This window comes from Papio anubis, chromosome 3 (genome assembly GCF_008728515.1).
Source record: "Papio anubis isolate 15944 chromosome 3, Panubis1.0, whole genome shotgun sequence".
In the NCBI taxonomy this organism is placed as follows: domain Eukaryota; kingdom Metazoa; phylum Chordata; class Mammalia; order Primates; family Cercopithecidae; genus Papio; species Papio anubis.
The window spans coordinates 73,728,817-73,800,905 of record NC_044978.1 but is presented as its reverse complement, the minus strand read 5'-3'; the positions used below and the strand labels follow the sequence as shown (position 1 = coordinate 73,800,905).

At 33.7% G+C, this 72,089-nt stretch overlaps 1 long non-coding RNA gene across 1 annotated transcript; it reads left to right on the top strand.

The window, feature by feature from the left end:
* Positions 1-20,604: 20,604 nt before the first annotated feature.
* On the top strand, positions 20,605-64,775 carry LOC103884583. Its single transcript, XR_647216.4, has 4 exons — positions 20,605-21,574; positions 30,717-30,848; positions 38,568-38,727; positions 63,609-64,775. It is a non-coding gene; the product is annotated as an uncharacterized LOC103884583 (long non-coding RNA).
* The last annotated feature ends 7,314 nt before the right edge of the window (positions 64,776-72,089 follow it).

Genomic DNA, 72,089 nt, shown 5'->3' with positions numbered 1-72,089 from the left:
GCAGGTATTAAATATGAATGAATAATGGAAAATTAAATCATCTTATTTAATAAAGTTGTCAAGCTCTATTCTCATCGGCCAGAATTCTGCTTCCATAAAGTCTGGTGAAAATTTTTTGTGTTCACGACATAAATTTCAAAAGATACAAACTTTTTCACTAAGAATTTTTGCTCATTATAGCAAAAAATTTGAGAAATAAATGAAAACATTTAAAGTTGTTCAAAAGTGTATTACCTTTTTATAAATCAAGTAAATGTAGGAGGATAAAAGTAGTTCCAGGTTTTACTTGAGTCCATAAGATTAATTCTTTTCAATTTATATTTTATGATTTCCTTTGAATCTAGCATTTTGAACATGTGAAATTAAAATTTCTGTATGGTGCTAGAATAGCCTATCATGTTACCTTATCTTTATTATTGTAGTCATCATCTTTGCAGTCAGAGGTATTTATAATTTGTATTTGAAAAATATGGGAGCCAGGGCAAATCGGTATGTGGGCTAAAGTGGCAGGAATGGAATCAAGGTAAATCTATTCTATGAATATTCCAATTAATCAATAAATAGAGTTGGCATTAATACTTGTGCCAGGGACTTTAGATGACTAATATTGTTCATTTATATTAAAGAAATAAAAAAGGGTTTCATTATTTTTCAAATTGTAAATATTATGAAATTAATGCTTCTATTATATAATTTCTCTAGGATTACATATCAGGTAAATGGCACAGTCAGAAGTGTAATTCAAGGATATCTGATTCTAATGTTCAAGCTCTTAATTATAATAATTCTTACTGCCTTAGTATACAAGCCATAAGCACACTAAAAGTTATTTGGAAGGTGAGGAGTAGACTTACTATCTGCCTGCCTGGGCTCAGGAAAGAGATGAAAATAAAATATAATTTTAAATGAAGTGAGTATGTTCTGGTCATGTCTTGCTATATAATACTTAAATCTCATATTTTTGAGGGTGACTGGGCTTAGCTAAGCAATTCTCAGTTGGGATCTCCTGGACTCAGTCAGTTGGTGGCTAGGGCTGATATCATCTCCAAGGTTTCTTCATGTCCATGACTGGCAGTTCATGCTGACTATCAGGTAGAAATTCAGGTGAGATTTTTAGTCAGGACATCTTCACATGTCCTCTGTATGTGTCCTGGGCTTTCTCACAGATTGGTTCCAAAAACACACGCCCCAAAAAGAAAGCCAAGTGGAGGCTTTTACAACTTAACCTCAGAAGTCATCTGAGTTCAACAACCTATTTGTAAGAAAATGAGGCATCAAAGCCAATTGGTATTCAACGGGGAAAAATTAGACTTCACTTTTGTCTGAGAGGAGTGCCATATTTTAAAGGCACTTCAGTATACATATTATACATATATTGTAATCTTCTCATTTTTTTCTTTAATGTCAGCTAGTAGACTAATTTCTTAATTCCTTGCTGGTTGTTAGAGCATCAGCTACACAAATATAAGAATCAGTCTGATCATATTTGACACATCCTGTGGACCTCTCTAGTGCAATAACAGTTTAACTACCTATTAGAATTGAAACCCTTGAACTAGACACAATTAGATAATGAGTTGGAATAAAAAGAATACCTTTATAGAAATTAGAAACCTGGGTTCCTGGCTTTATCGCTTATTAGCCAATGTATACTTGGGCAAGTCCCTGAAATTCTTGCACTATGGGTTCACCATCTGTGAAAATGGAATGCATATATTTGGTTGAGTTTCAAATGAGATAATGGAGAAAATACTATTGTTATAAAATTTTCTCAATATATATGAGGATTTTGAGAAGGGGGAAAATGGCCTACTCATTAAGTTAAGTAAATATGCTGCTTCTAATAAGCTTTGAAAGTAGCTACAGGGACTTAAATAAGGACATTGATAGGACGGTTCTTAGAGGAAATCTACCGAACCCTTATTTTACAAGTGAAGAAAATGAGACCAAAATTTCTACAAGTGAAGAAAATGAGACACATGAAGAAAATGAGACCTTATACAAGGTCACAGATCACTGGGCAGGGGCATAAATTCAGAACCCCTTGACCAGAGCTTGAACTATGATATTCTCATTTAGAATTCTATTTAACTTACAGGCAAGAAACTATATAATTTGTGTAACATTATAATCACCATATTTATACTTTGCTTGATTTTTTAGGCATTGGCTTAATTGACATAGTTTTGCTTCTGTACTGGTAACTGTTTTACATAATCTTTTTGTAAATTTCACCATTTGAAGCCTACATTTTATCATTTTGTATGCTTCTAAATTTTTCTTACAGTCTAAAACCAATGCTTTGGTAATAATCATGTCTAAATTCCTTCCCCACCTCCTTGGTCAAGAAATGTACAAAAGGAAGGGAATCTGATTCTTGTGATTTACTGGTGAGGTGAAAGCAATATAGTCAGGAAATGCCTAATCAACTGACTGCAGAAACAAAACTACAACTTAGTAATGATCTCTGAAGACATTATTCTTTTATGTTCTCTTTCTGCCTCTGTCTCTGTCTCTGTCTCTGTCTCTGTATCTCACAGAATATATCCTAGCATTCCATTTACGGCAGTGAAGCTAATTTCAGAAAGAAATAAGCTGGTATTTTGAAGTATAGGCAACATATTTTACAGTGTGTTTAAAGAGCTCACCTTAAGTTTTCAACAACAAGTGTCTTAGAATAAGATGTAGCTTCAAATTGTTTCATTCATGTATTAGATATCTATTATTAATTTGAGACTACCTATGGTGCTAAAGACAAAGAGCAGCTAGAGTTTTGTGGTTATGTCTGATAACCGTTCATCATGGTGGCTCATGTTCAGTAACCTGTTACTGGAGGCATAGGGAAAAGTACATTTGAGGGTTGCTGACAAAGATAAGGGGAATTCAGAAGTCAGTGTTGTGTTAGTGACCTTCCAGATAAATACTTAAGGATTAAGGAATAGTATTTATGATAAAGCTTAGAGATTGCCAAAAACAACATTTGACACATACAACAAACAAAACATGTTCATTTTGGGTGAAATGGCAGCAAAAAATAGTTATTTAAGCAGAAGATAAATCATGACATTAATTATAAACCATATTCAGTGGTTTTAATTCTATTCCTAGAATCATGAGAAGACTCAGAATAAAGTATTTTTTCTTTTCCAATTATTGGGGTCAGTTTCTCTGCATCTCTTTTTTATAAGTAATTTCTGATGTTCCAAGGCTAGAGTCTGTCCCATTTTTCTTTGCCAATATTTATAAAACAATACTTATTCATGTCAGAATAAATTGGAGAGATATTAATTTGTACTTTGTGCTTTTGTTTAAAATAAAAGAATTATGAAAAATGAGAGCTTTTAAATTTTTATTGCTTTAATTTCACACCTCCAGCCACACTTTCCATCCTCTATCATCTTAAAAAGGTAAATAGATACATAATATACTCAAAGTTTTAGGTTTTGAAGTCTTGGGATTTCTTTTGTTCTAAAAGAAGATTTAAGACAAGTTTTAAAAATTATGTTTCTACTAATATCTTGAGTTGGACATATAAACTCAGATTTTAACTAGAATAAACTAAGTAAACTGAATTAGTGAAATTGGTCACGCTTAAGAAATAAATGGGAAATTAAAATAATTAACTGTAAAATATATTTTGAAGAATAATTGGATACAATTTAAGATAGCTTGAATATTATATGACGTTAAGGCATTATTGCTATTGTTTAGATGTCTTAATAATATTGTCATTATATAGAAAAAGGCATTTATTTTTTAGAGTTGTACATTGAAGTATTTGGAAATAAGTATCATGATATCTGCATTTTACTTCATAACATTTTGCCAACAATGGGAAATAAGTATAAAAAAGGAATGAGTAAAGATGGGTAGGCAGTCTGCTTAACTGAAGTTAAGTCTTATAAATTGAGAGCCATTACTCAGATTTTCACCCATGAAAAATAAAGGTTCAATGTTGGCCAAATGTTCATTTTTTGAAATATAAGTTCGAACTTCTGATTTATAAAATATAAAACCACCTGGGTTTTATATTTTGGCAATTATTTATCAATTTTTAAATGATTTTTACTTCAAACAGAGCATATTTAAGACCTATAAGTCTTTAGACTATCTTTGGAATCTGTAGCTTCGGTTTATGTACAAATGTGGGAGAACGGACTCTGAGATTTGGAGCATGAGGAGGCAGAAGCAACCGTCTGAGGAGAGTTGTTGGAGGTAGACTTCTAAACTAGGGGGTGGACCTGTAAACTAGGAAGCAGGCATGGTACTCGAAGTGTTCAAGTAGTGCATGCATAGAAGGTGGTGGGATTGAGAGAGCTACATTTCAGAAAGATGTTTATGAAAATCCTTGTTTCAAGAACCATTGGGACTTGAACTCTAATCATATTTTTACAGACAAGTACGAATCTATGAATGTCTGTGAGTTTTCGAGTCCTCATTGGGGCACTGCCTACTAGAGCTGTGAGAAGAGGACCACCATACACCAGATCCCAGAATGGTATATCCACTGACAGCTTGCACTGTTTTCCATGGAAAAGCTTCAGACACTCAATGCCAGCCCATGAAAGCAGCCAGGAGAAGGGCTGTACTCTGCAAAGTCACAGAGGCAGAGCTGCCCAAGACAATGGGAGCCCACCTATTGCATCAATGTGACTTGGATGTGAGACATGGGGTCAAAAGAGATCATTTCAGATCTTTAAGATTTAATGACTGCCCCTTTGGGTTTTGAACTTGCGTGGGGCTTGTGACCCCTTTGTTTTGGTCAATTTCTCTTATTTGGAATTGAAGCGTTTATCCAATGGCTGTACCCCCATTGTATTTTGGAAGTAACTTACTTGTTTTTTATTGTATAGGCCCATAGGCAGAAAGGACTTGCCTTTCTCAGATGAGACTTTGGACTTGGACTTTTGAGTTAATGCTGAAATGAGTTAAGACTGGGGCACTGTTGAAAAGGCATGATTGGTTTTGAAATGTAAAAAGGACATGAAATTTGGGAAGAACCTGGGCAAAATAATATGATTTGGCTATATGTTCCCACCCAAATCTCATCTCAAATTGGAATCCCCATAATGCCCAAGTGTCATGGGAGGTGATTGAATCATGGGGACAGTTTCCCCCATGCTGTTCTCATGATAGTCAGTTCTCATTAGATCTTGTGGTTTTATAATGAACTCTCTTGCTCTCCCTTTTGCTGTCCCTTGGCTACCACCATGCAAGATATGCTTTGCTTGCCCTTTGCCAACATGATTGTAAGTTTCCTGAGACCTCCCCAGAACTGTGAGTCAACTAAACCTCTTTCCTTAATAAATTACCCAGTCTTGGGCAGCTCTTTATTGCAGTGTGAAAACTGACTAATACAACATCTTACCCAAATGAGGATAATCAGAGTTAAAACTAAAGCTAGAAGAAAGATATTCTTTTCTGCTATTTTTGTGAACTATGAGTAGATGATCTTAGGAGAACCTCTGTGTGGAGAATGCGAGATAGCAGTGAAAGAGAATGTAGGAGGCAAATATAGAAAGGTAGAAAAGAGGTAATTAGATATGCCTGCTAGCATTTGAGGTATTGGTTTCACATCTTCTCAAAGCCAATTTTCAAAGAAATCAATATATCTTCTTGATCTGCTTAAGATAATTCTGTAACAATATACATTTTTCAAAAAGTCAGAATATGTAGAGAACAGAGTAATAGCTGCAGGAGTGAAGGGTAGATTAGGGCTTAGAAAATTCTCTCTCTCTCTATATATATATATATAATTTATAAATAAATCGGGTAAATGAGAGACTATATATTTATGATCTCTCTACACACACACACATATATATAAAACTTAAACTTTAAACACATAAAGGATCCAATAGTGAAAACTTTAGCAAATCAAACTGAAAATATAATTCTTAATTATATAACCCACAAATAAGGAGTGACTTAGACTGACTTGCAACAATAGTGGTTTACCTTTAATAAGTAGGGTTAAATTACCCAAGTAATTACAAAAGACTACCTTTTAAAAAAATAATAATATAAGTGTTTAAATGAGGAATTTTAACATGAAGCAGTGCTGAATTTTATCGAAAGATTTTTCTGCATCTATTGAGATGATCATGTGGTTTTTATCTTTAGTTCTGTTTATGTGATGAATCGTGTTTATCAATTTATATATATTAAATGAACCTCACATTGATCGTGGTGAATGAGCTTTTTGATGTGCTGCTGAATTTAATTTGCAAGTATTTTTTTGAGGATTTTTTTTCACAGATATTCATGAAGCATATTGGCATGAAGCTTTCTTTAGTTGTGCCTTTGCCAGATTTAGGTATCACGATGATGCTGGCCTCATAGAATGAGTTAGGGAGGAGTCCCTCCTTTTCAAATTTTGGAACAGTTTCAGTATGAATGGTAATAGATCTTCTTTGTACATCTGGTAGGATTTGGCTGTGAATTCATCGGATCCTGGGCTTTTTTTCATTCATAAGCTATTCATTACTGATTCCATTTTAGAGCTTGTTGTTGATCTATTCAGGAATTCAATTTCTTCCCGGTTCAGTCTTGGGAGGGTGTATGTGCCCAGAAATGTATTAATTTCTACTAGATTTTCTAATTTGTGTGCAGAGAGGTGTTCATAATATTCCATGATGGTGATTTGTGTTTCTGTGTGGTCAGTGGTTATACCTCCTTTGTCATTTCTAATTGTGTTCATTTGGATATTCTCTCTTTTCTTCTTTATTAGTCTAGCTAGTGGAAACCAAGTATTGAGGGAACACACCTCAAAATAATCAGACCCATCTGTGACAAACCCATAGCCAACATCATACTGAATGGACGGAATCTGGAAGCATTCTGTTTGAAAACCAGCACAAGATAAGCATGTCCTCTATCACCACTTCTATTCAACATAGTATTAGAATTCCTGGCCAGAAAAATCAGGTAAGGAAAAGAAATAAAGAGTATCCAAATCGAAAGAGAAGAAGTCAAACTATCCCTGTTTATAGATGACATGATCCTATATCTAGAAAATCCTATAGTCTCAGGCCAAAAGCTCCTTAAGTTTAGAAACAACTATAGCAAACTTTCAGAATATAAATCAATGTAGAAAAATCACTAGCATTCCTGTACACCAACAATACTCAAGCCAAGAGCCAAGCAATTTGATCCATAATAGTCACGAAAAGAATAAAATACCTAGGAATACAGCTAACCAGGGAGGTAAAAGGTCTCTACAATAAGAACTACAAAACACTGCTCAAAGAAATCAGAGATGACATTAAGAAGTGGAAAAAAATTTTTCATGCTCATGAATAGGAAGAATCACTATAATTAAAATGACCATATTGCCCAAAGCAATTTATAGATTCAATGCTATTCCTATCAAACTATTGCAGACATCCTTCACAGACCTAGAAAAATAACTGTTTTAAAATTCATATGGAACCAAAAGAAAGCACAACTAGCCAAGGCAATTCCAAACAAAAGAACAAAGCTGGAGGCATTATGCTACCTGACTTTAATCTATGCTACAAGGCTACAGTAACCAAAACTGCATGATACTGGCACAGAAACAGACATATAAACAAATGGATCAGAATAGACAGTCCAGACATAAGTCTATACATCTACAACCATCTGATTTTGACAAAACTAAAAAAAAAACAAACAAACAACAACAAAAACAAACAAACAAAAAAAAGCAATGGGGAAAGGATTACCTAGTCAATAAATGCTGCTGGGATACCTGGACAGCCATATGCAGAAGACTGAAAACAGACTCTCTGCTTACACCATATGCAGAAATTAACTCAAGATAGATTAAATACTTAAATGTAAAACCCAAAGCTATAATAACGCTAGAAGACAAGCTACGCAACACCATTCAAGACATAGGAACTGGCAAAGATGCTAAAGGTAATCACATGACAAAGATGCTACAGGTAATTACAACAAAAGAAAAATTTGACAAGTAGGATCTAATTAAACTAAACAGCTTCTGCACAGCAAAAGAAACTATCAACAGAGTAAACAGATGACCTACAAAATGGGAGAAAATTTTTGTAAACTATGCATCCTGCATCCGACAAAGGTCTAAAATCCAGCATTTATAAAGTACTTAAACACATTCACAAGAAATAAAAACAAATAGCCCCAGTAAAAAGTGGGCAAAGGACATAAACTGACACCTTCCAAAGGATGATATACATTCAGCCAACAAACATGTAAAAAAAAAAATCAACATCACTGATCATCAGAGAAATGCAAATCAAAACCACAATGAAATACCACCTCACACCAGTCAGAATGGGTATTATTAAACAGTAAAAAAAAAAAAAAAAAAAAAAAAAACCAGAAAAAACAAACATAAAAAAAACAGATGACTGCAAGGTTGCCGAGAAAAAGGAAGGCTTATACATTGTCGGTGTGAGTGTAAATTAGTTCATTTATCATGGAAAGCAGTGTGGTGATTCCTCAAAGAGCTAAAAGCAGAACTACCATTCAACCCAGCAACTCCATTACTGGATATATCCAAAAGAATATAAATCACTGTATCATAAAGACAGATGCACTCAAATGTCCATTGCAGCACTATTCACAATAGAAAGGGCATGGAACCAACCTAAATGCCCATCAATGGTAGACTGGATAAAGGAAATGTGGTACATGTACAACACAAAAAACTTTGCAGCCATAAAAAAAGAATAAGATTATGTCCTTTGTCAGAATATGGATGCAGCTGGAGGCCATTATCCTTAGCAAACTAATGCAGGAACAGAAAACCAAATCACATGTTCTCAATTATCAGTGGGAGCTAAATGATGAGAACACATGGATATGCAAACGGAAACAACAAACACTAGGGGCTACCTGATGGTGCAGTGTGGGAGGAGGGAGAGGATCAGTAACAATAGCTAATGGCCACTAGGCTTAATACCTGGATGATGAAATAATCTGTAAATCAAACCTCTCTGAAACAACTTTCCCTGTGTAACAAACTTCACATATACCCAAGAACTTAAAGCTAAAAAAAGACAAACCTCAAAATGTATTAAAGACTTTAAACTTAAGGCCTAAAATCATGAGAGTAATATAAGAAAATATAAAGAGAAATCTCTATGATATTGGAATGGACAATAATGTTTTTGGATAGGACCCAAAAAGTCCAGGCAACAAAAGCAAAAGTAAACGAATTGGATTATATAAAACTGAAAAGCTTCTTTACAGCAAAATAAGTAATCGGAATGAAGAGACACCTACAGAGTGGGAAAAAATAATATTTGCAAATCATCCAATTGATAAGGAGTTAATATCTAAAATGTAGAAAGAACTCAACCGAATAGCAACAATATAAATAACCTGATTTTAAAAATGGATAAAATACTTGGATAGTCATTTCTCAAGAGAAGATATACAAATAGCAGACATGTATATGGAAAAGCCCTCAATCACCAATAGAGAAATGTGAATTGAAACCACAAGGAGATATCACCTGTTAAGTGGGCTGTTATCAAAAATATGAAGATAATAATTGTTGGCAAATACACAAAGAAAGGAGAACATTCATATGCCATTGATGGGAATGTAATTAGTATATCTAGTATTGAAAACAGCATGGAGGTTCCTCAAAAAATTATAAATAGAGCTTTCATATTATCTAGCAATCCTACTACTTGGTATATGTCCCAAGGAAGTGAAATCAATATGTCAAGGAGATCTCTGCACTCCCATGTTAATTGCAGCATTATTCACAATAGTCAGGTATTAAATCAACCTATGTGTCCATGGAAGAATGAATGCATAAAGAAAATGTGATATATATATATATAAATATGCACACATATACACACACACACAATGAAATACTGTTCATCTTTCAAAAAGAAGGAAATCCTGTCATTATGACAAAATGGATGAACCTGGGGTATATTCGGTTAAGTAAGCCAGACACAGAAAGAAAAATGTCACGTAATCTCACTTATATGTAGAATATTTAAAAAGTTGAATTCATAGAAGTAGAGATTACAATGATGGTTATCAGGGTCTGGGGATGGAATTGGATAGGGAGATGTTGGTCAAAGGATGAAAAATTCAGTTATATAAAATAAGTAAGTCCATCAGATCTATTGTACAACATGGTGACTTTATTTAATAACTGTGTTGTATTCTTGAAAATTGCTAAGAGAGTAAATAGTGTCCTCACCACAAAAAATTGTAAGTATGTGAGAAAATGCATGCTAATTAACTCAATTTATCCAGTCCAATATATATGCATCTTTCACAACATTATGTTGTACATAATAAATACATATAATTTTTATTCACAAATTTAAAAAAGTAAATAAAATGAGTCATTTAAAATTTTAAGAACAAGTAATATACAATATTATATAATAATTTTAGCTTTTGCTGTTTTTTTCTTTGATCCTTAAACTATTTTATGTACTTTGCTTCATGTAAGCAAAGTGACGCTATGCTAAAATTACAAGTAAATTTTAGTGCAATTAGTAATATGCTACATATTAAACAATAAATATCCAGTTCTCTCAAAATGTACTTATTAAAATTTGCTTGGGATTTTTGTTTATCTTATCTTGATATTTAAATTAAAAGAAAAATGATTGAAACTTTACTTAGCCAGCTCTGCATGTGAGCCTGATAGAAAGAGAAAGTTTTATAGAAAGTATATATACCATCATGTACCACATAATGACTTTTTGGTCAGTAATGAACTACATATGTGACGGTGGTCCCATACAGTTATAATGGAGCAGCCCTATACAGGTGTAAATTTTTTTAAATCGTTCATAGTGTATTTTTACTATACCTTTCCTATGTTTAGATATGTTTAGATACTTGAATACTTACCGTTGTATTTCAATTGCTTACAGCAGGGGTCTCCAAACCCTGGGTCACAGACCAGTACTGGTCCATGGCCTATTAGGAACTAGGCCACACAGCAGGAGGTGAGTGGAAGGCTGTATTTACAGCCACTCCAAATTGCTCACATTAACACCTGAGCTCCACCTCCTGTCTGATCAGTGGTGGCATTAGATTCTCATAGAAATGTGAACCTTACTGTGAACTGCGCATGCCAGGGATCTGGGTTGTGTACTACTTATGAGAATCTAATGCCTGATGATCTGTCACTGTCTCCCATCATCAACCCCAGATGGGACAGTCAAGTTGCAGGAAAAGAAGCTCAGTGCTCCCACTGATTCTACAATATGGTGAGTTGTATAATTATTTCATTATATATTATAATGTAATAATAATAAAAATAAAGTGCACAATAAATGTAATCTGCTTGACTCATTCCAAAACCATCTCCTGAAACTCTGGTCTGAGAAAAAATTGTCTTTCACAAAACTGGTTCCTGGTGACAAAAAGGTTGGGGACTGTTGGCTTATAGTATTTCATACAGTAGCATACTGTACATGTGTAAGCCTAGGGGAAATAAGCTATACCATATAGCCTAGATATGTAAGTCTATACCATCTAGGTTCCTGTAAGTACACTCGATAATGTTTATACAAGGATGAAACCACCTAATGATACGTTTCTCAGAATGTATCCCTGTCATTAGGCAATGCAAGACTCTATGGAAAGAGAATAAAAGCAAATTGTATTTATTATATTCTTGTTTTCTCTATCCACTTTCACTCGAAAAGTCATCTTTCTTATTAATTTAATTAAAAAGCCTTATATTCTTTTAAGAGTAGCTAAGTAGATGCTCAAACTGAATTCTTTTAAAGGTGTTATAAACAACCTTAGATTATGCTGATTAAATATATTGGATGCTACTTTTAATTTAAAAGAAATTCAAGTACTTCTAATGTGTATGGTGGCCAATTTGCATTTATGATCTCCATGATGAGATTCTTCCAGGAAATGAGAGGTGCATTATAATATAAATGGAGTTGTAGATCTGGTTGATTTTAATTTGTGACCTAGAGGTCAATAGTTATTGGGTGTAATAACCCTCTGGTAATGGGGAAATTCAAGGCACATTTGTATAATGAGAAATCATAACTAGTTATGCTTCAAGATGATGAATCTTCTTTTTGCCATTCTGATCTGCTGGGACTCTGACTTAATTTTACAGACTTCATACTTCTAGCATTTAAGATATAATTTTACTAGACAAAGTTATAAAGTTAGTCTTTGATTTATAATAAAGTTTATAATATCCACTATCTTCAGTGCAGTGCTGTTTTATGTGCTTGGTGTTTTAAATGCATGTTTTTATTGTCTTTCTGATAACTCTTGTATTGGTATTTGCTTGATACATTTTTATTTTCCTCAGGATTGTCTTTCATACAATCATGTTTTCCTAGATTTATTTATTTGTTTATCCTACTAAATTAAAATGCACATTAAAATACAAGAGATTCAGAGCAGTGCTGTCCTTGTATAAAACTTTATTATGTTTCAAAACTAAAATTTATTGCAGGTTTAGAAACTAGAATTTCAAAGTTAAATGGAAATTACATAGAGAAAAATAACATAAAGTCTGATCTTTATTCATCATTACCAGATCAGAACTTAATCTTCAACTTAAAATAATTCAAGTCACAATATACTCAAAACTTTTTTTAAATGATTGAAAAATATTTTACTATATAGAAGTGCTTCACTCATGAATAAAGATAAAATAATAAGGATAAAGATGATACCTTTTTGAGCAATTACGCTATGTGACAGAAACTTGTTAGGTGCTTAACATGAATTCTTTAGTTAATCTTTATCACTACCAGATGAGATAAGTACTGTCTTTACATCCACTTAAAAAATGTTAAATCTGAGACTTAAAAAGATTAAAAAACTATATCGACATCATATTCCTATTAAGTGGATTTAGGTTTTTGTGGTTTAAAATCCTGTGCTCTCTGAACCACTCTTAGAAGTGTTGTCTTTGAACATCCACTCAGACCTACTCAGAGTTTTTGGCTGTGTCACTTAAGAATCTGCACCTTAGCACCTGCACTGGAATTCATGTTTCTCACATAGGACAACCTGAAAAAGAAAAAAGCAAATAATTAATGATGACTAGAATTTACTTCAAACAATATAAAAATGGACAGGATTGTAGACAGTTCAACAGTAGAGTGGGATAAACTGCTCATTTTAGCAGACAGCTGCCTGTTTTCAGTCATATATAAAGCAGTAAAGCCTTTTGACTGTGCTTTCACTGGACATGTATGTACTTCTTCTGTTTCTGAACCAGTTCTCCATATTTTTCAATATGTATCGGAGCACTGGTACTTTTTTCTCTGTCAGCAATCTGAGTCAAATGAGATTTTGAAAGAAACAATAGCTGATGCTGTGAAAATCCACTTCATTCTCTGTTACATCGAACATTGACTTGGTTTACTTTAAGGAGCTTTGTAGAAATCTTGCTTTTCAATGAATACATAATAAAGAGTTTGAGTTTGTAGTTATAATTAGAATTTCTCTAATATCAGCTTTCCTTTCATAGGGTTTAAACAGTTATTACAGGTGAAACAAATATGTTTATTTAAGGTCTTTGATATTTAAATGAAAGAATTTTTATTCACTGTTTGGCATGAAAAACACATCCAGAAAACTGATCTACTGGGAGAAAATTAAAAGAAATTAACATCTAAGACCATCAAAGTAGAATTAAATATTGAGTGTTTGAAATATGGATGAAATAAACATTGAATGTGTCCAGGTTTTTAAATAGTTTCAGTGAAATTGTTGAATTTTGGATTATTGGAATTCTGAGGAAACATATATATTATAAAGTAACATTGGGCAATTTATAGTAGGTGCAATATAAGTGACTTATTTAAAAAGGTGCATATCACATTTTAAAAACAATACAGAATTAAAAATCAAGAATGATGTAAAAATAATGATAATTATCTTGGTCATGTGATTCACACCTAAAACAATGGGTTTACTTCTTACCTGTCAACCTATGGCAACAACCAAGAGACCACTTCTTATTGACTAGAAAAGCTTTATCAAAAATAAATGAAATTTTAAGATAAGACTAATTCCCTCAGATCCTCAAGAGGCTTTCAGAATGGTCCAGCATTAAAACAAACAACAAACAAACACATTTTTACTTTATAAGAATAAGGAAGATGTTCATTATAAAATATAAATTAAAATATAAGCAAAGAGATGATAAATAAAAGCTACCAATAGCCCAACAAACGAAGTGATATCATTGTTTGGGATATATTTATTCTCAATCTGTTTGTTTCCTCACTGCTCTTCCAGGATTGGAGTCATAATGGCATAATGTTTAATAAATTTGTTCTTTGAATGTACATACTTTCCATCCATATATAACTTCCCATATCATAAAATAGTACTTTATAACTCTGCCTTCAAGGGCAATATTCTATTTGCCTATGACGATTTCAAAGACATAATATTGAAACAGGTTATCCTTGGATATAACAACCAACAATGTAGGGGATAAAATGCAGGCTGTGGAAACTGACTGCATGAACTCGAAATATGATTCAGCCTCTTGCAAGCTGAATGACCTGTACTGTGTGATCTAATATCTCTGTACCTCCAATTCCTTAACTGAAATGTAGATAAAGATATTTGTTGCCTCATGAAATTGTTGTGAGTGAAACTTGGATGAGTTAATATAATACCAGTGACTGAAATATAAAACTGCTAAAATAAATAGTAGATGTTATGAAAGCAATAATAACTATGTGATACATTCTTAGTAGAATTTTAAAGTTAAAAATGCTGCATAAGTTTTCAAATATTTGATGCCTATTGAGAAATTGCCCAGATATACCCAATGGGATACTCAGAGATATTTCTGTCTATGTATCTAAGTATTTACTATCTATCTATCTATCTATCTATCTATCTATCTATCTATCATCTATCTATCTATCTATCTATAATCTATCTATCATCTATCTATCTAATCTATCTAATAAAGTCAATTCTCTTTCTAGAGAGGGTCTCTTTCTAGAGAGTTGAGGGTGAAATTTGATATGCAAATTGTCAAAACTTATCTCTGAAGTTGTTAAACTAATATCCAAGTCAAAAAATCCAGCTATGTTTCTGATGTACTCTTTCATGCATTACTTGTAACTTGTCTGTAGCTACCATAGCTTTATTATGATAAGCAACACATCCTATTTCAGTCCCTGGATAGTCATTTTTCTTCCTCACATCTGTGCTAAGTAGCACATGTTAGTATAAGTTTATGAAGTTTATCCCAATTTGAAATGTACAATTAGCATATAGGTATTGTCTTAATTTGAATATTTAATATATTTATAAGGTAAACACTTTTACTTGGAACTATTTAGTTTTTGAGATGGTTCTACTAGATGCTTGCTTCTATTTGTTACTAATATTTTCAATCTTTCTCCAAAAGACATTTTACATCTTTTTTTCATACTTCGTTAGTCTATTGGTCTTGACTTTTTTCTCTTTCATTTCTTTCTCATGGGAGTTGTGTATGGTATAAATGTGTGCTTTTTGTATGTTTATATTTGTGTGTGTAGTCAAATCTATTGGTCTGTAAATTTATAAGCCTTTCTGATCTATAGTTGACATAAGATGAATGATTCTTTTTATAATTAGGCATGTATAAATCAATAGTGGGATTTTGAGATCCAAAACCATTAATATCTTCTGACACGCTTCTTTGACCTGCAGCCTTCTAAAGAAACCCCATAATTTCCACAGTAGCTATATAATCAACACATATCACACACCAAATAAATGACATCCATTCTGCTAAATAATTTGCATGTGTTCTTTAACTTATTCTTATAAGGAATTAAGTGTTGCGTTATTCCACGTTTCCCAAATTAGAAAATTATATATACATTTTAAGTAGTGGTCCAGTTCTATAATAGATCTAGAAATGGCAGGGCTGAGTCTTCCTGCCTTCTTAACCACTATAGTGGATGACCTCTTCTACACTATAGCACATTGACATGTTGGAACACTGACAAAGAGGTAGTAAATGAAGCTTAAAGGGTGTACACACCAGAGCTGTATTGCTGGAAGAAATCTTTGAGATCATATGCCCAAGTGCTATACTTTTTCTATTGGTAGACTTACATGAGGGCCAAAGTGGTTAAATATCTTGTCTGACATATCAGCTAGGTAATTTCAAGAAATTAAATGAAACTCATTTTATGTAGGGCATGTTTGATTTATGTCTTTGTATCTGGAATTAAAGTATCAGAATCCATTCAAATCATTTGTGTTTAGCATGACAATATATAGTTTTATTCTTTATATATACATACATTTTAAGAAATTAATATTTTCTTAATATTTTTCAGAACTCTTAATTATGGGCTCCTTTAAGATAAACTATCAATATCTAAAATGATGTTAGCTTTACTAAACATAAGAAAATATAGAGAAATTTAGGTTGTTATTTTTAGTTAGTTATGCCTATACTATATACCGCACAAAATATTTGCACTCTTTTTTTTCCCTCTGGCATTAGATTTGAAAATAATGCAAAGATTTTCCTCAGAGAAACCCTATTCCAGATAGCTTAGTACATGCACACGTATCTGCAGGCTTCCATTTCCTCCGTGGAAATTGATGCCATGGCTGTCAGCAGACCTACTGGAGACTCGAATAATAATCACTTTTCAGAGCTGAAGGCAGAAAGAAAATTTCAGGAAGATATTCACTTGAACCATAGTTATAATTTTTGTATACATTTGGCTCTCATATTAAGTGAATATATTTATAAGTAAACCAAAACTATGTGTTCTGTAGCGTAGGGCAGAAAAACAATTAACCCATAAGTAGAGGCCGGGTGCGGTGGCTCACGCCTGTAATCCCAGCACTTTGGGAGGTCGCAGCGGGCGGATCACGAGGTCAGGAGATCGAGACCATCCTGGCTAACACGGTGAAACCCCATCTCTACTAAAAATACAAAAGAAATTAGCCGGGTATGGTGGCGGGCACCTGTAGTCCCAGCTACTCGGGAGGCTGAGGCAGGAGAATGGCATGAATCCGGGAGGCAGAGCTTGCAGTGAGCCAAGATCGCGCCACTGCACTCCAGCCTGGGCGACAGAGCGAGACTCCGTAACCCCCCGCCCCCCCCCCCCCCAAAAAAAAACCCATAAGTAGAGTGAAACATTTTTTCCTGGCCAAGATGGAAAACAGCCTTCACTTTCCACCGTTTTGAACTTTTCTCTAGTTACTTCTCACTCTACCTTGCGTGCCATCTCAGGTTTTATTTCTCTAGCATTTGCATTGTGCAATGATAAAGAGAAAGTAATGAGCTGGAGAAACAAAGATTTACTTCTTTATACAAAAATACCCTTCAACTCTGAAGGAAATTATAAATCTAAATACTACAATGTAATTGATCTCTTCAAATATATTTTTAATTTAATTTGATGTCTCGAGTAAGCACGAACTTGGGGGTAAGAATGATATATGAAAAAAATAAGTGTCAGGATAATTAGCCTCACATTTATGATCCCCATGAATTTAATTCTCATAGGATCTATTATTGTGTTAATGAGCATGAACAGCATTTTTTTTCAGTTTTGGAGAAAACTCAAAACATACATTAGCCAGTTTATTTTGATACACTATCTTCCTCATTTTTGGTTTGATCTCTTTGGCTACAAACTTCACTCTTGTTTTGCTCATTCTCTTCACAACATCTCCAATCTCATCCCCACAAATCTATATGTTGGCTTGATCACTTTTTTTCTGTTGTTCACTCACTGAAGCTTTACTTGTGAAAACTGTTGTTCTTTTATATGCCTGGGATAGTGTGCATTTGTAGTATCCAGGCAAATCTATGTTAATTCTTATTTACTATCACTTATTGAATGTTTAGCTCTACATTAAACACTGTGCTATGTGTTAGAAAATTAAGGAGAATAGACACTGTCTCTGCCTTTAAGACCCCAATCTCCTTGGTGCTTTTTAGTTACCTTTCTTAACATGTAAGAAGAATGAGAAGTCATAGGCGCTCTTCAGAGGAGATAGATATTTCTGCAGAAAAAGTTAAGCTTTAACATTGTACAAACAAAGTCAAAAGAAAGAAGAAAAGAAGAAGAAGAAGAAGAAGAAGAAGAAGAGGAAGAAGAAGAAGAAGAAGAAGAAGAAGAAGAAGAAGAAGAAGAAGAAGAAGAAGAAGAAGAAGAAGAAGAGGAAGAGGAAGAGGAAGAGGAAGAGGAAGAGGAAGAGGAAGAGGAAGAAGAAGAAGAAGAAGAGGAGGAGGAGGAGGAGGAGGAAAGAGAAGAAGAAGAAAGAAAGAAGGAAGAAGGAAGGAAGAAGAAGGAAGAAGGAAGAAGAAGGGAGAAGGAAGAAGGAAGGAAGAAGGAAGAAGAAGGAAGAAGGAAGAAGCAGCATACAAGAGCACCAAATACTGTGAGGGGAAGCTCTGTGCTGTATATACATCTGCAATCCAGTGACTAGATGTGTTTCTGACAAGAGTAGGTGCTCAAAAAGTATTATGTTGTGTTGGCTGTGCCAATAGTACTGATTCAGAGTATATTAGAACTCAGAACAAATAGAAATTATTGGCTGGGCATGGTGGCTAATGCTTGTAACCCCAACACTTTGAAAGGCTGAGGCAAGAGCATTGTTAGGCCAAGGGTTTGACACCAGCCTGGACAAAATGGCAAGACCTCATGTCTATGAAAAAAAAAAAAAAATTTACCCAGGCATGGTGGTGTGTGCCTCTGGTCCCAGCTAATGGAGAGGCTAAGGCAGGAAGATTTCTTCAGCCCAGGAAATCAAGGCTGCAGTGAGCTGTGTTTGCACTACTACATTATGGCTGGGGCAAAAAAATGAGACCCTGGCTCACAGGATCAGTCAAAAAAGACGTATTTGAGGCTATTTTATTTAAAATGAAGATAGAGCACATAGATAAGCTGAGGTGAGCAAAAAGACATTTAATGGAGAATTTAGAGTTTATTATAAACGCAAATGGGAGTTGACTCAGGATAACCTAACTTCTTTAACCATTTTATCATTACACTTACTTAAAGACAATAAAAACATGCATTTACCTGTATTATAAGCATTCTACTGTAAATTATGTTATCATATTAACTCCGCCCATAGAAGAAGGACTCAAGCTTGTATGAAGCTAGGAGGAAATGTAAAAGTACACTGTACTAAAGGAAGGCAAAAGAGTTACAGGTATTTAAAAAAATGTAAATAGTTTTTTATTTTTATGCCAATTCTTTATCAAGAACACTTTTACTCCAAGCCAAGAGTCGGTATAGAAAAACATCCAGAGAGTCACAGAAATTCCTTTTCTCTTCCTTGTTTTTAAGTGAATGTATGAGGAGAAAATTTGAGAGGGAATTCAAGGAGTTAATATGCCAATCTGATAAATGGCATTATGCCAAAACAGCACTTTGTGTGAACAACTGAAAAAGAACCTGTAAATGCAAACAATGGGAACAGCTGAAGGCAAAGGAAGGTAGGAATTTTATTATAACCATGACATTGTTATTGGAGACGCAACAGCCATAGCTGATTATGCCTTTGTGCAATCAGTAGATGTGGTGGTTTAATTTGGAGTAAAAGCACAAAGTCAGCCTGAGGTTAGTTGAGTGGGTTTTAGGCTCCCTCCCAAGCTCTAATACTAAGAATAAATGGTGTGTGCTGACTAAGTGGGAGAGACAGCAATGATCACGTCTTTAAATAGACATGAAAAATATGTTTTTGAGATCACCTTCCCGTGGAGAAAACAGTTATTATGAGGGAGTGTCAATCTAAAATTACAATTCAGGATTGCTTTTATGCAGAAACTATGAAAAAGGGGAAATTTATTTTCAAAGTTTCCAGCCTCCTCTTTACAATTCTGTTTGCCCCTTGGTGCTATACCCTTAAATGGAAAATAACATTTTATCACAAACAATTTGTTACAGTCAATATGAGGTACCTGTTAGATGAAAAGAATGACTCCAGATTGAATAAAGCAAGTACAAACTCAGGAGATATCCAGATCCTACCTTGAGCTTGAGCCTCATCCCATATCTCAGCTTCTTCCTATTCCATCCTTCTGAGGAGAGACCACAGTGTGAGAATGGTTTCTACTTTTTACGTAATTTTTACAAACCTTCAAATATAAGTGTTTATAAAAATCCTTAGGGGATATGTGCAAGTGACTATTTTTATTATTTTAATCAAGAAAAAAGCCCCTCACATTTGAAGATCTTTCACACTGGCTAGACATCTGAGAAGAAATGAATAGCAGCATTTAACTATTGTAATCTCTTCTTTTAAAAAAATAGATGAATAGAAACAAATGCCCAAAAGCATTTGTTGTATATATTGGAAGGCTTATATATCTTGCATAACAAAAGTGCTTATAACTTAGCAGAAAAATCAGGAACCCAATAGAAAAGAGAAATCAAATATGCACACTTCATTTTTTTAAAAAATAGAGATAAGTGAAGCCTTTTGGGCAATAAAAATACAACGTTCAAAGTCAAGCAAAATTTTAAACATTTAAGATTATTTTAACATTAGATTGTCAGTTATAGAAAAACCTTCAATATTCAAGATATATTATTAATTTAAAAATGATCTTCATAGGAAAATATGAGCAGTTCTCACTTGAATATGAATAGATGTCAGTTATGGAAGCTCACACAGTTGTGAGTATGCATGTCGTAAATACAAACATATCCATCTATCTATCATCTATCTATCTTTATATTGGTCAGGATGGATATACATTAAACAGTTTAAATTAAGATATTTCTGGGAAGGTGAGTGGGGATGTAAGGTGGTTAAGAAGAATTTCTCTTCAAAGTTTATTAGCAGAGTTGGACACATGTTTAAATCAAAACTCAGTTTCTGCATGAAATTAGTTCTGTCATGAGAGATGGGAACAGCTTGTTCATGGCTTGAAACAGTTCATGAAAACAAATTGTGGGCAACAATTTCTAACTCCATATTCAGTGGCAACATGTTAATAGCTCCACAATGGGAGACTTTACACCAAAACAATCAGCAAACAAATAAGAGTCCTACGAACCAGTTTATTTTTAATCTTTCTATCTCTGTCTTTGTATCTATCTTTTAATCTGTAGAGATGATTGTTAAATATTTATAAGCATACCACTGGATGGGACCATTGTAATTGGCTTGGACACATCAGGATTTACCTTTCAGCAGTGAGTTATATGTGAAGGGTACTGTTAGTAAACTCAGAGTTCTGAGCAATTTCAAATGATGAGTGAATATTAGGTAGTGATAGTATCTGATATTGTGATATAGAGGTCAAGAATGGTGATAATTTCCATGCATTTTGGACCAGGCTAGAACATTTATATTACCATATTCAATTCTGAATAATCATTTTAAGTATAGCACTGATAAGCTAGGGAATTCTGATGAAGTAAAACAAAGGGGCCATGTCTAGAAAGCATGGCATGTAAATGACTATGCAATGCTGTGGGAATGCTTAGACTGAAAGAGGCAAGTATCATGGAGGATGTTGTATCATTCATTGAAGGTCCATTATTTGGAAGAGTGCTCTGACTCCTTCTCGAGTATCGGGCTGGAATGTGCATATACACACTGACAAGGAAGCCAAACTCTACTCTTGATAACTCAGGTATGATTAAATGCATAATTTTTATGGACTTGATTGGTTTTAACTCATTTGAAATATTTTTTGTCTTTGCACCTACATGTATAATTTTAAAAACGTCATGTCTTATTACATTTTTGTACTCATAAACTGTCTTTAAATTAAATCAGAAAAAAGTATAATTTAATCTCATAAATTTTCTTCTTTATAATCTGATTCTCTTTAATTCCTATGGTTATTTACAATATGTAAAATTAATTCTTGCACTACTATAAAAACACATTAGTCTTTATACTTTCTTGTACAACCTAGTTCTATGTAGACTATGACTTAATATTTTGTATATTAATATAAAATATTATTGAAGATTAAAGGGAGCAGACATATTTTTATGCAGTATTCCTGTCAGAATGGTGAGAGAAATAAAAAAAAGTTTAATATGCTTGTTACCACACATGGGAAACCGATGCCACATTCAGGACCAGAAGGCTGTTCTTTACCCCTGCTTTTCATTAGCTTTTCCTTTGCATTCATATCATAGCAGGAATAGCAAGTGCTGTGTCATTCATCCTTATGCTGTTAGGGGGTTGACATCTCACTTTTGTGACTAAGTGAGATAAATGAAAAGTAGAACCCATGAACATATTGTCATACTTCTTAATAAAATGACAATATCCTATTTTTCGCTTATTATTCACATTGTGCCATACAAATTGTTCACATTTTGACTAGGCAAACATAGAGTTCCAATTTTTTTTTGTTTTAATCACAAGCAAAAAGGCTGAATCTAAGTGATTTATGGAGGGGTGGTCAAAGCCTCCATTTCAATTAGGGAGTTTGGCATCTAAATAAGATTTCACTTGCTAATACTCTTCTTTCTCTATTAGTATATGTAAAAAAGAAAACAAGAAAACACATATTTCTTCTTTTCCTTTTAAGCCAACTAACAGTATTCAAGTATTTATTGATCACCAACTCAGGACCAAATATTGGGTAGGGGACTGCAGAATAAAAGAACTATAAACCATGCTATCTGTTCACAGTGGGCAAATGTGAAAAAATCTACTCTATATTCCTGGAAATTTTTCCTTTTTCCTTTTGAAGAGGAAACTCTGTATAGTTAAATAATAAAACACATCTATACTCTAACTCAACATGTACGTTAAAAAAAAAAACTGGAGTTAAAAATGAAAAGATCTAGAATCAAGTTAGAGTCTGCAAAAGTGTGTGAGGAAATCACACAAAATTTACATCTGTACTTTCAAAATGAAGAATATAGCCATCTTTCTAATAAAGTTTGAACATCAAATAAGATACATACAAGGCTAGCTTAGAAACCTATATATGTGATATATAAAGTCCTGTCATGTATTTTCCATACACATATAGACTGTTTACCATGTCCTAAATATAATGTAGTATGTGAACTTTGGTTCAATTAATAATTATTGAAGGTTTCCCAAGTACTTAGGTACTGTTCCAACTCATTATCCTGTTATTTAACCCTCTAATTCTCTGAACAAGCATTGAAGGACATATTCCCTTATTATAGACAAGGAAACTATAGATCAGAGATGTAAAATTATTTATCAAAAGCTAATAATAGCTGAAACTAAATAATGTTAGCAGATTATCAATCCAGTACATTTTATGTACACACACTGCCCAAGTATTTGCTCACATATATATGAGCAAATATAAAACACAACTTTTATTTTAGAGGAGCTTGAATTCTACTTAAAAAGGAAATGTATTTTAAAAAATGAAAAGTTTAAAACAAGAATCCAAGGTATTTTGCCACTTCTTTTTCTTTTTTTTTTTCTTTTTTCTGAAGAAGAAATAAAAGATGCAGAAGTTCTAAGGAAAAAGAGATTTCTGGGTGCTTAAGAGGTCAGAGAAAACAGTAAAAACTGCGATCCAAAAGTTTAATAGTATTTTTAATAGCAAGATGGGGGCTAAGAAAAAACAGCTGAAGCAGAGGTAATGGTGAGAATAAGGATTCCTAAGGACCGTGAGAGGAGGAAATTGTTAATAGATAACGTTAGTATAAAATGTAATTACTCTTTCACATGCTTCGTCAAGTATAACAATGGAAAAGAGATCGCAAATATTATGTTGGTTGAAAAGGAATTGCGGTTTTGCCATTGGAAGTGATGACAACAACCTTACAGTCATTCACTTTTCCTATTTGCTTTTACATGTGATATACACACACATTTAAATATTTCAAGAGACATGTTCTCAATAAATTAAGAATTATAATTAAAGAAAACATTTGTTGTTGCCACTGCATTATTTTCTCACTTCCAATCAGCCAGTTTGAACATTAATTCTATTCCAAAGATGCTCCAAATACAGGACTGGCATTCAATAATGCTATGGGCCATGCAGACTGACACGCTGTATGTAACAGCTAAATACATATCTTGTGTTGTATTTGTTATTACAAGTCAATAACAGGAAACAACAGAGGACATAGTCATTGGGGGAAGGGTTAAAAATAATTGATTTTTATCATTATTTAAATTCTAAGCATACATTGAGATTAATAAGTAGGTCAATTTCAGAATATTTACTCGTCAAATTTCTTGAAATTTTCAATCTTAATTTCTCTCCATTTTTTTGTCTGGAATTTATAGCTTTAAAAATCAGAAACCCATCACTTCCTATGAATTAGGATTCATATAGATGTTTAACAGTTACACTAAAGCCTAGTTTACTCATCTGTCCAATGTCTTGAGTATTGTTCAACTTGTATCTCACACATTATCCTCAGGCACTGCTAATTAATGCTATTAATATGCTTTGAGATTCAAAGGTAGAAGGTGTTATGTAGAGATACATAAACATCCTAATTTGAGAATTTTAGTTTTCTGTATTCTTAACTAAACAAAAAATAACAATAAAAAATAACATAGACAAGTTTACAAAGAAAGTGTTGTCAGTCCAAATGGCCTGGATTTCTGGCCAATACATCAAAGTACTTTGATAGATATAGATATAGATATACATAGATATAGAGAGATGTATATGTATATATAACATAGCATATGCAATTATATATATGTAATATAGAATACAATTTATTTAAGATAAAGTGAGTGAATGGGGAATGTGAACTTGGGAATATTTATGTTTTTATTCACTCTGCTTTTTCTTTACTTTCACATTTCTTTTTTAAGAATTAGAGATCCCATTCTTAGTAAAACACTGAAAAGATGCTTATCCCAAGTTTCAAAATATGCAATCCTGTAGAGAGTTTAATGTGAATATAAAAATAGCATTAAAACGATTTTCATCATAAATGAATAAAGATGTGAGTCTTAAAATTTAACTATTAAAAAGACTTTGTGTTACAAATAATTCAATTATGTATATCTGTTTAAAAAATGTGATCCTTAAAATAAAATTAAGATCTATTTTAGTTTTGTTAGGCTACTCTGACCACTGAAATGATACTATTTAAAATATTACTACTAGTTTTGAGACAGGGCAATATATGAGTACATGTAGAAAAATGATCATATTTGAAGCAAAACAAAAATGAAGTTCATATTTTGAAATTTAATTTCTAAATACAGTGGTATGTTCAATTTCATATTAAGAACCAAATAATGATGATACAGTGATTTAAGGCATCCTTAAATACATGAATATGTATGACCTATTCACTCTCAAACATTGCTGTTTGTGTGTACTCAAGAGGATTTCAATCTTCATATGAAAAAAATAGCATAACTTTTATATTATTTTTGTTTTACTCTGTTATTTTTCATTATTATTTAGATGTAATATGTATGTCATATATTAGCATAATAATACAAGTACATAACTTATAAATAAATAATTAAATATTTATTGAGATACAAGTTAATATTTTTACTGGTAAAGTAATAAAATTAAGAGAGTCTTACGCTAGAAAATCTCTCTTACACATCACCCAGGACACAGCAAATTTAAGGAAATTCTAAAAATGTTTTTGTTGTATAGGAGTTAAATCAAATTTAATAAAAGTGATAGATGCACCATTTACTCCCATAGAGAAAAAAGAAGAGATCCACATATCATTAATTTTAATTTTAAAAATGGAATCATAAATGTCTTAACATAGATATATGCAGAAATATCCTAGTAGCCAGGACAAAGTTAATTAAAAATATGATAGATTTCTCTGATTATTTTTCTTTCTTTTTCTAAAATAAAAGTTTGAAAAATATAAAACTTAAATTAAAAAAAATAAAATTAGACCAATATCATCTTTTATAAATGACTGACTTATGATAATACTAGGCCTAATGATAGAAAAAAAGGCAAGATAATGTTTAAAATACCTTTATATATTTTAAACTCTTTTTTAATTTTAAAATTATGAGAAAAATGTTCTTATTCTTTATCTGTTTTTCTTAGTCCCCTTGATTGATTTTAAAATTCATTTTCCTGTGTCTATGTTTTTTTGAGGCAGAGCAGTATAGTTCTCTTTTTTTAAACTTTTATTTAAGTTTAGGGGTACAAGTCAAAGTTTGTTACATAGGTAAACTTGTGTCATGGGGTTTGTTGTACAGATTATTTGCTTAGCCATGTATTAAGCTTAGCGCCCGTTAGTCGTTTTTCCTGATCCTCATCCTCCTGCCACCTTCCACTCTCTGATAGGCCCAAGTGTCTGTCATTCCCCTCTGTGTGTGGATATGTTCTCATCATTGAACTTCCACTTATAAGTGAGAACATGCAGTATTTGGTTTTCTGTTCCTGTGTTAGTTTGCTGAGGATGATGGACTCCAGCTCCATCCATGTCCCTGTATTTGTAAATTAATTTTGCCAAGGTTCTCACACTTGAAAAAAAGAACTACTTTCCAGCACATATACTAGAAAATAGTTCAGTCTGACTCCTGAAAAAAATCATAAACAGATTTGCTATGGTTGAATTAAAATTTTCCCGACTCATTTCCTGATCAGATTCAATATATTTAGCTTAGTATCTCTTCTGTAACTGTTATTATTTTCTTTTTTTGTATACATTTTGTGAACTGTTATTTATTAGATAAATATTTTAAGCAAATGCCTTGTATTAAGCATTAGGATTAACCACCCTATTTTACTGTTGGGAAAATGGCTCTGTAATCACACACAAAAAATACTGCTGACACAGTCAATGGTATGGTCTTTATTACCTGAAAATATTTAAAGGATAGACTGTCTAGAAAAGACTGGAAATTTTTGGGTATATTTTATTTCATAAATATATTACATTTGGGGTAAATAAAAGACTACTCAAAAGAAGTTTACTTTTTCTGAAATAGAATAAAATTGCAGAAATTATTGTAGAGTTAAAGCATGATTTTATATTATAGGATGCACTTTCTGTTGAAATATGTGCGTTTTATTCATTGACCTAACCATGACTTCAAGGCAGGAGACCATCTGCCAGTGGACACTCAAAAGTAAAGTTCTCTCATTGTCACTAGGATTGCATTTATTCTTCTCCTCCTTTTAAGGAAAAAAAAAAAACTATTCTTAAGTTTTGTAAAAAACCTAACAAATACCATTTCTGGATGATTTACATTCTGTAAAAATAGTGACAGTTCAGTATAAAAGCAGATTATGATCAGGATGATAAATATATTTTGTACATTATCCTATTTTTTTCCCCATGCGATAAGTATCAGAATACAAATTAACTAGCTTTTTGAAGAGCTATAAAACTGTGTGGCATTCAATACAGAGTTTAATATCAGGGTTAGATTACTGCTCAGAGTTCACAGTTTAGCCTAATTTTAGATAAGAAACTAGAATTGCCCTCCGTGCGGTATGTTCAGCAGAGTTGCAGTAATCGCTTATACTTCTAAGATATCCTCAAAGAAACTGCCTTAAAGATCAGTCTGCAATACATCATATAAAGAGGTAGATCTTGGCTCCTAGAGTTAGCATTTCCCATTATCAGTATTGTAACAGTCAATGTTTTGCCGCTTAGTTCTAGCCTATCATGCTTCCTTAGCCCAATTAGCAGCAACCTTTTTCAACAACAAGCTTATTTATAGGTCTCACTTTGGTTCTTTTGAAAAACCTACGAATATAGATCCTTCCAATATATGCAAACACTGCTCTCTTTTTCTGAATTCAGCAAAGTTTCTAGTTTTTATTGTGCCATTTTTCATTAGTTTCTAGTTTTTGTCAATTGTGCCAGTTCAGTTTCATACTCAGAAACAAGAATTAGAAGTACACCACCTAATCCATTAGTTTGAAATGACAGAAGAGGAAAGATACCATAAGCATTTTTCGCTTCCACCTTCTATTTCTCACACTGTTGTGTTCTTTTTTTCTTTTTCTTTTTTCTTTTTTTTTTTTTTTTGATGGAGTCTTGCTCTATTGTCTAGGCTGGAGTGCAGTGGCACAATCTTTGCTTACTGCATTGCAAGCTCTGCCTCCTGCCACCTGCCTCATCCCCTCTAGTAGCTGGGATTACAGGCATGCACTACCACGCCCGGCTAATTTTTAGTAGAGACAGGGTTTCGCCATGTTGGCCAGGCTGGTCTGGAACTCCTGATCTCAGGTGATCCACCTTGGCCAGCCTTCCAAAGTGCTGGGATTACAGGTGTGAACCGCTGTGCCCAACTGTGTTCTTTATTTGAAAGCAAATATACACACAAACCTGAAGTTCTTACCTCATGTCTCTTTATCATAAGGGTGTTTTAATTCTGCCTGGTTGTATTTATGATTATATTTTGTTCATTCATTATTGCCTGTGTTATAATCAATATTGATGGTTTCATTGTTTTTTCATAAAGCAAAAAATATATAAAGGAAGGCTAGAGGCTAAACTTTTGAGTTAAAAATACTATATCATATTTTTCCACTGTAACTGGATAAACATTTATCACACCTAAATTAAAGCTTAGAAACACTCTGTAACATATGCTGTGATAGTCATTTGAAGGTATTTAATTTTTTATTTTCAATTTAATATATAAAACTGGAACCATTCCTTACACCTTATACAAAAATTAATTTGAGATGGATTAAGGACTTAATGTCAGACCTAAAACCATAAAAACCCTAGATGAAAACCTAGGCAATATCATTCAGGACATAGGCATGGGCAAGCACTTCATGTCTAAAATGCCAAAAGCAATGGCAACAAAAACCAAAATTGACAAATGGGATCTAATTAAACTAAAGAGCATCTGAACAGCAAAAGAAACTACCATCAGAGTGAATGGGCAACCTACAGAACGGGAGAAAATTTTTGCAATGTATCCATCTGACAAAGGGCTAGTATCCAGAATCTACAAAGAACTTAAACAAATTTACAAGAAAAAATCAAACAACCCCATCAAAAAGTGGGCAAAGGATATGAACAGACACTTCTCAAAAGAAGACATTTATGCAGCCAACAGACACATGAAAAAATGCTCACCATCACTGGCCATCAGAGAAATGCAAATGAAAACCACAATGAGATACCATCTCACACCAGTTAAAATGGCGATCATTAAAAAGTCAGAAAACAGGTGCTGGAGAGGATGTGGAGAAATAGGAACACTTTTACACTGTTGGTGGGACTGTATACTAGTTCAACCATTGTATAAGATGGTGCAGCGATTCCTCAAGTATCTAGAACTAGAAATACCATTTGACCCAGCCATCCCATTACTGGGGATATACCCAAAGGATTATAAATCACATTGGATAAAGACACATGCGCACATATGCTTATTGTGGCACTATTCATGATAGCAAAGACTTGGAACCAACCCAAATGTCCATCAGTGATAGACTGGATTAAGAAAATGTGGCACATAAACAGCACGGAATACTACGCAGCCATGAAAATGGATTAATTCTCGTCCTTTGGAAGGACATGGATGAAGCTGGAAACCATCATTCTGAGCAAAACCAATCACCACATGTTCTCATTCATAGGTGGGAATTGAACAATGAGAACACTTGGACACAGGGTGGGGAATATCATACACCGGGGCCTGTCATGGGATTGGGGGAGGGAGGAGGGATAGCATTAGGACATATATCTAATGTAAATGACAAGTTAATGGGTGCAGCACACCAACATGGCACATGTATACATATGTAACAAACCTGCATGTTGTGCACATGTACCCTAGAACTTAAAGTATAATAATAAAAAAAGAAACACTTTGTACAATATGCTGTGATAGTTACTTGAAGATATTTGATTTCTTATTTTCAATTTAATGTAAAAGACATCTACAATTATATATTAAAATATTCTCATTCTAAAAATTAGAAAACATTATTAGGTAAAAAATAAACATATTTATCTGTTGATAATACTTTTTAAATGTGGTTGCTCCCTGATATAAGAAAAATTTGGTAAGTTAACTTGCTTTAGTGTGAGTCCTAACCTATTTAGGACTCAAAGTAAATTGCTAATCATTTATATATTCAGTTGTTGTTTTAATGCTTAGATCATTATAGAAGTATTTCTTAATTTACACCCTTAATTTTCAAGCACCGAGTTTATATGCTTGTAAGATTAATTTATTTTGTTGTAGGAGTATATCATATAATCATTTTTATTAAGTCTGCAGATTGTTAGTATCATTACATACAACAAATGTTAAATTTTCAAATGTAAGTGTTTAAACTTTTATTTTATAAATTAAATTTATACTTTCCTAAGCTTTTGCTCAGACATGGCCTGTAATGCCCTAGGGACTAAATTTCACCAATGAAAGGTAAGAAAATAAAGATATTCTAAAACAAAACAAAACAAAACAAAACAAAACAAAAAAAGGATTCTTTCAGCACCTACTCTGTACATTACATTGCACAAGACCAAGGGAAACACGGAATATCCTAGTAACAGATAACCTCACTGGCAACCATTTTAAAAATCTAGTTAAGAGTTAAGACATACATGAATAAACAATTTGTAATCTAAATATGATAATTTGTATTTCAAGTATCTGATCAGAAATGTAATCTATATATATATAAAAACTGAAGTATTTAAATAGCTGAAGGAGCTGTGAAGAATATCCCATAAAAAGTTTCAACATCATTTATCCCATTTATTTTATGATTTTAGATATTCAATAAATGTTTATTAATTAGAATTTAATCCCCCATCCCTGCTGCCTTAATTGTCTAGGGATTGCAAAGTACCCTATTTTCTTCCATTATGTTTCAGGAATACAGGGCGAATTACATATGCCTGGCAATTGACTATGCTGAAAACAGCTTTGCTAATCAGATATGGCCATAGTCCAACCACATTCACTTGACATTTACCCTGCAGGTCTATAACTTTCAGCTTTCCCAGGTGAGTAACATTCAGGATATAATTGGTCGTTGAATTTTCTGAGCTCATATTATTGTAAAATGTGGCCATATAAAAAGAATAACAGAAATAAATCTATTTTGCAAGTTCCATTTTAAGTGGTGTTAGATGAATATATAAATACAAATGTCGTATTTGCAGGGCAACCTAACTTTTCCATTTCTATACTTAAATCTGCAAATGAGGACTGTTTGAAACTCTATAGTATCCTTCTTTCCATTAGAAATGTGCCCAAAGGCTGCCAAGTGATAGAAACATCCAATATACCTAATAAATAATAGATGTTCCTATTGACTATGGTTAATGTGGACTTAGTTCTCCTTCAGGATATGGAAAAACATTCAATTATTAATTTTTAAATGACATTCAAGAAATAAACTGTTTTAGGTTTAACCAGTGACTCTTAAAAGACCTTTTGTTAAAAGATTATATTATTTTCTAATATGTTTCTCTATACATGTTTCAAATAACTTGTGATACCCTCCTACCTCTACATTTGGGATCTCCCAAAGGCTAGTACTAGCCATTTCAGAGACTACATCTTCCATGTCCCTTGCAATGATTTCATCCTGTAAATTTTGGACTTTAGATATTGTAAGCATTTTGGTGTAATATGTATATTTTGATATTAGGCATCTTTGCATTTTGTGTTGTCTGAAAATTGAATTCCTTACTTCTCTAGAGATTTTAATATTAATAAAAAATTTCTAATTTGCTCCTCTTTGTGATTCTAGTTTGAATTGTAAGGTATCCTATATTTTAGATATTTTTATATATTTACAAGTAAGAAGCAATTCATATTATGCTTAAATGGGACTGGAAAATCATTTATTTTCCAATTACCATACATTTAAGAGATGCTGTTAAAGGCCTTATGAAAATCACAACAAACACCACACAATTCGTAGACTTAAGAGCATTCACTGCATTTCCATTGCACACCCAATACATTCCTTGTGATTTTCAGTATCTTCTCTGCATTTTGTTTGCTCTGGGCTCTTTATTATTAGCTTTTTGCACCTTACCCCAGAAAAAAACAGCAACGACTCTTGTTTTTCACACTGACCTACCATTTAGCCCTTTCTCCATTCTCCACATGCCAAAACACATTTCAGTTCTATTTCATAATAAAATTTTGCCCCTTACTCTGTTCCAGGCACTGTTCTATATTCTTTGTCTATAAGTCATTTATGTCCTCGGATAAATTGATGAAATAGTGATTATTCCCACCTTCATTTCATGAATGAAGAAACTGAAGCGCAGTGAGGTTAAGTAATAGCTGGCGGTCATCCAACTAGTTAGTGGCAGAACTAATATTTGGATTCAAACAATAATCTTCTAGGATCTACACTCTTAGCTACTGTACCACTTGTAACCACCAGCTCCCAGGAATAGTCATCTTACAAAGTATCCTAAACCCTGTAGACAAAAGTGACTTTACACTAGATTGTTTGTATCCTTCAGGTTTCTATGTTTGCTTTTATTACAATTGAAATTATGTTGTAACAATTAGCTTATGGGAAATAAACTAGTGAAATGCTATTCATCTATTTCATAATCAGGCATTAAAGAAACAGTGTAAATTTGAAAGTCCCCCTTAGGACTCTTCCCACTCCTTGCTCACCCACAAATATTCACTCTTTTAGCAATTTTTTTTCTAAGTAGAAATAAAACCATGGAAGTTCCTTAAATAAAAGAAAATATAGAATAAAAACAGGTGAAAGAGTGCTTAGAAAGCGTTATTCAGGAAAAAGATTCAAAACTGTGTAGTTTTGTCCTTTTATTAATGAAAAAGTTAATTATAGAAAAGTCACAAAATGAAGACTGACTGATACTCCTTTGATGTTGATCAATATTACAGTTTTGGCCATATTCACATGTAAATGTCTTCTTTGTTCATTTATCCAGTACCTTTGCTTATATTTTGTACATCTTAGGTACAAAAGGTTTAGCATCTATTTACCAAATTCTTTCTGAATTCTGGGAAATACTGTAAAGTACTTCTCCTGATTTACCCTAAATTCACTGAATGCTTATTTTTCTTTCTTCAAACTTGCATTTTTTTCAAACCAAAGCTGACTAGTAGAGGTTTAGATATCAGAGTGCTTGCTGACTGTAGGTAGATGATTTTTAAAAAGTAATAATATGTTATTGACTATCTGGTTCAGTTAGGGGTTGAGAACAGTGAAAATTCAGAATGTATTAAAGAATAGAATTTGGAAGCATGTGGCACACAGTAGTAAAACAACTAATTAAATAGTAACTTACGGTCACCTAGAATTGAAGGGCACAATTCAAGACTGAAAATCAAGTGGCCATTGATTAAAACTAATAAAAAATCCTTCATTTAAAACAATAAAAAACCACAACTGTTTGAAGAAGATGAGGAAATAAGAATTGAAGGCAGATTGGATATCTCAAATAATTACAGAGAACCAGAAAAAAAGAGAAGGATAAACCAAAACGTCTACAATTTACTCTCAAGGTGCAGACTGAATCACAGGAACTTTCTATAACTCTGATGAAAGAGTTTCTTAATTCATGAAACCGTAAAGTTAAGGTAAGTAAAATCCACATGCAAAGTCTCAATTGGTTGCTTGCCAAGTTGCAATGTTACTAGGATTTTCAGTTTCACAAGATTTAAAAACAAAATTGAAGGTATTTAAGAATATATAGAGAGAAGCTAAGAATTAAAATGAGACTCCTGGTAACTCATCTCCCGATCTCCAGAGGGGATTGCCACCTGAACAGCTGGTTATTATTCAGGAATGATTTCTTGCATTAGGTGCAGTTTGTGCAGTTACTTAATGTTAGTGAACTACGTGTGAGGGAAAGCTAATTCTCCTTCCAGAAATCACTTTCTAACCTTTCTTTCCACCACTGCTCATTGCTTCTATACATACAACTAGAATCAGGACCTCTATATTCTGATGGGCAAATTAAAGTTAACAGCAAAAGTAGAAGGTTGACTTCACAAAAGTATTTCAAGACTTTTCTCTTTTATATAAACAAAATTTAAGAAAACATATGTGGGAGTGGAGTTTGGAAGAACAGACAAAGAGCAAAGAAGATAATTGTAGATGGAGGTAAATTTATAGAAATGGTTGCGTTTACCTGTCATTCTATATTTAAATGTACTAACATTATTATTATGTGAATAATAGTGGCCGTTATAGCACATATTTGTTGAATATTTCTCCAAGGCACTGTTTTATTTTTAAATTTGTGCTCTGAAATTACTGTTTTTACATATAGTAAAATTCACTTTTGCTGTATAGGTCATTGAACTACAACTAATGCATAGAATCACGTAACCACCACACAATCAAAGCATAGATCAGTTTGAACATTCACCCCCCAAATCCCTCATAATCCCCTTTGGCAGTCAGTCCATCCTCTCACCTCTGGCCCACCGCAACCACCCATCAATTGTATGATTTTGCCTTTTCTGAAATGCCATATAAGTGAAATCATGGAATAATGGGCCTTTTTAGTCTGACTTCTTTCACTTAGCATCATCAATTATGTTTTTGCATCTATAAATATTTATTTCTTTTTATTCTCTGTAGAATCCTATTCTATGAATTATCAGATTGAAAAAAATTGCCAGTTGAAAGATATTTGAATTGCTTCCAGTTTTTAGAAATTAATATGAATAAAACTGCTAAGAACAGTTGCATACAGGTTTTATGAAGATAGTTTTTATTTATCTCAGTTAAACACTGAGGAGCAGGATTTCTAAGTCATACTGTAAATATATATGCATAACTTGTATTTACTTACAAAGTTTCATAACTTTACAGCTAAGAAACTGTAGAACTCCTTTCCATTTAATGTGATTGTTGAAACAATTTGATGTAGGTCTACCATTTTATTAGTCATTTTTCTCCTCATTTTTTTGTTTCTCTGCTCTACTTCTGTACCATATTTAGATTATTTAAACATTTCTAGTATCCATTTTAATTGATCTACTGGATTCAGACCATATCTTTGTATTTTTTGTGATCATTATATTTAACCTTCCACTGTCTACCTAAAATTTATATTTATCCCTGCAAATAAAATATATAAACTTTAAAACTGTGTAAGTCCCTTTAGCCTCTCCACATAATATTACAGTTGTCATATGCATGACATCTACATATACTGATAATTCCCCAAGACAATTTTATAATTTTTGCTTTTAACAATAATATATATTTTAAAAAATAAAAGCATAAGAGCAAATATATAATATTTCGTATTTACCTAGATATTTGCCATTTCTGTTGCTGTTTGTTCTTGGAGTTCCAAATTCTCTCTGATTATTCCCCATTGGCCTAAATAACTTGGGTTAGTATTTCTTTCAGAGGAAGTCAGCTGTTGAGAAATTATCCAAGATTTCATATTTGAAAAAATATCCACATCATAGCTAAAAGGTAAAGAATTTTTGGTTGCTGGGTCTTTTCTTTCAACTGGTGAATTATCAGAAAACTGCAGTTATTCTGATAATTGTTCTTGTATATGTATTATGTCATTTGTTTTATTGCCGCTTTTATTATTTTTAATCTTTGACTTCTTAGTAGTTTGTTTGTGGTGTGTCTGGGTGTAGTTCTACTTGAGTTTATTCTGTCTGAGGTTTTATGAGTTTCTTGAGTATATATTTTATCTATTTTTCCAAATTTAAGAAATTTTGAGCCATTCCTTCCTCAAATATTTTTCTGCACCAATTTCTTCTCTTCTCAGGGGACTCAAATAATAAAAATATTAAATATTTTGATATTGTCCTACAATTTAGTTCTGATAATATATTTTTATTCTTTTTTTGTTTTTCCAACTTTTTCTGTCTCTTCTTGAGATTGGATAATTTATATTCATCTATTTTCAAGTATACTGATGTTTTTCTCTGCTATCTCCATTCTGTTATTGAGACTATCTAGTGAATGTATTGTTTTGGATTATATATATATAAAATATATAATATTATATTTATATTATATGTAATATATAATATATTATTATAATATGTATTATATTTATCTCATGTTGATTGGTTACAATAGGCACTTTGAAGTCTTTGTCTGTGAAGGTTTGACATTTGTTTATTTCATTTTCCTTTGAGAATTGTCAAGAGCTGAGCTGCAGAGAACTGAGCTCCCAGGTATTTAGGTGGTCAGTTAAAGCAACAGCCAAAATGAAAGTAACAGTGAAGCTTTTAGTCACTCATTGATATAGCAAAAGCAAGAGGCTAAACAGGAAAAAGCACTGGGACCTCCAGATTACTTTCTTTTTTTTTGAGATGGATTTTCACTCTGTCGCCCAGGCTGGAGTGCAGTGGCGAGATCTTGGCTCACTGCAAGCTCTGCCTCCCCGGTTCAAGCAATTCTCCTGCCTCAGCCTCCTGAGTAGCTGGGATAACAGGCGCACGCCACCTATTTTTAGTAGAGATGGGGTTTCACCATGTTGGTCAGCATGGTCTCGAACTCCTGACCTCGTGATTCGCCCGCCTCGGCCTCCCAGAGTCCGGTTTTTCATTTTTCCCCACAGAATGGTATTGAGTAAGGGTTAGGTCTATCAGCATAAAAGTGGGGATTAGCTCAATGCTGAGGGAGAGGCCTCTGATGGAAGTCACCTGAGTTAGACTGCAACTCTTTTTCAGGGACTGAAGTCCGCTGATTGTGCACCAAGTTTTTTATGGGAGAGCAGTTTTCCCCCATGAGACCACCTAGGTAAAGATTTTGTGATTGCCTGGATCTGGGCCTGAAAAGATCAGACCCAGGAGCCTTTTAGGATTTTGGCCTGGAGCCAAACTTGTCAAGCATTTGTCTTGTTTTCCTATGTGCTTGGTTTATTTTTTTAATGTTGGGTAATTTTGATTTTTTATCTGAAACATAGTTAATATTATGTTGCAAGCCTCGGATACTATTATAATCTTCTAAAGGCTGCAAGCCTCTGATACTATTATAATTGCCCAACGGCTGTTAATCTTTTGTTCTGTGTTTGTTTTGCAGGGTTTTCAGGTTTAAAACATGCATTTCATTACATAAGTGTTAGTGGAGAGTAGTGCCCTAGAGCTTATTTGCTTTAATGGTTGACTCAACCATCTTTTCATTGGTTAGATGATCACAGACTTTGAAAAAGCAACATTTTGTAACTGGTGTCATGATTGGGAAAGAGGCACTTGAATTATCTGTAGCACAAAAGTATAGGTGCTCTACGAATTACCATTAAGATGTCTGATTATTGAATAGATTCTTAGAAATTAGCCAGGCAAATTGACAGATTATTAATTCAGCCACCTTTCCTGTCTTCTGCCATGTTTGTTCATTCACATGACCAATGTTAGTATTATTTAAGGGTTTTAATGTATCATGCACTATTTTAAGCACAGGAGATACAGAAAACAAACAGGCAAAATATTGGGCTTACAATTTAGCTAATTAAATAGATAATACAAAGAATAGACAATATTATTTCAGAAAACAGTATGTGCTACATCAGAGTAAGAGCATAAAGGAAGATAAGTGATGTTTTAGATTAAGCAGAAGGGAGAACTCTGAGTAGAGTCTCTATATTTTGCAAATTTAATGTCAGGATAGAAGCCATATAGGACCTCAAAAACATGTTATTCTCTTCACATGATGTGGCTACTTTTTCTTTAGTAGAAATTAGTCATGATATCAATACAACACTATAATTCAGGGGAACAGCATGTTTTCTACAGCAGTTGATTACAATGAAACCTTTTCTATTCTGGAGGAGCCAGTGATATTTCTCATGAAAATGCATATTTCATCGGAATTTGTTTTTGCTTGTCATGCTTACTTTTTTCTGAAGAATTATTGAAGGGCTCTTTGGACTTATTAAATGGCTTTAATTATGAAATAATATTCCACCCACAATGCTTCACATTCAAGAACTTATTTCGGAGTAAATAAAGTTATTTTTCAAGAGATTTTCTGATGTTATTATACTTATATCCTTTCACCCAAAAGTACTGTCCTTAAAAAAACAGGAGTTGTCTAAGCATTCAAACTATGCTCATATTAGTGACCCATATATGAAGCATTTTTTCCAAAGCCAAAATACACATATCTTGTTGCTAAGATGTTAAAGTGGGAAAGGTCATTTGATTACTATAATTAATAATTCATTTGCAAGAACAACATGAGTTTTTATGTTTACTTGAGGACAAAAAATGAGGGTTACTACTACACAAAGAGGGAAGGAAAGAGTGGGGAGGAGAACCTAGAGTGTTTATTTTATTAACAAACACACTGTGCTAGTGTTAAGGAAATTTTAACTACATATGTTGGGCCATTTGGGTACTCTCTGTATAGTTTAAGGCCACAGGCATAACTCTAAGGGCAAGTCACCCGCAGCTGGGAGCCCATAGAAACAAAAAAGTAATGGATAACAGAGAAGAGAAAACATGTCAGTCATGCCCAGTTACCACTTACAGAAGTGATATGACAACTGTATCTCATATTAGCATCTCTTCACTGTTGTATTATATACAGACACACCTCTATCATACAGATAGATGTAATACATGTATAGATTGATGTAATATATAAATATATTCTGTATCTGTCTATATTTTATAATACATACTATCTAAGTTTTATATATTTATATTTTATGTGTGTGTGTGTATATGTATGTTATATTTATCTATGTTCAGATTTTTTTCTCTTTGCTTTGCTTTCTCTTTGAATATAGGAAATGAGAAAATGAGAGAAAGAATGACCGTTACCCAAAGATTTGGGGCTTGGAGATGGATGTGGAATTAATGGGCCTTGAGGTGTACTTCGTATTGATTGAGGATAATTGAATTGTTACTGGAAGCATAGTCAAGGGTAGTGAAACTATAGGAAGAAAGGTTTGTATTGACACTGTGAAGCCAAAGTTTGGATTACTCAGGACATTTTTTTCTTTTTGGTTTCCTAGCATATAAGCCATTTTTGGAGGATGGGAGAATTCTTACTATGTAAATGAATAGAGTTTACCTCCAATTGAAGAAGTCACCCCTTTTAACCAGGACACCCACAAATAGCCTCCGAGACCCTTGCCTGTGACTTGTCTTCAGGATTTATGATGCAAGAAAAGCAAAAACTACGTAAAATGCACTTAGAGCTAAAAGCTGTCATTAGTTGAAGATTTTCCCATGAAAATCTAGTTTTCATGGGAAACAGTAGCATTCAATGTCCATTTCAGTATCCATGGTGCAAGCCATCTGGTGTTGAGGTTTAACAGCTGGTATTTTCACTCATCTAGTTTGGTGTGTGATATGGGCAATATCTCTGGCTGGTTAGCTTTCTTTTTCTCCAGCCAACTTTCTGACCCTGTTTCTCCCTCATCATACAGATTCAGTGAACTATCCAAATTAAGATCAATAAGTTGTTTATTCCTTATGTAAATAAGAGGTCACATTGCTTACAAATAAGCATCAAACATGACTAGTACATAAGTTGACTTTTGTTATATTTTAATCATTGCATATGGTATATTTTATTTGAGTCATGAACACATGTTGCCCATATCATGATACTGTATTGTTTCCTTTTAATTTTAATCAAAATTTCCTTCTTCTTATTTGAATGGCTTTGTGATTTGTCTATATAATCTGTAATACTTTCTCAGGTCTTTTATGTTACACATTTTATTTGTCATAGTATTTTTATTCTGTTCCTGCTGGACGGTATTAACAGTGCTATTGAGATTTTGGATATTGAGGAAATGGACTTAACCATTTCTATGTTATTTAATCCACTAAAGGTTACTTGTGATGTTCTAATATTATTTTCAGAAGCCAGTCAAAGCGAATCGAATTATTCTCATGTCATTAGACTTTTAACTTTGTGTACATCTCTCTGCTGTGTAATGGGTTTTTCCATTTCCTCCTTCTCAGTTTTTTGATATCTGAATTTGGTGTATAAAAAAGTATAATTACCAGCACACAACGCCTGGTATTTCAGGAATCTTATTAACATAATATCATGGACTAAATTTACTTTTGGAGATTATGACTTCCAGAATTCAAAAACACATTTCCCTGTTATTATGTTTTGGGGGAAATTATAAAATCACCCAGTTACAGCAAATGATATAAACAGGTAGAGAGGTTAGAAATTGGAAGGAATATTTAGTTAACCTCACAAAGTAATCCACTTACTAAGGCCTATATAATGGAAATATGGAAAGAGAAGCTCGGGAGATTCAATATTCCTCAACTGATTTTAGTTTCGCAAAACAAATAGAACAATGTTTGGTGCTGGTAGGGTTTCCTTATCCTAGCTCTATTGGTCTCATAATTAGTACCAATTTCACCTGCATTCTGCTTCTGTTAAATCATTCTTAAAAATAGAAACAATATTGTGACTTTTCTCTAAATAACTGGTTCTTATGGATCTGAGAGCATTTAATAGTATAAATTTGGCAATAGTGACTTGAAATATACATCAGATAAATGGAATATTCCCTGAACAAATTAAAATATGTTATTTATATTAAGACCAATAATGTTAAAATTGCACATATAAAATTCTTTCAATATTACATTAAAAGGTTTATTAATACTCACACAGCACTTCAGATAAGGATTCATTAGACAAATGGATCTTTTATGAAAATCAGCTAGCTATATTGCCTGCACGTGAATTATACATTTAAGGAGACACTAAGTGTCTATTACAAAAATCCAACAATGTGCTATTATTATTATTTGCAAAATAATATGTTTCTCTATGATGTCTATTCTGAAAGAGAAAAACTCCCCAGAATGAAGTAAAGCCTTATTGCAGAGTTAGGAGACTGCTGGTTAGATATTTGATTACTTGTATTATTTCCTTACCATTGCTCATTTACTTACTTTTTTTCTGACTGGCTTAGTTTGGGAAAACACCAAAATGTTGGTAATTAGAAGAACCAATAATACAGTGGCTGAAAAACAAAAATGAGTTTCTTTTTTATCTGTCACTCCTGGCAGTGGTGTAGATTTGCTCAGTGTGTTCCTTCAGGGACCCAGGCTGTTTCCATCCTGTTGTTCCTCCATTTCCCAGGACAGGGGTCTGGAAACGTATGCCTGTAAAAGAACAAAGTGTACATATTTCAGGCTTCCCAGAAGTACTTACTTTGTTGTAGCTCTTCAAAATAGCCACTGTGATGGGAAAGTAGCCTCAGACTCCACGTCATGAGTGAGCATGGCTGCATTCCAATACGTTTTAACAACAGGCAGAAGGAAGGATTTAGCCTGTGGCCTGCAGTTTTCCAACTACTGTATTAGGGCACTGTTGCTATAAGCATGGTTGAAGCTAGGTCACTGCCATGTTTGCTTCCTCTGGCAGAAAAGAGAAAGAAAGTGTGAAATTGACACGCCAATTTCCTACTACCCAACAATGGAAATGGCAGATACCACTTTGGCTGGTATTCAAATTAAAAAAAAAAAAAAAAAAAATCCACCATTTCTAATGATATGGAAGACTGGATGAGATAGTTTGGCTGGACAATAGTGTGCCTAGATACAATTTGTTCTTTTTTTCTTTTGTACGGAAGGCGCAATAAAACAATTTGGGTAAAAAACAATTTGTGCCACATTGACAGGATTGGTGAGAAAAAAAGTGGAATATTAATATAGCAATATTCCAGTATGATTTAGCCAGGCAACAAAAGGAATAGAGAAAGGTTATCAACCTCCTAAATAAATAAATGTATGTAAAATAAAATTAGATTTATTAAGATTTTATATATGATGAAGCTATTCCTCATCATTATAATCTTTTAGATACTGAATAAATTAGTTGTGAGTTGCAATGCTTAACAAATATTACACACATCATGAAATTAGTATTTTAAAGCTCTCAGCTCATTTTTTTTTGTTTGTTTGCATGCCTAACACATTCTTTTTTTTTGAGACGGAGTCTTGCTCTGTCGCCCAGGCTGGAGGGCAGTGGCACTATCTCGGCTCACTGCAGCCTCCGCCTCCCAGGTTCATGCCATTCTCCTGCCTCAGCCTCCCGAGTAGATGGGACTGCAGGCACCTGCCACCATGCCCAGCAAATTTTTTGTATTTTTAGTACAGACGGGGTTTCACCATGTTAGCCAAGATAGTCTCGATCTCCTGACCTCTTGATCTGCCCGCCTTGGCCTTCCAAAGTGCTGGGATTACAGGCGTGAGCCACCGCACCCGTCTGCCCAACACATTCTTAAACAGAATCTATAATTCAGAGCCTGCAGAAGTTGATAAATGTGTCTATGCAGTTTTTCGCAGAATATATGCCATTTGAAACAGCTGAATGAAAATTAGGTTGATGACGCTCTCTCACTAGAGAATATCAGACTGGCTTCCAATATGTCAATATTTTATTAAATACTTCTATGAAATGCATATATACTAATTTTATTTCCACACTTTTTTATCTAAAAGATAACTTTCAGAAAGAATGCATTGAAATTACCAGAAGTTAGCTAACCATATCTATTTAATCTCATACGCAAGATTAAAGCACCAAGGCTATAATCATATAGAAATAAAATATGCTATTTGTGTTTTTATTCTTTATGCGTGGCCTACAGTGTAAGTAGTTTTGAGTGATCACTGGTTCCGAGACGATATGCTCCAGTTACTTTACATAGTTTCATTCATATAATATTCATTAATTTAAAATGCTGACAATAACAGTTACAGTTCTCAAGTGACCTTCTGTAAGGACACAGATTTTGTAGTAGTGAACATTTTATTTGGGTTCACACAGATTTTCATTCTTTCTGTTTTACGTCAGATTTTCCCTCCTTCAGTTATCCATGCACTGATTGACATCTTATAGCTTTTCTCACATTTTAATCTCTTTGTTAGTAAAACTCAACTTTCTGTTGAGATATTTGTTGAACTATCCTACATTTTGATACTCTGTCACTATAATATTCAAACTTAATTTTTTGACTCCTAAAATTGTTTATATATTGATGTGAGCTGTCGGCACATGATGGGTTTTAAATTAATTTTTGCTTATCAGTTTTGACTCCACTACAATGACGACATTCCCCAGAGCAATAAACGTAACTAAGACAATGAACTATTAAATAAAATAAGTCTTTGTGGGTCAGAGTGAAATCTTGTTCTTATGTATATTTAAAAGGCATAATTTAAGTAATCATGCACCTGAAATTGTGTAATGACATACTTTTGTGAAAGGTCCTAACATATCTCCCATGTTCCTTTTTACGATGTGTATTAAGTTCTAAATTAGCATGTCAGAAGTTAGGTAGTTCCTGATTTAATTACTCTCATTTCTTAATCACAGTACCCTTGAGCACAACAAAACTGTTAGCAATAATACCATAGAGAAATAGTAAGAATATGCAATAAGCCAAGTAAGCGGTGAATTTTACCAGTGAAAGTGATGAAGGATTTGAACTGGTAAACAATGCTTATAGATATATGTGTACTTTTTCTGTTTAAAACACTTACTATTGCATCTGAAGTAGAAATAATAAGATTTTGGTCTTAACTACATTTTTCCCCTCCATTAAGATGAAAATTTTGAGAAAATAGTTAAAAATGTGACCCTGCCCCTACTCTATGGAAGTGTCTTTTGAGTAGCCAATGCATCATCATTTTATAAGCTTCTTTCAAACCTCTTTCTTTTATTTATCTTATAAAATTTTTTCATGACTTTCTCATACATCCAGGTACTACAGTTCTAAGACTAACCCATTTTATCACTGAAGAGAATTTGACAAATATCTTATGCAGGTTATGTGGAGAACTCTTATCTTGGGAGGTGCCATCAAAGAGCACAGAGTGTGGTTGGGATAGAAGGGTTAAGGAAGCCTTGGCTGAAGAGTAGTCCTTTGCATTTTCCTGCATGTTTATCAAGAAAAAACTCAGATTTTTCAGATAGTATGCTTAAAGTTGAAAAACAATGTAGGCAGGTGAAAACCTTCTTATTCTAGTGAACTGTGTTAATGATTCGTTACCAGAAACAACAGAATCTAAAGAATGGAGTGGAAGATTTTGGCAATATCTAAAATGAAGCAATGGATACGAATAAGCATTACCTCAATGCCCACTGAGAAACAAACACAGTTATTTCTCTACAATTAAAAATTAGTAAATAAAAATAATTTTGGTATTTGAAAGGAAATATTACAATGAAGACTAAAATGGAAAACACACATTAAAAAATTTTAAAAATACATATATGTATATATTTTACATATATAATCTATTTTACATTCTCATGTAGGATATAAAAAGTATGGCCTCTACAAAACAAGGCAAGGATATAATGAGTAAATAATAGAATATGTCCAACCGAGGAGGGAAGCAAAAAGAAAAGTATCTGGGAAAATAAATTGTTGCAGGAAACAAAAAATAAAACAAAATAATATCCACATAGAAGTAAGATAAAACAGATTAACACTGCAAAAATTTTAGTCAAATGTATAGGGATGTAGTCGGGATATATTTCCAAATGTAGAATGTAAGAGCAAATGAATAACTAAAATGAAAATGACAGGTAATGGAAAACAGGAAATTATTTCATTCTATTAAGAATGTTCAACATCTTGAAGAATATCAAATAAAATACAAACAATAAATAAAAATTAATAATATGATAGAAGATGTCCTTTACCAAAATAGAAATACTTTATTAGACCGAAACAGTTCAAAATTTCCTCGGCAAAAATAATAAAGAGATTTATATATATTTAAAGCTATAATTATGAAAACTTTTCCTAATAAACATGCAGATGTAAAAGGGTTTAGAAACGAAGACCAAGAAATTATGCTGTCAGGTATGTAATAGTGAGAGTATATCTAAAAATAAACAAGCAATAACAAGAAACAGGTAAGATATAGACCTCCAAAATTAAACTCCAGAAGGCAATGGCCCAATAACTGTAAAGATTACAAGATAAAAGCAAATAACCCAAGAACGTTCTGTGGAGTCTTTTTTCATTTTAAAGGCAGCATATGTAAATTATACAGCTAAAGGCTCAGAAACATGCAATTAAAGAATTTTTCTTGATGAAATGTAACTAACTAGCAAAGAAATAAGTTTTTTGTGACTGGCTTATTTTATTAGCATAATGTCCACATGAATCATCCATGTTGTAGCATGGGTCAGAATTTCCTTCCTTTTTGTTTTTTATTTTTTTAAATTATACTTTAAGTTCTGGCATACATCTGCAGAACGTGCAGGTTTGTTATATAGTTATACACGTACCTTGGTGGTTTGCTGCACCCATCAACTCATGATCTACATTAGGTTTTTCTCCTATAATAAGTTTTTCTCCTCCCCTAGCCCTCCACCCCCCGACAGGCTCTGGTATGTGATATTCCCGTCCAAGTGTGCATGTGTTCTCACTGTTCAACTTCCACTTATGAGTGAGAACATGCGGTGTTTGGTTTTTCTGTTCTTGTGTAAGTTTGATGAGAATGATGGTTTTCAGCTTCATTCACATCCCTGAAAAGGACATGAACTCATACTTTTTTATGGCTGCATAGTATTTCCATGGTATATATGTGTCACATTTACTTTATCAAGTCTATCATTGAGGGGCATTTGGGTTGGTTCCAAGTCTTTGCTATTGTGAACAGTGTTGCAATAAACATAAGTGTGCATGTGTCTTTATAGTAGAAGGATTTATAATTTTCAGAGTATTTACCCAGTAATGGGATTGCTGGGTCAAACGGTATTTCTGGTTCTCGATCCTTGAGGAATTGCCACATTGTCTTCCACAATGATTGAATTAATTTAGGCTCCCACCAACAGTGTAAAAGTGTTCCTATTTCTCCACATCCTCTCCAGCATCTGTTGTTTCCTGACTTTTTAATGATTGCCATTCTGACTGGCATGAGATGGTATCTCATTGTGGTTTTGATTTACATTTCTCTAATGATCAGTGATGGTGAGTTTGTTGGCTGCAAAAATGTCTTCTTTTGAGAAGTGTCTGTTCATATACTTCACCCACTTTTTGATGGGGTTGTTTTTTTTCTTGTAAATTTGTTTAAGTTCTTTGTAGATTCTGGATATTAGCCCTTTGTCAGGTGGACAGATTGCAAAAATTTTCTCCCATTCTGTAAAATGCCTGTCCACTCTGATGATAGTTTCTTTTGTTGTGCACAAGCTCTTTAGTTTAATTATATCCCGTTTGTCAATTTTGGGTTTTGTTGCCATCACTTTTGGTGTTTTAGTAATGAACTCTTTGCTCATGCCTATGTCCTGAATGGTATTACCTCGGTTTTCTTCTAGGGTTTTTATGGTTTTAGGTCTTATGTTTTAAGTCTTTAATCCATCTTGAGTTAATTTTTGTACAAGGTTTAAGGAAGGGGTCCAGTTTCACTTTTCTGCGTATGTCTAGCCAGTTTTCCCAATACCATTTATTAAATGGGGACTCCTTTCCCCATTGCCTGTTTTTGTCAGGTTTGTCAAAGATCAGATGGTTGTAGATGTGTGGTGTTATTTCCAAGGCATCTGGTCTGTTCCATTGGTGTATACATCTGTTTTGGTACCAGTACCATGCTGTTTTGGTTACTGTAGCCTTGTATAGTTTGAAGTCAGTTAGTGTGATGCCTCCAGCTTTGTTCTTATTGCTTAGGATTGTCTTGGCTATGCAGGCTCTTTTTTGGTTCCATATGAAATTTAAAGTAGTTTTTTTCTAATTCTGTGAAGAAAGTCAGTGGTAACTTGGTGGGGATAGCATTGAATCTATAAATTACTTCGGGCAGTATGGACATTTTCACGATATTGATTCTTTCTATCTATGAGCATGATTTTTTTTTTTAATTTGTTTGTGTCCTCTCTTATTTCTTTGAGCAGTGGTTTGTTGTTCTCCTTGAAGAGTTCCTTCACATCCCTTGTAAGTTGTATTCCTAGGTATTTCATTATCTTTGTAACAATTGTGAATGTGAAAATGATTTGGCTCTCTGTTTGTCTGTTCTTGGTGTATAGGAATGCTTGTGATTTTTGCACATTGATTTTGTATCCTGAGACCTTGCTTAAGTTGCTTATCAATTTAAGGAGTTTTTAAGCTGAAACAATGGGGTTTTGAAAATATACAATCATGTCATCTGCAAACAGAGACAATTTGACTTCTTCTCTTCCTATTTGAATACCCTTTATTTCCTTCTCTTGCCTGATTGCCCTGGCCAGAACTTTCAATACTATGTTGAATAGGAATGGTGAGAGAAATCATCCTTGTCTTGTGCAAATTTTCAAAGGGAATGCTTCCAGATTCTGCCCATTCAGTATTACATTGGTTGTGGGTTTGTCATAAATAGCTCTTACTGTTTTGAGGTATGTTATATCAATATGTAGTTTATTGAGTGTTTCTAGCATGAAGGGGTGTTGAATTTTATCAACACCTTCTCTGCATCTATGGAGATAATCATGTGGTTTTTGTCATTGGTTCTGTTTATATGATGGATTATGTTTACTAAGTTGTTTTATGTTGAATCAGCCTTGCATCCCAGGGATGAAGTTGAGTTTTTCATGATGGATAAGCTTTCTGATGTGCTGCTGGATTCTGTTTGCCTGTATTTTATTGAGTATTTTAGCACTGATGTTCATCAGGGATATTCATTAATTTTTTAAAGAATTTTTCATGTCTGTATCTCCTTCAGTCCTGCTCTGATCTTAGTTGTTTCTTGTCTTCTGTTAGCTTTCAAATCTGTTTGCTCTTTCTTCTCTAGTCCTTTTAATTGTGATGTTAGGCTGTTGATTTTAGATCTTTCCTGCTTTCTCTTGTGGGTATTTAGTGCTATAAATTTCCCTCTAAACACTGCTTTAATGGTGGCCCAGAGATTCTGGTATCTTGTATCTTTGTTCTCATTGATTTCAAAGAACTTAATTATTTCTCCCTTTATTTATTTATTTACCCAGTAGTCATTCATGAGCAGGTTGTTCAGTTTCCCTGTAGTTGTGTGGTTTAGAGTGAATTTCTTAATCCTAAATTCTAATCTCATTGCACTGTGGTCTTAGAGACTGGTTGTTATTATTTTCTTTTGCATTTGCTGAGAAGTGTTTTAATTCCAATTATGTGATTGATTTTAGAGTATATGTCATGTGGTAATGAGAAAAATGTATATTCTGTTCTTTTCATTGAAGAGTTCTGTAGATGTTTATCAGGTTCATTTGATACAGTGCTGAGTTCAGGTACGGAATACCTTTGTTAATTATCTCTCTTGATGATCTGTCTAATATTGTCAGTGGGGTATTAATGTCTTTCACTATTATTTTGTGGGAGTGTATTTCTCTGTGAAGGTCTCTAAGAACTTCTTTATAAATCTGGGTGCTCTTTTCTTGGGTGCATATATATGTAGGATAGTTCAATTTTTTATTGAGTTGGACCCTTTATCATTATATAATTGGTTTTTTTTGTCCTTTTTTATCATTATTGTTTAAAGTCTGTTTTGGTCAGAAAATTGGATTGAAAACCCTGCTTTTTTCTGTTTTGCATTTTCTTGGTAGATTTTTCTCTGTTTCTTTATTTCAAGCCTATGTGTGTCATTACATGTGAGAATGGTCTCTTGCAGACAGCATCCCACTGGGTTTGGGTTCTTTATACAGCTTGCCACTGTGTGTATTTTAATTTGATATTTAACCCATTTACATTTATGGTTAGTATTGATATATGTGGATTTAATTCTGTCATCATGATACTGCCTGGCTATTTTGCAGACCTGTTTATGTGGTTATTTTATAGTGTCACTGGTCTCTGTACTTCAGTGAGCTTTTGTAATTGTTGATAACAATCTTTCTCTTACATATTTAGTGCTTCTTAAAGGAGCTCTTGTAGGGCAGGTCTGGTGATTACAAATTCCTTCAGCACTTGCTTGTTGGAAAATAACCTTATTTCCCCTTTGCTTATGAAGCTTAGTTTGGCTGGATATGAAATTCTGGGTTGGAATTTTTTTTTCTTTAAGAATGTTGAATATTGACCCTCAATCTCTTCTGGCCTGTAGGGTTTCATCTGAGAGTTCCACTGTTAGCCTAATAGGCTTCCGTTTGTAAGTAATCTGACCTTTCTCTCTAGCTGCCTTTAGCATTATCTTTCTTTCAATTTTATATGGGAGAATCTGATAATTATGTGGCTTGTGGACGATATTCTTGTGAGTTATCTTACTGGGGTTCTCTGTATTTCCTGAATTTGTATGTTGGCCTAAGTTTTGGAAGTCTCATAAATAATATCCTGAAATATGTTTTTCAGATTGGTTCCATTTTTCCCATCTCTTTCAGGGAAAGCAATCAGCATTTATATTTTATCTATTTACATAATCATATATTCTCAGAGGTTTGATTCATTTCTATTCATTCTTTCCTGACAAATTTCAGAAAGCCAGTCTTCAAGCTCTGAGATTCTTTCCTCCACTTGGTCTATTTTGCTATTAATACTTGTGATTGCACTATTAAATCCTCTCAGTGTGTTTTTCGCCTCTATCCGATCAGTTACATTCTTCTTTGTACTGTTTCTCAGCTCCTGACGTTTTTTTGTATCATGATTTTTAGCTTCCTTGTATTGGGTTACAACATACTGCTGTAGCTCGATGAGCCTCATTGCTATCCATATTCTGAATTCTATTTCTGTCATTTTAGCTATTTCAGCCTCAGCTTGGTTCCAAACACTTGCTATAGATATAATGCAATCATATAGAAGAAAAAAGGCACTCTGACTTTTTCAGTTTTTAGCATTCTTGTGATGAATTTTTCTTATTTTTGTGGGCTTATCTACCTTCAATCTTTTAGGTTGCTGACCTTTGAATAGGTTTTTATTTCCTTTATCGTATTTGATAACCTTGAGAGTTTAATTGTAGTATAGGGTAGATTCAGCTAACTGGCTTTATTTCTGGGAGATTTTAGGGGTCCAACTCTCAGCTCCAAACTCTCTAACTGTGGCTCTACATCTGTGGAACTTGTATTGGGACCTGAATTGATTATCTGGCTCCCTGATGTTTGAAGTCCGCTGTGCTGGGGAGCCAAGTTATGGCAGCTGCATTCGAGTGTTAGTGGATGAAGAGGTGCCTGCTTCCCTGTGGTATTCAGCACAGTGGCAGCTGGAAGTGGGGAGGGGGGTGCCCCTGCTAGAGACTGAGATCTGTTGCAATGCAGGTGGTATTGGCTTGCGGTGGGGTGCTGGCCAGTGTAGACCTGGGTGCCTTCTCTGTTTCCCAAAAGCAGGAGTGATTATTCAAGGTATGGGAGGATTCCCTGTTCCCTGCACAGCCTTAGCCCAAGGGTGGACCACCAGTGGGGGTGGGACTTGCTGGCTCTGTGCCCACCAAAGACTCTGCCTGCAATGCCAGTTGGTGGGGGATGAAGAGCATACTGAATTCCCATGTCCTGGAGGAGCAAGTAAAGCAAAACCTGCCTATGCAGATACTCACTGGCAAAGTGATGTAAGGGGTTGCTCTGGGCTCCAGAGAGGCTGCAGTATGGGGCTGGCATGCAGCCATATGGTCTGCCTTGCTGGAGCTCTCCACTGATTAGCCAAGGTCCCCCAGGCATGGAAGCTGTGGTGTGGGCTCCAGGGCACCTCAGACTGCCTTGTAAGCAGGCATGGTCAGGCTGGCGCCCCAGGATTGGTAAACAGACCAAAGAGTTCTCAGGTCAGACCAACGCCAACTGATGTACAAGACCACCCTGTAGAGATTAGATCTGACAGTTCCCCTAGGGCCAACGTCTCTTACGGGAACAAGTTGAGCCTAGGGAGATGCCCATCCCTGGCCATGCTCCATTGCAGACACTCTTTCACCAAATCTCCTGGGCTGCACATCAGCTGGGTTCCTGCCCTACCACTTCTCTAAGCAGCTCTCCCTGCCACATCAAGTGCCTGTAGTGTTTGAGTGGTCACTTCAGGCTGGGGTTCCAGAGTACTGTGGGGAGAGCAGGTTGTTCTTTTTCAGCTCAACTCACCAGTTCTCCCAGAGATATTATGCTTCAAAAAAGAGTCCTAGCATGCAATAGCCCATGCAGGGTTCCCAGCTTTCTCTCCCTGCAGCCCAGCTTCTTTGTCTTCTCGTCCACTTTGTCTTCTTTGTCCACTCTCAGCACCTTCCCTCTGAAGATCTGTTAAAAGCATACCAGTCATCTCAGTCCCTCCATGGGAGCTGTTCCACTTGTCTGCAACTAGTCAGCTATTTCTATTCATGTTATCTCTATAATATTTTTTTAAAACTGTACACAAACCAGGGAAACAAGTTGTTTCAGAAGGGTTGGCCTAATCCTGGTGACCCTAGTCACCCAGGACCAGTACAGTTGGGAACATGGGCAGCATGGCTGCTATTGCTGCAGAAAAAGTCCTAGAATTTGGAGCATTCAGGAACAGGCCAATCACCTGTTGCTTCACCACTAGGAAGCCTCCAGGCATTCCTGCCCATGGATAATTTTTTATTCATAAGATGACTAATGTGGAGGCATTGGATCTTATCTCAGTTCTGAGGCCATAAGAAATTGGTTTAGGAATTATGCAGATACACTAGCCCTTTACCTTGAGAATTTAGAGAATAGTTTCAAAAAGAATCAAAGGGCCAGTGAATGTAAAGAAGGCAAATTCACTCAACATTCATTCCTTATTTTTTAAAAAGTCAATTTATTCAATATAAATTTCATAAAGTCCTAATTTGTGTTGAGCACATAATTCTTCTGGGGCCTCTAAAAATTGCAAAACACAAAATATAAGATGGCAATGCAAAAGTGCAGAAGAAGTAGAAGAGTAAAAGTATTTGCCATGGTAAACTAAGGTAAATTTAAAAAAAAATCTTCACTATAGTGTTAGTGAATTACAGGAAAACATGGACTCTGAATTAATAGATGCAGAGTGCAATGTTCATTAAGAGATTTAAAAAGATAACTTAATGAGACATAGAGAAAAAATTAAATGTTAGAATGGGCTAGAATACATAGCAATAAATCTAAAAATACAAGAAAAAAATTGAAACCTATTATTAAAAATAAATTTATGAATTAAGATCTTACATATGCCAATTAAAGAACAAAATAGAACAATTCTCAATATGTTATGAAATATGACAAAAGGAAGAAAAAGGCCACAGAAATTATAGTGGAAATGGAATATAGAAAATGAAAATTCAAGATAATACACAGGTCACCGATGTTCATTTGTTGATGGGGCCTTTAATTATTTTTTACCAGGCCCTATACTGATCACTATAGATACATCAGTAAACTAAACAAGAATAGCTCTAATCTTTCAGAAACATATATTTGTGGGGCATACAGTAATAATAACAATTATTACTACTCTAATGAAATAAATATAAATTTAGAAAAGTGCTATTTTTGTCAGAGTTTCTATCTAATTTAATCAGAAAATAGTTTATCATGGATTAATAAGAGGTTGAAGAATCATTGCAAGGCCTAAAGAAAGCAACTCCAAATTTAATTTTAGGAAAGATTCTCTAATTTATACTGCCAAGCTGAGAACCCAAGGGGAATACTGCCTTAGTGCCTTAGTGGATTGAATAGTGGCCTCCAAAAGGAGGTCTCTATATCCTGAAAATTGTGAACACAATTTTGAGAAAAAGTGTTTGTTTATGTTGTTAATTTAAAGATCTTCAAAGGAGATTATCTTGAATTATGTGGATGAACTCTAAACCCAGAAGACACAGAAGAGAAGGTTGCCTGAAGACTCAGACAGAGATTGGAGTGGTGAAACCACAAGAAATGCTGCCAGTCACCAGAAGCTGGAAGATGCAGGGAACAGATTATCCCCTGGAATCTTTGGAGTAATAATAGTCTTGCCTCTACTTAATTTTGGAGATCTGGCTTTCAGAACTGTGAGAATAAACTTCTGTTGTTTTAAGCTATCAAATTTATGGTAATTTGTTTAGGTAGCCCTAAAAAAACAAATACATTGTCTTTTCTAGGATTAGGAAACCACACAGCAAACTGCCTCTACAGCTGCTGGCTCCACAGGATACCACAATGAGCATCTCCCACAATCAAGAGACCTGCTATAGCCAAGAGGCACCATCTCTGCTGCTGTCTGCAGAATCAGCCTACATTAGCTAGAAATGGATGATGATTACCAGTAAACATATCCATGGCAGTTCTATGAAAGAAACAATCAGAAGCTGATTGAGATAGAGAGTTACAGAATGAGGCTAGAGGTATGGGCTTGAATGAAAGCAACTTGCAGGATGGATGAGAAAATATTTTCTGAGAATAAGATATCTTATTTAAAATCTGAGAATGTGAGAAGAAATGTAAAACAATATTTTTAAACCCAAGAGAGAACTGAATCTGCAGAGCCAAAGGAATGAAAAAATACCAGGGGGAATAAAGAATAGATAATCATTTCCTATGGTTTAAATATCTGTCCCCATAAAAACGCATGTGGAAATTAAATTCTCATTGTAATCATTAAGAGGTGATTAGGTTATGAGCCATCCACCCTCGTGGATGGAACTGGTGCCTTTATAATAGTAAAGGTCCCCTGTGGCCCTCTCTTTGCTTTGTCGTCTTCTGCCATTTGATTACACAGCAAGAAGGACCTTACTGGATTCTGGTCTCAGACTCTCCAATACCTATAACTGCGAGAAAATAAATTTCTGTTCGTTATAAATTACTCAGTCTGTGGTAGTCTATTGTAGCAGCACAAAATGGACAAAGATATAATTTAAAGATATACTGGTGGAGATTGTTAATTGTAGGAATTTTTTTAAGAAGATAGGGTTTCTAAAGAGATAGAGGCAGTAAAAATATAAATGCATATAAAGAATAACATGTATGGTATATTTAAAGGCAAAGAAAAATATATAATCAACCAATGCATTGTTTCCTATATTAAGACAGATTTGATATCCCTCTCCAAAAATAAAAATATACATGTTCTATAAGTAAACACATATATATTATGTTGTATATTTATACATAGTATTTTATATATAGTCAACAGAGCACAACAGTATATTCATTGACATAGGCAATTTACATTCTGGCTTAAAATGTATATATCTTCACAAATTAAAAACAGTTCACACGCTGGCATTCTGAGTAAAACTATCATTGTCTTTATAATCACAAAACAAAAACAAGGATGCTCACTTTCACCGTTGTTATAGAATATAGTACTCAACATCCTAGTTAGAGCAATTAGACAAGATAAAGAAATAAAGGGCATCCAAACTGGAAAGAAAGAAGTCGATTTATCCTTCTTGGCAGATGATATAATCTTATATTTAGAAAAACATCAAGACTCCACTAAAAATAAATAAATAAATAAATACCAGAACCGACAAATTCAGTAAATGTGCAGGATACAAAATCAGCACACAAAAATCAGTAACATTTCTGTATTCCAACATTGAACAATCTGAAAAAGAAATAATAAAATAATCCCATTTACAATAGCTAAAAATAGAATTAAGTACCTAGGAATTAACCAGAAGTGAAAGATTGCTACAGTGAAAACTCTAAAGCACTGATAAAAGAAATTGAAGAAGACACTGAAATATGGAAATATATTTCAGATTCAATACAATCTCTATGAAAATACCAATGACATTCTTCACATAAATAAAAAAAACATTCTAAAATTTATGTGGAACCACAAAAGAACCAGATTAGTCAAAGCTATCCTGAGCAAAAGAACAAAAGTGGGCAGATCACATTATCTGACTTCAAATTATGCTACAGAGCTATGGTAATGAAAACACCATAATTTTTAGTTAGTTTGTTTGTTTTTGGTGAAAAGTATTAGATGTTAAACGTCCTGCTTTGGCCTTTACTAGTTTTCTGTTTGTGCTACATAATTGACATTGTGAAATTTATCTGAACCATGATCCAGGGAATTCAGAATGTTTTCTTTTTACATTCTCATATGTAGTATTCTACTTATCCTAACTCAACTCTCCTTGCCTTTGTGCACCTTATTCTTATATAGCAAGATTTCCATGAACTTCTTGAGACAATGCTTATGAGAGGCAATTTTTAAGGCTTTATGAAGGTATTGAAGGAAATAGTTTTGCAAAATGTTCAGAAGCTTGTTTTTGTGCATGTTAAGTTTATGATGCATATTCGATATTCCACTGGATATATTGAGTAGATAATGGCTTATGCAATTCTAGAATGCAGAGGAAATGTTTGAGTTATAGTTAATATATGGGTGACATTTATATATTTATATAAATTATAGCCTTATGATTGGAAAAAATGATAAGGACAGGGGTTAAGAAAAATAAAGATAATAAATCTACTGTCTAAATGGGGCATTTTGACATAAAGAATGGGGAAGATAGAAACAAGCAAAAATAATTGTAACGTATTAATCAGTATGGAAAATAGAGAGAATCGTATGCACAGAAAGCCAGAGTTCAAAAGGAAGCAATTATTTGTAGACTATTATTTTTAGCAATAAAATGACTTCTTCTAGATCTATGGAGTACAGTTAAATTCACACTTGAAAACTCTCTGTTCATTCAAAACGGCAAAAGTGAAGGTTAAAAAAAAATCCATTCTCAAACAAAATACCTGTATCTTAGTAGAATAGAAACAGATAAATAAACAGAAAACAAAGTCTGAAGCCATGGGCTTGCTCAATTTAGATCCTGAAACAGGCAGAGGTTATAAAATATGTTTAAAATGTTTGTAGAAAAGGAGACAAAGTGTACTGGCACAGAACTGGGAGCCATTAGATGACTCACTGCTTAAAGACAACGGTCTTCTGAACTCATTAGAGAGAGCCTTAAAAAGACTGTTGAACTGCTCATTGGAATCTAAAAAAGTCATGGAAAAAACAACAGTCTGGCTTCTACGGACCAATTGAACTTCTGTGTGAGATAGAGCCTGTCATATTTTACACCTACAAATGCTAAAGAGAAAAAGATGAGTAGAGTAAAAATAAAGAGTTTTAAAAAACACAACAAGGTTTGCATTGCAAAATATTAAAATACAGAAATCAATGGTAGCCAACAAATTAAAAAATCAGAGATACCATATTTTCAAACAAAATTTCTAAATTATATTCCTTCGAAGATTTTATAATAAACATACGGGAAATGTTCCATTATTATAAAATTTAAAAGCATAGCGTGTATTTTTTAAAAGATCGTAAATAAAAACAAGGAGAAATCAAATAATATCTGATACATGTGTGAAAAAGAGGTGATACTGGCTTTGGAAATAAAGTGTAGAGTCATAATATAAAAAATGCAAGAGATAAAATGAACTCTATACTTTACACATAAAACAACAAAATAATCAGTTAGAAGAAGCTCAGCCAGATGCATGTATATAAAAATATGAGCATCCACATAAAAGGCACGAAGTTGATTAATTCAATATTCTTTAATTGGAAGTTTCAAATGAATAAACTGTAGGAGATGGGATAACAGCAATACCTGAAAATATACTTGCAAAGAATTTTCTAGAATCAAATCAAGAAATCAGTCTCAGGTTGAGCCAGATAAAAAATAATAAATGTCATGCCAAACAAATTTTATTAAAACTACAGAATGTCCAAGATAAAGAAAACAATTTAAAAGCTGTCCAAAAAGAACAGATTATATACAAATAATGAAGGAATAATGATTCCTTCTCAGCAGCCATTGAGGTAGATAAAAGACATGATAGTAGTATCTTCAAAGGGTTGTGGAATTCTTACACACAGCCAAATTAATGTTCAACATAGGGGCAAAATAAAGATACCTTCAGACATACTAAACACCAACAATGATTATAAATCCCAGATTTTTATTAAAATTTATATTAAACGGTGTTATTACTAAATAAAACTTTGAACACAGAGAGAATACATAATATACAAGAAACACTGTGACCTCATAATTTGTTGAAGTTGAGAAACGTAATTGCCTATTGATATAATTTGCCTACATATTTTTAAAGGAATATGACTAACACAAATGATCAAGATGAAATATTAAAAGATAATGACAAAAGTAAATGGACAGTGTATCCAAATGAAATTTTAAGATCGTGAAATTTCTCAAGATGACTGAGAAGATGATTTGAAATGCTAACTGGCACTTCAGTGAAAGTTTTCAACATAAGGCTAAAGAAAAAATTATCTAACTAGAAAAATATTCACCAAAAATAACATCAACAGCCAATTTTTGAAAAACTTTGGTAACAATATTGGCACAAATGAAAAAGATTTTAAGGTAAAAATGAATAATTAGAAGTTTTAAAAAGGAATATAATACAATAATTAAAAAGAAGCCCCTCAAAATGCTATAGTGATCATATATTGGTATGTTCCTGATGGTATCATTTCAAAATACAAAAAGTGAAAAATTAGAATTTTCAGAAGTTGACAAATGGATAAACATAATAAAAAATCTATAGTAATAGTCTAAGTAATTTCATTGATAAAGCAAAAGCAATAATTTAGAAAGAGGTGCTTTTAATACAAACTTTAGTTAACAATTTAAAAGATGCATAATGTGTGATCCCTAGTGTATACATGTATACACACACATACATATGTATATATATAGCCCCTATATATAGTGGCTGTATATTATCACTTGTTAAATTGTTAATTAAATTTGATATTTGTGATGTAATGTATAAATGCATAAAGATATATTTATACACAAACATACATGTATAAATGTTTGAATATATCATTACAAACATATACATAATGGGCTTACATATGATATACATTGTGTATACATGGTATATACATACAGAAAATACTTGAGATTTACATTAAATATGTATTGAATGAATATTGGTTCATTTTAAGAAGATTGTGACTCCCATTAAAGAAATATTTGCCAATGAATGAATATAAATGGCCAACCTTTTGTTTACAAATTATTTTGAAGAATTACATTAGATTTATTGTTGAATCAGTCTTGAAAAAGAATTAAAAATTCTTTGCTTCTGGTATGATAAAATCACACCCATTTCCTTTCGCATTTCTGCACAATCTATCTCGCTGTATGACATATCTTCGGTCTGACCAAGCTATTCATTTATCTTTCAAATATGTTCTTCTATAAATCAGTATCATTGCTGAGTCTGTAAGGTCCTCATTTCATTTCCAGTTCCTTCCCCATCATTTTACTTCCACTACTTCTTTAAGTCCTGGATCTGAATCCCTTATCTGAAGAAAACTCCTCCAATGACCTAATTTGCATTAACATGCCTTTTCAGATCACCTGTAACACTTAGTTGATTAAATGCTGTGGTTTATTAGTATATATACTTATTGAAAAATTCCAAGTGAAATTATACAGTGTTGAATTATACAGTGTTGAAAGCCTCTATGTGGTAACTACATATTACTTGTATACTTCGGACTCAGGTATACATTTGTATTCAGTGCAGACACACAGAGTGGTGTTTCTTAGGGCCCAAGGAACCCAAGCCAATGTATTAATAAGATTCTTTTTTATTGGCAAATTTTAAAATGTAACACATTGAATATATACCTTTCATTGAAATATAAAGGTTAAAATAAAGGTTTTTTTTCAATATTTTTGTTCTAAGTCATAATGTTAATGTGAATATAATTGTGCCTATTCTTTTCAGGAATTCTAATTCACATTAATGTGAATTTAACTCACAATAATTTTCTTAAACACTAGAATTAATAAGTTATTAAAAATGTTTAGCAAATATCTCAAAATACTTAGTTATCAAGACCAATAATTCTAGGGACATTCTTGGTTGAATGAATATGGACCACTTGTGACTCAGTACATGTATTTAGTAATCCCAAATATATTATTGAGGTTTTACATCCTTAGTATATCTTAGTTTCTGATAACTCAATTTCTAAGAGATGTTAAGTAACATACTTTAGTAAACCACATAACTAATAATTGATAGAGCAAGAGTGTGAATCCCAGAAATCTAGCCCAATAGATCCCCTTTTAATCCCTACTGTATACTGAGCTGAAAAATTATATGTGTTTCTTAATTGATACTATGTTTCTTTTTTTATTTATATAAATTTATGGGATAGAAGCATGTTTTGTTATATATATAATGTAGTGATCAAGTATTTTTCTTAATATTAAAATTGTCTTTCCAATGGGCAAAATTATTTCAAACAAATATATGACTAATCATAATGGAAAGGTTGGCCAATGATCACTTTATGTATTTAGCTTTAAGGATTTGAATTATGAATCTTACAGTAGAAAATGACCTTGAAAATTATTTTGTCTAATACCCCTACCAAAATGATGAGAAAAATTTGGGTCCCAAATAAGTAACTTCCAAATTTCATCCAAATGTTTTCTGAATTGTTAAAAATAGTCTGGCATTTCTTTGCTTCTTTCTAGCACTTGTAATATCTGTTTGATACACGGCTAGAGAAAAATGCATGTCTTTTTTTGTGTGTGTTCTACAAACCAAGTAAATATGCTGTCTAATCCATATTAGATAATAGACCCATTGGGGATAAAATAATTATACAAAAATCAAATCATTACGAGTGCACATTTATTTTCTATTATCTTTATATAATAAACTTTAACTAGAACTTTACCTGGACATATTCATTTGCCTTCTACTTAGGTTGAAGTGATCATTACATGTTTGGATTAATGCCTATTTAATATGAAAGTTCAAAATATTTGTGAGTATGAGATTATATTTTACAAATATCAAATTTTCCTAAGTACATAATTTACAATATAAAATCTGATATTAGCTATTGACATGGGTTTCTCTTGCAAGATAATTCTGAATTTTGAGAAGATTCTAAAATTCCTGGAATTAAGTCCCCCAATACCCTTGGTTACTTCATATAAAAGACAGTTGAACCAGCAGACAATAGCAAGTAGAGGGTTTAATTCTATAATAAATATAGTAGTATATATATGTAGGAATTTTGTATAATAAAAGTCTAATATATATCAGAATTATATATAATAAAAATATATGTAGAATTAAACCAACTATATTTTTGTTAAATTTTAGCATTAAATATGGTTTAACTAATGTTCATCATTAAATTAAAAATGAAGTTTTAAAACAAATAAAGAAATGTAGATAGAAAACAAACTTGGGAAGCAAATTGCTCCTGTATCATTATTCTGTACATTGCCCTGTGGCTGGGATTTCTGCCATAAAGCATTTTCTCCAAAATATAATTTCCATTAAATATTCTATCAATATTTCTATCAAATTAAAATACCTATTTAAGCCTTACATCATCAATTTGACAAAACAAGTAGATCAACAGAGTTAATAGAATTTTATAAACATGTATCTTAGTCCAGAAAATGACAATATTGTATTTGAAAATATGAGAAAAGACAAAGCTCAATCACCAACTGATAGCAGTGGCAGCCCATCTGCAGTGGTCACTGCCAAGTTACTGGCTGCAGCAGGGGAGATGTGGCTAGGGTTGCTCACTCCACAGAGCCAGTGGGAGCTGGGAACAGGTGGGAAACCCATGCGTTTCTGGATTGGAGAACCTGGAGTCCCACCCTCCCAGGCACAGTGGCAGCTGCCCAGCCACTGCTGTGGACCCTGGAATCCCTGCACTCTTGGGGGCCCAGGAAGCCCCACTTCCTCTACAGGCTTGGAAGAGCCTGCTCCTGCCACCTGGCCTCTCCTTGCTCCAGGACCCTGCTCTGATTTTGAAGTGACCAGCAGGGTGTACCTGGGCTCAGGGCAGCACTGACACATCAGCTTCCTGCTGCCTTGTCCACCTCCAGACTTTGGGCACTAATGAGCATGGGAAGGAGGCCAACAATGGGCTGAGGGCAGATTGGTGTGGGCCTGCAGTTGCCCTTGGCATGAACAGCTTGGGGGCCATGGGAGCCATGGTTGATGGCAGTAGGAGGCAGACAGGCTTCTGGGCAGAAAGAGGCGGGTGCCTCGTGAAGTCCCACCTTCAAGTCAGGGATGACCTGAAGCAGGAGCCAAGTTGCCAGTTCCCTGAATGGAGTAAGAACTTATGGTGCTTTTCCTGGTCCACCTATGGCCTACCATGGACCAATCAGCATGCACTCCCTCCCCTCTGAAGCTCATAAAAACCCCAGGCTCAGCCAGACTTCTTCAGATGACAGGATGACCTGCCTGTGAGTAGGAACTACACACTCCAGGTCTCCTCTTCGCTGAGAGCTGCACTCATCAGGAAAACCTGCCTGCAGAAAGGAGCTACCTATTTTGGGGTCTCCTGAGAGCTGTACTATTGCTCAATAAAGCACTTCTTCTCCTTGCTCACCCTCCAGTTGTCCAGGTACCTCACTCTTCCTGGACGTGGGGCAAGACCTGCCAAATAGTGGAAGTGAAAGAGCTGTAACACAAACAGGGCTGAAACACACGCCCCCACTAGTCATGTTGCTGGTGAAGAGAAGGAGAGAAGAGCTGTGACCCTTTGAAGATCCCGGACCTGGGAACTTCTTGAGCCAGGGCTGTGACACACTCTTTGGGGCACTGCAGTTCCTGGCATCTCCAAGCTTCCAGGTCCCACTGCATCCCCCAGAGTCCTCAGTGGAACCCACTTGAAATATTTCTAGTCTGGCTGCAGCCTTGCAGAGAGCCAATGCCTTTGCTGGCACCTGGAGCTGCCTACCTCCACAGCTGTCATGCTGGGCTGTGTGTAGTGGCTGGACCCTAGGTTCACTCGCTCATGCACCCGATGCTGCTGCATGCCTGCTCACCCATGGCAGGTGTCAGATCCTGGCTGATAGTGGAAGCTGAGCACAGTTTGCCAGGCCAAGTGGGTGGAATGAGCCCAGTGGGCCCGGGTAAAACTTGGGCAAATGTGCCACTGGCCACAGAGATTTCCTGCTGGTGAAGTGACCCCCCAAGGATCCCATGACACAAGTAAAGTTTTATTTGTTAGGATGTGATAAATGATGGGGTGACAAAAAAAGTAAAAACAGTAAATTATGAAAACATTGCAATGTCTTCCACATTAGGATGGTAAGATGACTTTCAATATCTATTTAAAGATTTTACTGTGTGTAACACAGCCTGAAGTGTGCTGTGACTTGTAGAGTTGATTCAGGATTCTGGACAGTCATTCTTCAAAGCCAGTATTCTCTATGCTACTTTCTCATGTACCATAAGAACCCCAGAGAACATATTCTAGTCCTAACAGAGGCAGAACATGCCATTATTGAAAAGAACACTGATTCCGTAAAGTTTCATGAGTGTTTTAATTTTGACATATCTTATCCTTAAAGTTCAAGTTGTTCTTTCTTTCAGGTTGCTTTGATGATGCTTCATGATTTAATTCTACATAACACTGTGTTTAAAGTGCTTAGCTCAGTGTCTGACCAATAGTTCAATAGAAGCTTAACAATACTTTTTCTTAATTGTAATATCATCATTTTATTTAGTGTATTTCCATGGACTTAAAACTATTATTAATTTTCAAATAATTTCAACATATATTATATATATATGTATTTAATATATATTTATTTAAATCCGTTCCATTATACTATATATTTTATAAGTTCATAGTGGTCCAAAATATAAATTAATTAATATTTAACATTATATTTTCATCTTTTTAAAAATTGCTTACAAAATAATCATAATAGGTATTATATGGCTTTTGATAAACAATAATTTATATTCTGATTTCAAAGTTACAATGGTCAAATATCTATCTCAGGACAAAAATTATCTAATCCAGGAAAGAATGATGTTGACAACTATGCTTGCCTAATTAACCATAGCATTGCTACACAAAACATACTAAATAGAGGAAAATATATTGTATAACTTCATATGAGAATGAACATAGATCTTAATGTGTTTTATGAATATGTATATTTATACTAGTTATTGCTTTTCTATTTCTCTTAGGCATACCCACCTATCATCCCATGGAAATATTGTTTGAATATTATTAAAAAATAAAAGTTGCATATACATGTGATTAAAAAGTTAATCAAAACAAAACAATATAATCCTTAGCATAAAGTTATCCTCTTTTAAATGGCTCCTGCATCTACCTCTGGAAAGATAAACCACATCTTCCTATTATCTGTTTGTTTGTTTCTAATTTTCTCCTATTAACTTTTCCTTGTGTTATAAAATAGATATATTTTTTCTATATTTTAGCTTTTAATTGTAACCATAAATCTTAAGAATATTCCATATCAGCACATGCAGATATAACTCATTAGGTATACTCCTTTAGATTATCAATTATTAAGTTTATTTATTAACATTTTAGATATAAACAGATTTTTGTTATTTCAAGTTGAGCTAAATCATAATACATCTTGGTTAACTTTTACGATTACATTCATAAAAGGTAATGTCTTCACAACAGAGTTGCTGTGTCAACCGTTAAACATATGTTAAAATTTTACATTTTAGTAGATAATACCAAATTGCTTTCCAGAAAGTTTGTAACAAGTTATACTCACAACTAATTGTATTTTACCATACCAATTTCCCCATATTTAAGTATAATATAAATATTTTAATTTAAATTTTAGTTTACTGAATGAAAGCAGCAGTACGGTGCTTGGAGACCAAAGGGCTCATACAACTAATCTGTATGCTTGTGAATCATATCTACCACAATAAAATATATTCTCACAAGAAATTCTTTTTTTTCTTTCCTGTGCAATAAGCTATTACTCTGATATCTCCTGTTATTTGTGAGGGCAAGATAAGAAGTAAGGCTTATGAGTCTGACAAAGCTTTGGTTAAAATCTATATTGCTACAAAGCTCATTCACTTTGCATTTGCTTAAAAATACTCTAACTTCATTTGAGTGTGTTACCTGCGTAAGGTTCACTTGAATTCTACTTGTCATCCACCTCCATCATTTTCACAGAATTGCTTCTATCAAGAACATTGGAAAATATCTAGAAGCTAGAAGCTTTCCCAAGGCTGCTTTATACTTGAATGCAAGGTAGTGATTGATATGAGACACTATCATTCGCAGAAACTCTGCAAAATAAAGATTAGTTTCTCCATCAAAATCAGTGTAACTTTCACCAAGGGAGCGCTCAGGCAAGTTTCAATAACTTCACATTTTTCCTCAGATTTTATTAGGAGCAACTGAGTTATGCAACTATTGGAATGTTTTTGCACTAACCCACCTCTGTAACTTAAAAATATCATAAACAGCAAAAGACAAAACAAAACAAGATAAATTTTTTGAATTTTATATTGCAGTTATAAGCTAGACGGCTCATATATGGATATGAAAACTTTAAAACTCCCAGTATTTTGGAGTGAAATGACATGAGCACATGTTTTCAGAAATAACTTTTTGATTATATGACATATTTCCCATTGATTAACTTAAAATGTGAGTAATGAGTTCTAAATTAGATATTGATACCCTTCAGGCTAGTAGTTTTTCTAAGCATAAAATTCTATTGATCCTGTGTCTGGCTTATTGTACATGAGAATAGCGTGCAATCCATTATCGGGGAAGGCAAAGACATTAGACTTCTCATGCATTCAATTAGCTTATTACTTTATCTATCTTAATTGATACTACTAATAGTATCATATATAATTGCTCTACATAGAAGAAAACGTGCTTGTTAATGAGTCTTGGCTAATTCAAAGAATGACGTTTAAATACTATTAGTAAAACTGTACATAGGTCCAAAATCAATGTGTGACCCCTCCTGAGTCTTATAGTAGGTGGTGGAAAACAGTAATTTTAATTGGTTGGTGATAATTTAAAATGCATTCCAGTGTATTTCAGTTTCTTTTCAGGTCAATAAGATTTTTTGTTTGTTTTGTTTTGTTTTTCTTTTTCTTTTCAGAAATTATACAGATATATAAATTTGATGTATATATATGTATATATCAATGACCAAATAGTCCTAACATTGAAATCACTGTTTTATATAAACCTCTGTGCTTATGTTACAATAAATAAGCTCAAAGAAAATTTCAGATCTTAACAAATGTAAACAAGTCAAAACAACCAGAAATATTAATACTCTCCAAACTCTTTGAATTTAAAAAATCTACTGTGTGTAGTAAAAAAAAAAAAAAAAAAAATAAAAAAAAAAAAAAAACTGGGTAGAAATATGAAGACTAGAGACTATGTTTTAAACACATGACATCTAAAATTATTGGTCATCGTTTAATACGAGTTGCCTCATGAGTGTAAATCAAGCATTTTTTTTCTAGCTTTGTAACTCTTTTCATCAATAAAATGCTATTTAACCCAGCTTTACAAAATACAATAGTTTCTTTCAAATAAATAAGTTATGCAATGCAAAAATATCTCAGTGGCATGCAACACAGAATGTAGTTTTGAAGTCCATTGTTCTGATACTAAGAGTGAAGTATTTTCTGAATCTGGAGAAGAGAACTCCCCAATCCTCTGCAGTAGGTGATTGTAGAGGGGGAGGGTGGATTCTGGGGAGAGAATAAAGGGTCATAGGATATTTTTGTTAGAAAGATATACTCTCCTACTCCTTAGAATTGCCTGGTAAAATGTTTATTAAATTTTGTTTTATTAAGTCATAGCACTGTTGTAACTGAAAAGAAATTCAGCTGTAAAGAAATTTAGGCCTTAGAAAGATCATTTGATTTGTCCAAGGCCTTATCTACCAGTTATTCCTTAAAACAGAATTAGATTTCATATTCCTGAGAACATACTTTAATTTTTGGTAGGGTACTTAGATCACTGAACCATGAACTTAATTTAGAAAAATTTGCATAATATTGTGCTTTTTCAATCAATTTAAGTAACACATTTGACATGTTTTCAATCTGGAGAGAGCATATTTAGAGTCACTTTGCAAAAGCAGTTTTAAAAATGCTTCATTTCTGACACTAAGTGCCCTCACTTCAGACCTTTATAAATTTTATCAACTATTTCTACTAGTTCTTCCCAATGGAAACCATGAACAGCCTACAGCACTTTTACTGACTTTCATTCTCTGAACAGTTATTTTGCTACTAGACTGGAAAATGAGTGAAGAACAAATTGGCAAAAAAGGGCATATCTCTATTTTCCAGCTCAGTAAGATTCTCTAAATGTTACATAAATTCTAAATGGTACAGCATATAATATTTGAACAGTGCTTTGGACTTGAACACTAGATATGTCTGTTTCTTCTTACAGATAAAAACAAATGAAAACCTAGAGGACATTTCAAACTTTATTGCAAAATCTCAAATATGTAATTATCCTACAGCTGTTCTTTGTTTTCTTCAGAACAGATTGATAATTGAATAATACAAACTCACTATGAGAAAAATCTCAGTTTTTCCTTATGAGTAATCACCTCTATTTCTGTGCCTTATTTCTGATTCTCTGAACATGGTTTTGACTGGAATTTAGTTGTTTATTTTTGAGGAAGGAGACAAAATATCTATAGCATGTATAAGATATAGTATGGACTGATATTTTAATTATTTTTCCTTTTATCACAGAACTATCACAGGCAGTTTTAAATATCTAAAAACTCCAGTATATGTGCTGAGATCAACTACTGAAGTGCTTATCAGAAGTGTACTTACAGTTAACTTAGGTTACACAAAACCAGGAAAGTTTCAGAAGGTAATATTCTTCCCAGTATAGATTCCAGGTTAAAATACACCAGAAAAAGAACTCATTCATACAGGTGGGTAAGCACAGTTCTAGAGAAAGAAATGTATGATGTCTTAACATACTGCTTTTGGATCTTCCTCCATTCTTTTGAGTGTTTGCTCAGTCTCTTCAATATAAACCACATCTGTCTGATATGTGGTAGAAATGTTCCTAAAATTTTAATAAAAATATCTTACATCAACTACAGTACTTTTATACCCTCATGGCATTCTCAGTTAAGTCAACAGATGTATAATAAAAGCACCAAAATAAATAATACATAAAAATTAAATTTAAATAGTTAAAGTTTGAAAGAAATATTTTATGCTTTTAATCTATAGATGTATTGATAAAAGCATATTTGGAAAATCTAGGTGACCTTGGGTTTGGCAATGACTTCTTGATACAATACCAAAACATAATTCATGAAAGAAAAAAATTGATAGGTTGAAATTCATTGAAATTGAAAACTTCTGCACTGCAAAAAAAGTGTTAAGAATAATAAAACAAGTCGTAAATTGGGAAATAGAATTTGCAAAATATACATCTGATAAAGGACTGGTATCCAAACTATACAAATAACTCTGAAAACTCAACAGTAAGAAACCAAGCAACATATTTTCAAAAACATGGGTGAAATATATAAACAGTTTACCAAAGAAGAAATACAGATGGCAAAAATGCTCAATATCATATGCCATTAGGATATTACAAATTAAGACCACAATTAGATACCACTACACACTTATTAAAATGATCAAAATTTAAAACAGACAACACCAAATTCTGGTGAGAATGTGGAGGAACAGCAAGTCACATTTGTTGCTAGTGGGAATGCAAAATGGTATAGCCTTTTGGAAAGACAGTTTGGTGGTTTCTTATGAAACTATACATACTCTTATCCTTTGATCCAGCAATTGTTCTCTTCAGTATTTACCTAAATGCATTGAAAACCTTTGTCCACATAAAAATCTGACCACACGTGTTTATAGCAGTCTTATTTGTAATTGTTAAACATGGGGAAGAAAACAAGATATTCGTTAACAAGTTAATAGATAAACAAATTGATGTATGTGTACAGCAGAATATCATTTAGTGATAAAAAGAAAAGAATGAGTTATCAAACCATGAAAACAAATGAAAAAAACGTTAAATACTTATTGTTAAGTGAAAGAAGCCTATCTGAAAGGAGTACATACTGTGTAATTCCAACTATTTGACATCTGGAAAAGGGAAAACCATGAAACAGAAAAGATAAGTGGGTTGCCATGGGTTCTGCCAGGGGAAGGAGGAATTCATAGGTTGAGCCCAGAGGATTTTTAGGGCAGTGAAACTGCCTGTGTGATATGGCAATGGTGGATGTGTGTCATTGTATGCTGTGCATTTTTCAAAATCTGTAGAATGTACAACACAAAGAGTCAAACTTAAACTACAGATTTTAATTAGTAATGTATCAGTATTGTCTCATCAATTATAACAAATGTACTGCACTAATGTGAGAAGTTAATAGAGGAAACATAGGGCAGGAAGGTACAATGAGGTATGTAGGAACCCTTGGAACTATCTGCTCAGTTTTTGTGTTAATTTAAAACTGCCACCAAAAATAATGTCTACACAAAAATGTGTATTTGAATCACAATTGCACTACCTATTAACTATGTGATCTGTTGCATTATAATTTAATCCTCTAAGTCTTGTGTTTTTAGTTCATAGCTTTCAAAATAAAAAAAGTAAAATTTACACATTGTTTTCATGAAAATTCAATTAAAATGTATTTAAAAATATGATGCCATGTCTAATATATACTAAGTGCCCAATAAATGGTAGCTAGTTTTATTATTATGAATAATTTTCTTAATTGATTGATTTTTAATACCATAAAAGTAAATGCTGTCCTAAGGTTGATTATGTTACAACCACATATGCATTTCAAAAATTAGGAAAAACTGTGCTAACCACTCTCCATCCTCTGTTGTTTTTCTGCTGCAAGCAAAATATTCCCTAAATTAATGAGGAATATTCTTGCCAGGCAGAGATAGATAGAGGATAGATAGATAGATAGATAGATAGATAGATAGGATAGAGGATAGATAGATAGACAGACAGGTATAGATGTGATAGATAGGATAGATAGATAGATAGATAGATAGATAGATAGATAGATAGATAGAGAGATAGGCAGAACTAATCCTGCTGTTGATAGCTAGCTAGACAGGGGAGAGTGAATTGGCCCCTTATCTGATTACAGGCTGACAAGTTGCTTTCCACCTACATTTTTTTTGTATCTTGTTCTCTGTCTTACTTCTATTGATGTGAGATTGTGGGACTGTACCTGTACCTACTCTTTTTTATTGGTTTGATCCATGTTCTGAAGCAAGATACCCTAATTGATCCTTTCTTGCCTGGACCCAAGGTATTTGAGCACCAAGTATGAAATTTTAAATTCAAGAAAATTCTAAAGTCTAATCTGTCTGCTCAAATAACTTTACCTTAACCAAATATTTGTCTCATTTCAATGTCATACTCCAAAAACATATTTCTGTGATGAAAGAAAATTTGTATGTTAAGTATTATAAAATTTCTAAAGCAGGGAATGTATACTATGATTTGATTTCAGCCTATTTTACGCTGATTTCTGTGTAACTTTTGATGACAATAATTTCTAGGAAATGGGGTGCAAATCTTTTTTTTTTTCCTTAAAAGTGCAAATCTTAAATGTCACCATAACTTCTCATGGGTGTGATGAGGTATATCATATATAGTCAAGTTAAATTTTAACTTTCTCCTTACTTTAAAATAAAAACAAAAAAGAAAATTAGAAAAAATATATATATACACATATGTATGTGTATGTCATATACGTGTGTGTGTGTATATATCATTCATGGAATATACTACAGTATTCTCCCCTTATCCATGGTTTCACTTTCCAAAATTTCAGTTACCCAGCATCAACTGCAGTCTGAAACTGCTAAATAGAAAATTCCAAAATTAAACAATTCGTAAGTTTTAAATTGCCCCATTATGAGTAGCGTGATGAAATCTCATGCTGTTTCATTCCAACCCACCCAAGACATGAATCCTCCCTTTGTCCATTGTATCCATACTATACACGCCACCCTCTTATTAGTCACTTGTAGCTCTCTAGCTTATCACATCTATTGTTGGGTTCTTATAGTGCTGGTGTTCAATTAACCCTTATTTTACTTAATAGTGACTCCAAAGTGTAACAATATTTATGTTGATATATTGTTATAATTGTTCTATGTTATTAGTTATTATTAATCACTTGGTGTGCCTAATTTATAAATTAAACTTTATCATAGGTTAGGTATGTGTATATAGGAACAAACACAGTATATATAGAGTTCAGTACTATTCATGGTTTCAGGCATCCCTTGGGTGTCTTGAAACATATTCCCCAGGGACAAAGAAGGAGTACAGTATCCTCTGCCCTACTAAGGATTCCGCACATAATGAAAGAAGAAATCTTACATCTTACAAGTTAGTTAGAGAAAAATAATAATTTTTCAATGGTAGAGTCAAGGTGAGAAATTATATTATTTGACATCTTATTGAATCCTGAAAGAACTATATGATTCATTTTTCCTAAAACAAAATACTTGATATGTCCCTCTGGTATGGACTGAATGTTTGTGTCGCTGTAACACTCAATGTGAAGGTATCTGGAGAATAGGTCTTTGGAGGGTAATTAGGGTTAGATGAGATCATGAGTATGGGCTCCTCATGATTAGGTTAGCATTCTTAAAAGAGGAGACACAGGAGGGCTTGGTCTCTCTCCCTCTGCAAACATAAGCGCATACAGAGGGAGCATACAGTGAGATCATAAGAACATGCATGAGAAGACCATCTACAAGCTAAGAGAAGATGCCTCAGAATAAAACCCTCTTCACTAGCACCTTCCAAGCCCCTAGAGCTGTGAAAAATACATTTCTGTTGTTTAAGGCACTCAGCCTCTGATATTTTGTTATAGCAGTTCAAACAGACTAATACAGTCTCACATTACCTGACACATTTTATTAATAAAGTTATCTCCGTAACACTTACAATTCACTCTCTAACAGCACATTATATGTGATATCAGCACACCTAGAAGGTAATCTTCTAGGGATTTGTCTCATTTATCCCTGTATATCTAGTAATCAGAACACGAGCTATTGTGGGTATCAAATAGTTTTGAAATAAATCAGTAAAAAACCAAGAGACCAAAACCACCTTCTGCAGAATTCAATTTTTGGCTTAACTTTTTGTGATCATTTCTTGTTCTCTTTTGTCATTAAAATATATTCTGAGAACACATTTACCGATGAAAAAATCTTAAAATTCTTTAACAAGCATGTCTGTACCTCCTTGTTTCAATATAATGATGAAGAGGACGGTGGTGGAGAAAGAGAGAGGGAGAATACTGTGTTATTAAAGATTGAATAATACCTTATGAGACTACTAAATTGAACCTTTATGAACCCTCAATCAATGTAAGAATTAAAACATCGCTAACAATCTTGAAGTGCAGCGTATGCTCCTCCACGATCCTATATCCCATTTTGCTGGCTATCCTTCATATGACTAAGCTCACATTCATATTTTCATTACCCTGTCTCTCAGTCCTCTATTCCAATGTATTTATTTATGTCTACCTTCCAATTAATCATTCTGCTTTTGCTTGCTGATTTTAACTTCATCATCATCATCTTCTTTTTTTTTTAGATGGAGTCTTACTCTGTCGCCCAGGCTGGAATACAGTGGCGTGATCTCGACTCACTGCCACCTCCATCTCCTGAGCTCAAGTGATTCTTCTGCCTCAGCCTCCCGAGTAGCTGGGATTACAGGCTCCCGCCACTACGCCCGGCTAATTTTTTTTTTTTTTTTTTTGACATGGAGTCTCGCTGTGTCTCCCAGGCTGGAGTGCAGTGGCGTGATCTCGGCTCACTGCAAGCTCCGCCTCCCAGGTTCACGCCATTCTCCCGCCTCAGCCTCCCAAGTAGCTGGGACTACAGGCGCCCGCCACCACGCCCGGCTAGTTTTTTGTATTTTTAGTAGAGACGGGGTTTCACCATGTTAGCCAGGATAGTCTCGATCTCCTGACCTCGTGATCCACCCGCCTCGGCCTCCCAAAGTGCTGGGATTACAGGCTTGAGCCACCGCGCCCGGCCCCGGCTAATTTTTGTATTTTCAGTAAAGACAGGTTTCATCGTGTTGGTCAGGCTGGTCTCAAACTCCTGACTTCAGGTGATCTGCCCGCCTCGACCTCCCAAAGTGCATACATTATAGGCATGAGCCAATGCACTTGGCCTTCATCTTCATTTTTAAATGTGTCAGCCTTAGATGTTTTATATTCTTGTAATATAATTCTTTATGTATTATTTATATAATCTAAAGCTATAGTTTCTGCTGAAGCTCATTGTAAGACATATTCTTTCTATCACTGATGGACATTTGGGTTGGTTCCAAGTCTTTGCTATTGTGAATAGTGCTGCAATAACATGGAACATGTATACATACATATGTAACAAACCTGCACATTGTGCACGTGTACCCTATAACTTAAAGTAAAATAAACAAACAAACAAATAAATAAGACATATTCTTTCATGGTTGATTATTCTCTTTTTACTGGTCCAACATATTAGATTGTAACCAATTTGTAATAATACTAAGAGACTAAATTAGAGATTCTTTCTCCCAAGAATTTAGGTTTGCTTTTGTCCAGGAGTCAATGGGCACTGA